The sequence below is a fragment of the Bos grunniens genome, chromosome 5, assembly GCF_055505025.1.
Source record: "Bos grunniens cultivar Pamir isolate PY7600 chromosome 5, Bosgru_T2T1.0, whole genome shotgun sequence".
Taxonomy (NCBI): Eukaryota; Metazoa; Chordata; class Mammalia; order Artiodactyla; family Bovidae; genus Bos; species Bos grunniens.
In genome coordinates this window covers 4,404,146-4,476,234 of record NC_141169.1, presented here as the reverse complement: position 1 = coordinate 4,476,234, position 72,089 = coordinate 4,404,146, and positions in this window count along the sequence as shown.

Here is a 72,089-nt window from a genome sequence, read left to right as displayed (position 1 = left end):
TCTGCCTCTTGAGAAATCTGTATGCAGGTCAGGAAGCAGCAGTTAGAACTGGACATGGAACAACACACTGGTTCCGAAGAGGAAAAGGAGTATGCCAAGGCTGTATATGATCACCCTGCTTATTTAATTTATATGCAGAGTACATCATGAGAAATGCTGGGCTGGAAGAAGCACAAGCTGGAATCAAGATTCCCGGGAGAAATATCAATAACCTCATATATGCAGATGACACCACCCTTATGGCAGAAAGTGAAAGTGGAGAGTGAAAAAGTTGGCTTAAAGCTCAACATTCAGAAAACAAAGATCATGGCGTCCGGTCCCATCACTTCATGGAAAATAGATGGGGGAACAGTGGAAACAGTGTCAGACTTTATCTTTTTGGGCTCCAAAATCACTGCAGATGCTGACTGCAGCCATGAAATTAAAAGACGTTTACTCCTTGGAAGGAAAGTTATGACCAACCTAGATAGCATATTCAAAAGCAGAGATATTACTTTGCCAACAAAGGTCCATGTGGTCAAGGCTATGGTTTTTCCTGTTCATGTGTGGATGTAAGAGTTGGATTGTGAAGAACGCTAAGTGCCGAAGAATTAATGCTTTTGAACTGTGGTGTTGGAGAAGACTCTTGAGAGTCCCTTGGAGATCCAACCAGTCCATTCTGAAGGAGATCAGCCATGGGATTTCTTTGGAGGAAATGATGCTAAAGCTGAAACTCCAGTACTTTGGCCACCTCATGCGAAGAGTTGACTCATTGGAAAAGACTCTGATGCTGGGAGGGATTGGGGGCAAGAGGAGAAGGGGACGACAGAGGATGAGATGGCTGGATGGCATCACTGACTCAATGGACGTGAGTCTCAATAAACTCCGGGAGTTGGTGATGGACAGGGAGGCCTGGCGTGCTGCAATTCATGGGGTCTCAAAGAGTCGGACAGGACTGAGTGACTGAACTGAACTGAACTGAACTGAACTGATGTTAAGAAGATCATCGAAAAAGCAAGAGTTCCAGAAAAAACTTTGATTTCTGCTTTATTGACTATGCCAAAGCCTTTGACTGTGTGGATCACAACAATCTATGGAACATTCTGAAAGAGATGGGAATACCAGACAACCTGACCTTCCTCTTGAGAAATCTGTATGCAGGTCAGGAAGCAGCAGTTAGAACTGGACATGGAACAACCGAGCGGTTCCAAATAGGAAAAGAAGTATGTCAAGGCTGTATATTGTCACCCTGCTTATTTAACTTATACGCAGAGTACATCATGAGAAACATTGGGCTGGATGAAGCACAAGCTGGAATCAAGATTGCCAGGAGAAATATCAATAATCTCAAATATACAATAACCCTTATGGCAGAAAGTGAAGAATGAAAGAGCCTCTTGATGAGCTGTAGTCCATGGTGTCACAGAGTTGGACCCAACTGAGCAACTGAACTGAACTGAACTGATGGTAAGAAGAAAAACTAAATTCTGTGTTAAATCATATACTTTTCCAGAATTTGTTAGTCATGGTATTTTTCAATAAGGTCATAAATAAGCCTGACTAAAGTAACTTTCTGGAAAGAATAATACTTATCTCATTTGCTCTCTAAAAGCCCAGAGTTTTGAATACAAATTCCAGAAAGACCCAACTGGTGTACATAACATATACCCTTCAGTTCAGATCAGTTCAGTTGGACTCTTTGCAACATCATGGACTGCAGCATGCAAGGCTTCCCTGTCCATCACTAACTCCTGGAGCTTGCTCAAACTCATACCCATCAAGTCGGTGATGCCATTCAACCATCTCATCCTCTGTTGTCCCCTTCTCCTCCCACCTTCAAACTTTCCCAGCATCAGGGTCTTTTCCAATGAGTCAGTTCTTCGCATAAGGTGGCCAAAATATTGGAGTTTCAGTTTCATATCAGTCCTTCCAATGAATATTCAGGACTGATTTCTTTTAGGATGGACTGGTTGGATCTCCTTGCAATCCAAGGGACTCTCAAGAGTCTTCTTCAACACCACAGTTCAAAAGCATCAATTCTTCAGTGCTCAGCTTTCTTTATAGTCCAACTCTCACATTTATACATAACTACTGAACAAACCATAGCTTTGACTAGATGGACCTTTGTTGGCAAAGTAATTTCTCTGCTTTTTAATATGATGTCTAGGTTGGTCATAGCTTTTCTTCCAAGGAGTAAGCATCTTTTAATTTCATGGCTGCAGTCATCCTCTGCAGTGATTTTGGAGCCCAAAAAAGTAAATTCTCTCCCTATTTCCATTGTTTCCCCATCTGTTTGCCATGAAGTGGTGGGACCGATGCCATGATCTTAGTTCTCTGAATGTTGAATTTTAACCCAACTTTTTCACTTTCCTCTTTCACTTTCATCAATATGCTCTTTAGTTCTTTGCTTTTGCCATAAGGGTGGTGTCATCTGGACATCTGAGGTTATTGATATTTCTCCCAGCAATCTTGATTCCAGCTTGTGCTTCAAACAGCCTGGTGTTTCACATGATGTACTATGTATATAAGTTAAATAAGCAGGGTGACAATATACAGCCTTGACGTACTCCTTTCCTGATTTGAAACCAGTCTGCTTTTCTATTTCCAGTTCTTACTGCTGCTTCTTGACTTGCATACAGATTTCTCAAGAGGCAGGTAAGGTAGTCTGGTATTCCCATCTCTTTAAGAATATCCCTTATAGAGTCGGACATGACTGAGCGACTTCACTCACTTATATTAGCTAAATGGCCTTTTTAAATTAAGAAAATTTTGTAGAAACTTTTGAGATTGTTTTATTATTTATTATTTGCACACACTCTCTCTTTCTCTATATATGTATATAATAGATGTCACATATTGGTAATAGACATAGAACAGACACTCATGAATCTACCACCCAACTTCAAAAGCCAACACTGCAAATTAGTTACTCTCTATGTACTTCCTTCCAACTATTGGAAACCACTGTTGTAAATTATGAGATTATTCTCTTGTTTTTTAAAAATGTAATTTTACCACATATTATGAAAAAATAAAATGTTTTTTAAAGGTTTAAATACCTGTTTTTGTTGTTGTTTAGTCACTAAGTCATGTCCAACTCTTCTGCAATTCCATATACTGTAGCCCCCCAGGCTCCTCTGTCCATGGGATTTCCTAGGCAAGAATACTGGAGTGGGTTGGGTTGCCATTTCCTTCTCCAGACGATTTTCCTGACCCAGGAATCGAACCTGTAACTTCTGCATTGGCAGGTGATTTTTTACCACTGAGTCATCTAGGAAGCCCTTGCTAAATACCTGTATAGCAATAGTAAAATCCAATAGAGTTGGATTCATATTTTTTTTATTTGTTTTCACTTTAGTTTCTGTTATGGTTATTTTGCTTCATATTATCTCTTTATCTTAAAATTTTTTTTCTTAAAAACAACTAAATAAAAAGGTGTGGAAGATATTGTTAATACCTTCCTTGTGAAGTTTCCATGAATATTAAATGAAACTGAGAAGGTTAAAATGTAGCTACAGTGCTCAATGGCTTCCCTGGTGGCTCAGACAGTAAAGAATCTGCCTGCAATGCAGAAGACCCAGGTTCCATCCCTGGGCCAGGAAGATCCCCTGGAGAAGGAAATGGCAACCCACTGCAGTATTCTTGACTGGAGAATCCCATGGACAGAGGAGCCTGGGGGCTACAGTCCATGGGGTCGCAGGGTCAGACACAACTGAGCAAATAACACTTTCACTTTCAAAGTGCTCAAAGCAATGTTTGGCACATTCTAGATGTACTTATCACTATCATTATTATTATTACTATTATTATCATTATTTTCTGTTGCTGTATATGTGTGATTCTTGTTTTTAATTTAATAGTTGTTTAATCAACTGACATGTTTTAATCCAAAGCCTTGACTGAGTTCTCAGATAATATTTTTGCTGTTATACATGTTACTTTTTAAATTAAATTGTTTTTTCAATGCTTATTAAGCAGATAATTATGAAAAACATAATTCTACATTAACTCATAGTCTGTACCCTCATGCTCCTATAGGTGGTCAAATTAAACAGAATGCCAAGGAAAACTGCCTCAGAACAGACTGTTCCTGTCCAAACAAACCACATCCTGCTCCAGTGTCTATATTAAGTGAAACGTGCTTATACTCAACCTTTCAACACTCTTTAAAAAGTTTCAATAACTTACAGTTCATCACTTTATTTTTGTGAGGAAGGGAACAGAATCGCTTATTATTATAAATGTGATTCCACAGATAATATTTGTATATTATAAATGTAAGACATTTTATATTAAAAAACACAATATTCAAATACATAATTAATAGGTATGTAATAATGCTAAATATATAGATGTATAGATTTCCTTTGACTTTGTATGTCCTAAAATGCTTTAGTATATATGTTATGTGGAAAAGAAAAATTATATCATTTTGGTAATTTCTTATTCTCCTCAAGTTCTTGCTTAGTAGAGCAGATGCCATCATTTCTTCTGTTCTTTTTGTCAAGTGTAATGTTAAAAGATACAGTGCTTGTAATGGCTTTGAAGAAATTATTGCCCTGAAGAATTCTACTGTATTATTAACATGTTATTCAAAAGGTACTTTTAAAACAAGCTTACTAAAATAGGCACTATCATTTCCTCTATAATTTTTTCCATTATGTGATAAAAAGAAAAAAAATATATAAGGGGATAAGTAAATTGTTTTATTTGTTAACTATCCACTTTCCAGTTAAGACAGAAGCAAACACAAATGAGCAAATTTAAGATGATGCCCTAATAACATCATACTTCAGTACAGTCACTCAGTCATGTCCAACTCCTTGTGATCCCATGGACTGCAGCATGCCAGGCCTCCCTGTCCATCACCAAGTCCTGGAGTTTACTCAAACTCATGTCCTTTGAGTCAGTGATGCCATCCAACCATCTCATCCTCTGTCGTTCCCTTCTCCCCCTACCTTCAATCACTCCAAGCATCAGAGTCTTTTCAAATGAATCAGTTCTTTGCATCAGGTTGCCAAAGTATTGGAGTTTCAGCTTCAGCATCAGTCCTTCCAATGAATATTCAGGACTGATTTCCTTTAGGATGGACTGGTTGGATCTCCTTGCAGTCCAAGGGACTGTCAAGAGTCTTCTCCAACACCACAGTTCAAAAGCATCAATTCTTCAGTGCTCAGCTTTCTTTATAGTCCAACTCTCACATCCATACATGACTGGAAAAACCATAGCCTTGACTAGACAGACCTTTGCTGCCAAAGTAATGTTTCTGATTTTTAATAACCTATCTAGTTTTGCCACAACTTTTCTTCCAAGAAGCAAGTATCTTTTAATTTCATGGCTGCAGTCACCATCTGCAGTGATTTTGGGGGCCCCCAAAATAAAGTCTCTCACTGTTTCCACTGTTTCCCCATCTATTTGCCATGAAGTGATGGGACCAGATGCCATGATCTTCATTTTCTGAATGCCAACTTTTTCATTCTCCTCTTTTACTTTTATCGAGGCTCTATAGTTCTTGTTTGCTTTCTGCCATAAGAGTGGTGTCATCTGCATATCTGAGGTTATTGGTATTTCTTCCAGCAATCTTGATTCCATAATAATTAGATTCTGTATAATACTAACTGTGTTATATACTGTAAAGGTATGAATAAAATATTTAAGGTAGAGGAATTTTCTGAATTTGAAAGCAATGGAAGGTGTTCCAAAGGAGAATGTTTCATAGATTTCCAGCATAAAATTTCACAACTTCAAATGTATGAAAGCCACAATTAAAAAAAAAATAGCTATGATTCAGAATATTTAAGATAAACATTATTTATATCATTAAAGTTTAAATGCATCAGAGGAATAAGTAAGAAAATATTAATATAATAATAGATAAATGAACACACTGTGAATCAACAATTTACAAAAGAAGAGAACAATTATAATACTATTAGCCACCAATTTTTAGAGTCCATTTGAACATGAAACAGCTGAAGAAATGAAAATATTATTAAAAAAATTTGTTCCCAATTCACTAATATAACCCTTTGGGAAAGATGTGAACTCTGGGGTTCACAATTTTGTGGTCATATCCTAGTAGCCCTTTAAAAATTTAAACTCTACACTCTAACGAAATCTGACTTTTTCTCCACTCTGTTTGCCTGTTGCCCTTTATGATATTTTTATGCTCTGCCTTTCCATGGTGTCCTTAGAATATCTTTTCTTGGATTTCAGTGTGACCTTACCATCTCTGCTATTAATTAACCTTTCTTCCTCTGAACTGGTTACACATTCAGTGTGCATGTTTGTCTTTCTTTGTTCAATCTGAACTGTCTATGAATGTAGCAGAGAAACCAAGGCTCTCTCAGCGAAAGGGCACCAACTCTTTTCACAGTCTACTCCTGGTTCATGGATTCTCAGCGGTCAGTTTGAGACCATAATTGTGTTCATATGTCACAACAGACTATTCACAGGGGCCTGCCTCAATTCTTTATTCCCTTACAGAATCCTCAATACCATTCCTAGTTCCTTTACTGTTTAAGCTTTTAACTAAACAACTTCAAGACAATTCTCAGGGGGAACATGGGGGGAGACATTGTGGTTGAAACTACCTTCTGTTGTGTGTATATTCAGATAAGCAGCAACCAAACTAGGAGAGTTCCCTGATCTTCCAGTAACACTTTTCTGAAAGAATGTTGGGACACGTGACTGTCATAAGCCCAGAAAGTCACAGGGTTTATTATTTTTCATTCAAAGCAGCTGCAATGTGGCACTTGGTCATTTAGTGCATACTAAGAACATTTAACATTCTACAGAAAAACATCACTATTATCTTTTGTCTAAAAACTACTTCTGTGTTCTGGGTAATTTTTTGAAGACCAACAACTATGTTATTTAAATATAGGCAGTTCTTAAAGTTAATTATAACATTCTATCTCTCTAGGCGGAACTTTCATCTAACAATAATTTGAGTAGTAAAGATAAGAGACCAACTGTATTCTCATTTCACATGACTTTGGGTCAGGATACTATTCCTTTGAATTTCAAACTTCTAACTGAGAGGAAGGATTAGCTGGAGTTGACCAGGCAAATATGACTGAGAACAATTGAGGAAAATGTGTTGGAAGCAACTTCTCTGTCAGTTAAAAGATGGGAGTCATGGAAATATGTTGATGCTACAGGGTAAAGCAGAACACTGGGTGGGAATTAGACTCTAAAAAACTCATCAGAGATGAAAGGTCCTTCACCACTCATTAAGCAAAGTAGTGTGGCAGGAGCTGTAACATTAACCTTAAGAATGGATTCCTTCCAGGCATGGATCATTCTGATATGGAATTTCAAAGGCAGTATCCACATTTCTTGGAAGCAGAGTGGCATTCTAACTCACAGAGTTTGTGTAAACTCTTTGAACACCCCAGAATAGTCTGTCACCATAAGCTAAATCACTAAAGAACTAGGAAAATTTCAGCTCACACTGAAGAAGGCAAAATCAAACAAATAATCCTAGCCTGAGTCAATTTGGAGATCTTTTAATGAGACCTAGAGGCTGAAATTTTCAAAACAATGACAATAAGCAACCCAAATCAGCTATCTTTTTCTCCTAAAAAAGATTTATGACAGCTCATCAAAAATATACTTTGTAGAGAAGTATTTTGTTTTTGTTTTGATTTGTTTACCTACTTGTCAAGGTAAGTTTCTAGCTGCTGAGAGGTTGACCAAATGGACCTCCCAGTCTGTTCCTGTTTCGGACATCTCTGATCTCTGACCTCTGAATTACAATTCCAGGATTAACTTTGAGCCTCTTCAGTGCAACCAAGGAAGGACATGAGAGGATGGTGGAATAAACTGACATAGAGGTTTTTCCTTACCACAAATTTTATTATGAGTCTTGTTGTGTAGATTTTTCAGGAATAGAAAGCTGATATTCAAAATGCCTTCTGATCATACAGTCCTTAGTTAATTTTAATGTATGATACAAATATACCTCAAATTTTGAAAAGTCAGGGTAGAGGTGACCATAAAGTTGAATAAGTCAGGAAAGAAGGATAGTCAGAATCAGGGACTGGTGTCTAGAGTCTTGGAGGTTGACTTAATGATGCCTACGAGGGACTGAGGGGTTGAGTTTATGTAATATGATTAGGGACTTTCCCCATGGCTCAGTGGTAAAGAATCTGCCCACAGTGCAGGAGACTGAGAGACACGGGTTCAATCCCTGGGTTGGGGAGTTCCCTGGAGTAGGCAATAGCAGCCCATTTCAGTAAATTTGCCTGGGAAATCCCATGGACAGTGGAGCCTGGTGGCTACAGTCTATAGGGCTACAAAAGAGTCAGACACAACTAGGTGACTAAACAACAACAACAAATATGATCAAATGAGAAATCAAAAAAATTATTTTGCAATGAACATTGGGGTACATGTGTCTCTTTCCCTTCTGGTTTCCTCAGTGTGTATGCCCAGCAGTGGGATTGCTGGGTCATAAGGCAGTTCTATTTCCAGTTTTTTAAGAAATCTCCACACTGTTCTCCATAGTGGCTGTACTAGTTTGCATTCCCACCAACAGTGTAAGAGAGTTCCCTTTTCTCCACACCCTCTCCAGCATTTATTGCTTGTAGACTTTTGGATCGCAGCCATTCTGACTGGCGTGAAATGGTACCTCATAGTGGTTTTGATTTGCATTTCTCTGATAATGAGTGATGTTGAGCATCTTTTCATGTGTTTGTTAGCCATCTGTATGTCTTCTTTGGAGAAATGTCTATTTAGTTCTTTGGCCCATTTTTTGATTGGGTCATTTATTTTTCTGGAGTTGAGCTGTAGGAGTTGCTTGTATATTTTTGAGATTAGTTGTTTGTCGGTTGCTTCATTTGCTATTATTTTCTCCCATTCTGAAGGCTGCCTTTTCACCTTGCTAATAGTTTCCTTTGTTGTGCAGAAGCTTTTAAGTTTAATTAGGTCCCATTTGTTTATTTTTGCTTTTATTTCCAATATTCTGGGAGGTGGGTCATAGAGGATCCTGCTGTGATGTATGTCAGAGAGTGTTTTGCCTATGTTCTCCTCTAGGAGTTTTATAGTTTCTGGTCTTATGTTTAGATCTTTAATCCATTTTGAGTTTATTTTTGTGTAAGGTGTTAGAAAGTGTTCTAGTTTCATTCTTTTACAAGCGGTTGACCAGTTTTCCCAGCACCACTTGTTAAAGAGATTGTCTTTAATCCATTGTATATTCTTGCCTCCTTTGTCAAAGATAAGATGTCCATATGTGCGTGGATTTATCTCTGGGCTTTATATTTTGTTCCATTGATCAATATTTCTGTCTTTGTGCCAGTACCACACTGTCTTGATAACTGTGGCTTTGTAATAGAGCCTGAAGTCAGGTAGGTTGATTCCTCCAGTTCCATTCTTCTTTCTCAAGATAGCTTTGGCTATTCGAGGTTTTTTGTATTTCCATAAAAATTGTGAAATTATTTGTTCTAGCTCTGTGAAGAATACCGTTGGTAGTTTGATAGGGATTGCATTGAATCTATAAATTGCTTTGGGTAGTATACTCATTTTCACTATATTGATTCTTCCAATCCATGAACATGGTATATTTCTCCATCTATTCATGTCCTCTTTGATTTCTTTCACCAGTGTTTTATAGTTTTCTATATATAGGTCTTTAGTTTCTTTAGGTAGATATATTCCTAAGTATTTTATTCTTTCCGTTGCAATGGTGAATGGAATTGTTTCCTTAATTTCTCTTTCAGTTTTCTCATTATTAGTGTATAGGAATACAAGGGATTTTTGTGTGTTGATTTTATATCCTGCTACTTTACTATAATCATTGATTAGTTCTAGTAATTTTCTGGTGGAGTCTTTAGGGTTTTCTATGTAAAGGATCATGTCATCTGCAAACAGTAAGAGTTTTACTTCTTCTTTTCCAATTTGGATTCCTTTTATTTCTTTTTCTGCTCTGATTGCTGTGGCCAGAACTTCCAAAACTATGTTGAATAGTAATGGTGAAAGTGGGCACCCTTGTCTTGTTCCTGACTTTAGAGGAAATGCTTTCAATTTTTCACCATTGAGGATAATGTTTGCTGTGGGTTTGTCATATATAGCTTTTATTATGTTGAGGTATATTCCTTCTATTCCTGCTTTCTGGAGAGTTTTTATCATAAATGGATGTTAGCCAGGACATGGAAGCAACCTCGATGCCCATCAGCAGATGAATTGATAAGAAAGCTGTGGTACATATACACAATGGAGTATTACTCAGCCATTAAAAAGAATACATTTGAATCAGTTCTAATGAGATGGATGAAACTGGAACCTATTATACAGACTGAAGTAAGCCAGAAAGAAAAACACCAATACAGTATACTAACACATATATATGGAATTTAGAAAGATGGTAACAATAACCCTGTGTACGAGACTGCAAAAGAGACACCGATGTATAGATCAGTCTTATGGACTCTGTGGGAGAGGGAGAGGGTGGGGAGATTTGGGAGAATAGCATTGAAACATGTATAATATCATGTATGAAACGAGTCGCCAGTCCAGGTTCGATGCACGGTACTGGATGCTTGGGGCTGGTGCACTGGGACGACCCAGAAGGAGGGTAGGGGAGGGAGGAGGGAGGAGGGTTCAGGATGGGGAACGCGGGTATACCTGTGGCGGATTCATTTCGATATTTGGCAAAACTAATACAATATTGTAAAGTTTAAAAATAAAATAAAATTTAAAAAAATTATTTTGTCATCAAACATAATGATTATATTTCAGTGTTAATATATAGGGCCACTTTGGTTACAACTGAATACTTGCTGAAAAAGAGAAATGGTAAAATGGGCATACTTTTTATACTGAAGTTAAAAGAAAATGCAGCTGCCTGCACATATACATCTGAAGACAATGGTGTTAAAGGTTTTCAATGCTATGGATTATACACCAGGATCAATGCACCCCTTTCTGAAAACAGACACCATATCTGAATGAAGAGAGAGCACACAACATCTGTAAAAACAGACACTTTCTTTGTTTAGAAATCATGTTAGATTGCTTTTTTATTTCTATGTAAGGAATTGAGAAAAACCTTTTTCTTCTTTTCCAATGAGATCTGAAATTTATGAGTTGAGGACATACTTCTGCTCTGAAAAATTAATGAGTGTCAAAACACTTCCCTCCACTGTTGGTAAGTTTGACTGGTTAAATTCACAGATATTTGGCTTTCGCAGTGGAATTCTGTTGGACTCCTTCTCTAAGTGAGCCATGCTTCTTTCTCTCGGTCACAAGGCCAGTGCAACATTTACAAAAGCTGAGAGCAGTGAGGTAGTAGTTACACTCTGCTTGTCTGTGTATTTAGTAGAGAAAAAGGATATCATGTCTTTCAGTGTCCTGCCATTAATTTTTAATGTAGATTCAAGGGATAAAAGTAGCATCTAGCCATCTAGATTGACAAGAGTCCGAGTTTTAGTGGGAGGAACTCATAGATAGCTGCTCATTTTTAATTTTGTAAATAGAATAAATATCCATGAGAAAGCCAAATATACAATGTTTATCTTCAGAATATATTTTGCCCTTTTAATGCTTTTTGGAAGGGAATAATCAGCACTTGGTTATCTCATCCAAACCATGCTTTCCCAAAGTATGATACTCAGAACCCTGATTAAAGTATGATTAACTTTAACTTTAAAGTATGATTAATTTGACCCTTTTAATTATCATACCCCAATTAATTTATCATACTTTCCCAAAGTATGATACTCAGAACCCTGATACTCAGAATTCCTGATTAAAAGGAATCAAATGTTAGAAAGACTTCTGTGATCAAACACATTTAAGTATCATATAGCTAACCAAATTTAAATGAATCTCTTCTCTTCATGTCTTAGAAGACTGGATGTGCAAATATGTCTTAGAATCTGTTATAATATGCAGATTTTCCACACATATTTGAACATAGCACTTTTTTTTTTAATTGATTGTGGCCAGATAAAGGTATTTCATAGAATTAATGTCACATGAGCCATGCCTTGCAAAGTACTTCCATAAATGAACCATACTTATTTTTCCATTTCTTCCAAATGCTTTCCTTTTTTTTTTTTTTTAAATAAAAATGTTCTTCCATTCTTTTGTTCTTGTTTGTTCAGTTTTCTGACCTTACTAAGCACCCACTGAGAATAGCATAGCAGGAGGTAGAAACTATATATTGCTTTGACAGACTGTGTAACCTGAGAGGGTAAGGGCATAAGAAGGGATAAAAAGATGTTATTCTTTAAAAAAAATCAATTTTTTTCTGATCTACTACATACCTTGTAGACCCACTTCATTATAATATAAATGATTACATAGAATGTCAACCTAAAGTACATCTTGGCCCCAAAGCACTTTTGGGTAGCCACATAAACTACTCAGGGATTTCATAAGCCTCTAAACTGTCATTATCCACATACTTGAGTTTAAGTAAAATATAATATCTTTTTTAAAAAAATCACAAAAGAGGCTAAAAGTTCCATGAAACATCACTATAGTTAGCAGCAAATGGACTTTCTTTCATCAATATCCTTCTACTCACTTATTGAATAATTATTATGTGAGATTAATAATTCAGTGATTATGTCTTCAGTTAGCTTCATTTCATAATAAGAAAGTTCACTGGTAAGTCATAATGGATAATTATCCTGAAATGATTTGTTTAAATATTCAGCCTGGTATTCCATATGACTCATTTATATCATAAAATTTATAAGTGACATTTTCAAGATTCAGTATTTATAATAAATGAGATTGTTCTGATATGAAACAACTTCCCATAAGTAGGTTAATTATTTAAGCTAAACCACAGTATCCTACAATGACCTTTTCCTCTCTAAACTTCTATTACTGTAAATCAAGCTAAATCACAGTATGTGATATATTTTATATATCTTCTGAGACTTATGAGGATTCTGAATCCTTAACTAGCTCTATGTTAGGATATGCAGAAGGTACAGGACAGACAATTATGCAAGGCTTTGACCTCAGACTCACATGTGGAACATATAGTTATGGTGACTTGGGTGGGATAACTTTTGAGTCAGCATTATTCCTTTGGTGCTATGGCCCAAAGTCTTAACTACTCCTTGCTCTCTTTATTTATTTATGCTTTATGTTTGCATCTTTTCACATTTTTTCTGTTGCCTCCAAAACCTTTAGCATATTGGTTTTTGTTTTACTTTACTCAATTTTTTTCTTTTTTTTTTTGTAGGGGAGAGACTCACTTTATTTGTTTATTGATAATTGTTATCAGGTAATTACATACTTTTTTTTTTATAAAAAACATTAATTTTAAAAATATCCAATTATATTGACATAATATTGAATATCTTATATTGTACAATATAATATAAAACTCACTTCAATATATTTGCCTGGAAAGTTTCATGGACAGAGGAGCCTGGTGCATCACAGCCCATGGTGTCACAAAAAGTTGGACACAACTAAGCGACGGAACGCGAGCATGTACATTTAATTTTATGTCAATAAAGTTTCACAAAATTACTTCAAAATTTTTCTTTCTTCTTTATTTCCAAGTAAGTGATTAATTTTTCCAAAATAAATTTCTTATGACAGATTTAGAATGAGAGTTCTAGTCCACTTTATATAGACAAAAAAAAATCACTATTATTTTACAGATTAGATAACTGAAATTTTAAAAAATTAATTTTTCCAATGACATTTACCTAGCTAATGGTAAGGACAAAAGTATCTTAAAACTAAGCTACATGTTAGCCATAACATTGAATGAAGACATATTTAAGGCAAGTGTATGCTCCTTGGTCTTTAGGGGGATGCCAAATCCTGGTACACCAAAAGAACTGTATAATTTTTTTTCTGGTTTTATTTATGGTTTAAATCTCTGCTTGATTTGGTCTTCATTTGTGAAAACTGGATTTATTAACATGCATCTGAACATATTCATAGCTTAGTAATTTATCAAATAAATTATCTGCTCAGAACCAATCACATATTAACTATCCCGCAACTGTGACTTAAGCTGGCCTTAGAGTTAGCATCTGATTTCTCCAGTACTCATGCTTTCCAGATGGTTATTTGGCAAACTGGAACATAGCTGGGTCCCTAGGAGATAAAGAATGTTTCTCTTATCAAATCTACTTTGGAAATGTGAGCTCTTGATAAAATTTCATTTTGGCTCTTTGTTCTATTACTTTACATGTCAATTGCATAGTCCTGCAGAGTTACAGAATAAATTCCTTGCTGAATAGAGTAAGTGATGCTTTTTCTCTTAATTCTCTGCTCAATTATTAGTCAGTGTTCTCACAGGACTCTGATCTAGTGAAAAAAATTATTAGTTTCTAGAGCCAAAGAAAGATGTGACTGAATTGTAATCAAATGCTTGATAATGCAAACTAGAAATGCACAGGAAGAACTGGGGGATCTCAGTGTAATATTTTTCTGCAATATCTTAAAAAATCAAATTGTCTGAATCAACATTGCTGTATAAGGATAACTAAAATGATCCTTTTTACTAACAGTTCTAACAAATACTCCCCTGTCCTTCTGTGTGCTAGTCCAATGTACTCTAAGAAATGGCATTGTTCAATAAACCTGGAGCCAATGGTTATCTATAACACTGTGCTTATATACAAATCTAAATCCCAAACAATAGTCTCCTTCTCCTCTGTCACATTTAGAGACCATATCTATATTACCCTCTACTTCACATGAATCATAGAGGCTTGATAAATTCTCAAATTTCTATTGTCCAGATAACAATCCACAAAATGCACCTGTCATCTTAGAGGTAAGCATGTTGGACATAGAGAGAGGAGATAAACCACAGTAAAGATTTAATTTTAAAGCCAATTTTTTAAGGAAATATCATTTTATGATAGTCATTAAACTGAATCAATATAATATGTTTTATGATTCTTCATAAATTTTAAACTCTTTATTTTTCACTGTATTATTTTTGAGTTTCACAAGAACCAAAGATGTTCACAGCACGTAAGTAATGATATTCCCATTTTACATATAATATTAATACATTTATACAGCATCTCATACATTCCTGTTTAGTATGTGTTTAGTATTTGCCTGTTTGGAGTGTGCTATGCTGATGAATCCATTTAGTCCTTAAAACTTCAACTCTGAAAAAGTTCTATTATTACCCTCTTTACATTTAATGTCAATAACAAATACTATTACCCCCTTTATTATTATTATTCTATTATTCTATTATGCCCTTTTACATTCTATTATTATTACCCCCCTATTAATATTATTACCCCCTTTACATTCTATTATTCTATTATTACCCCCTTTACATTTAATGTCAATAACAAATATTGTTACCCCCTTTACATTCTATTGTCACCCCCTTTACATTTAATGAGGAAACCAAGCCACAGAAAGTAGATAACTTCTCACCATCCCACAGCTAGAATGGTAGAATTGGGAAACAACCCAAGTAAACTGACTCCACAGATGTTCATTTTAACCCTTGCATGGTACTGACTTTCACATAACAAGTAAAGAAACTAGGGCCTCATGAAAGTGTGATTTTTTTTTTTTTTGCATTGCTATATAAGCAGTAATATCATGTGTCTAGTCTAGAGTTCTTATCTTCTGATTCTTATTAGGAGAGATTACAAAGTTTAAAAAGCATATTGCAAAGTTCTTAATAAAATATCTGTCTGTTTTTCTAAAGTCAAAAGAAGTGTTTTAATTTCTAGATGGATGCCGTTCTTTTGATCAAGGAAATGATATTTAGGAAACTGGGACCCAAACAGCAAAATTTTTGCAATGATAGAATATGTATTTGGGCATAATATGTTCTAAAGTAAACTACAAAGGCTAACGGAGTAAAAGTACACAGGCCAAATCCTAGTTAAGAGAACTAAATTGATTCATTTTTTAACAAAGATTTACCGAAGTCCTACTTATACCAAGCATGCTTCTTTGAGGTTGCACTATGTTAGTGAACAAAAGATCCTGCCTTTGTGTAAGTCTACAGACAAGAAAATGGAGGGATATAATAAAGCAAAATAAAACAAAACCATAGTAAATAAGAAAATTGCAAGGCAGTATGGATTATAGAAAAAAGAAAAATGTCAAGTATGGTAATAAGGAATCTGAAATTCAACGTGGTTGATGATAATGGAATAGCTGTAGTTTTTACCAGGGTATTAAGATTAGGTTTGGCAGCTGTGGTAAAGGCAGTCGTGCAGTTTTCTAGGGGAGCAACGCTTGAGAAAATGGGAACAACTTATTAAAAACAGTGGTAATGACTGGCATATTCAAGAAATACCAAAATGACCAGCAGGGCCAGTTATATAATCTATGTAAAATTAAACTGTTAAGAATTTAAAGGTGGTTACAAGGGAGAATTACAGTGTGGGGTCCCTTTGAGCAAACAGTCCTGTATAATGACATAAATTATATGTCCATGAAGCTGGCCATTGTTGGCCATGTGAGTGACTGGGAGACAGGATTAGAAAGATGAAGGAAGGCCAGATCTTGTAGTATGAATACTATTGGGATCATAAAGACAGTGTTTGCTTTTACTCTGAGTGAAGTGTGGAGCTACTGGATGGTTTGAGTAAAAGAGAAATATGGTTTGATTTAAAGTTTTAAAAAGACTTCTGCCACTGCTGTTTTGAGAGTAGAATGTAGATCAGCCAGAGTAGAGGCAGGAAAAAGTTGCATTAACAACTAATAATTGTTTGGGTTGGATAATAATTTAAGAAACTAGATATTTGTTTGTGATAAACTTAATAGCTCTAACATATATATAAGTGTAAATGTATATATAGTGGTATTAATGTATATTAATAGGACTGGTTCAGATTAAAAGAGAAATGTTTGGTTTTATGTAAATTGATTGCAAGAGACAAAAATAAAGTTGGTTATGGAAGAAGGTTAACTATCTGATGGGATGGCATTATATTTAGTGTAAACTTTCAGATATGGAAATCTCATATTAAATTTTAGTTTTGTCTGTAATATGAATACACATTTGTTGTTGTTGAGTTGCTAAGTTGTGTCTGGCTCTTTGTGACCCACAAACTGTAGCACACCAGGCTTCCCGTCTTTCACTGTCTCCCAGAGTTTGCTCAACCTCATGTCCATTGAGTCAGTGATGCCATCCAACCACCTCATTCTCTGTGGTCTCCTTCTCTTGCCCTCAATCTTTCCCAGCATCAGTGTCTTTTCCAATTTAAAAATATAAAATAAATGAGAGCATATGCATTGTCACTGAAAGTAATTGTAAACGAGATAATTATAGTTGAAAAGATTTTTGGAGATTACATCCTATGAAAGTGTGTGTGTGTGTGTGTGTGACTCTTAAAGGTATTGCTGAGCATTAACACTTGCCTTAGTCTCTGCTTCATGCATTATGAAAGATACATTTGTAATAACAATTTGATTATGCTAGCTTCACAGTTAAACTAAGAACTTTTGTGTATATGCATCCATTCTGGATACATATACAAAATTTAGATTTACAGAAGGTCAAATGGTAAAATGCCAAAAACACAAATAATTCATCCTTTAAATTTTTTGGAAATTTAATATGCATTGGATATTGAAATTCTATTATTGTAAAGTGATAAAAATGTTCAGAGTTAATTACAGTAAGTGATTCTTCAGATAAAACTGGAAGAATTTATTACTTTCAAAAGCAATAAACAGGTGATTGTATACAAACAGCCCACTATCTCTGAGAACTTCCTACCAAAAATAGGCCAGGTTGGGATCCTGGAAAGACTGATGCAATAATTAAACGGTTGGTGAATCTCCTCCAATCTCCTAATTTAAAAGAAACTAACCGGCCAAACAACCAAAACAAAAACAACCAAAAAACCCCACCCCAATCCTACCAAACATTAATACAGAAAAACTGGAAACCCCAAGGAAAATATCTATCTAAAAATCTAGTGACGGTATGGTTTTAGGAACTCAAAAATATATGTGTGGAGTCAAATCTATAAGACTCACATGAAATCAGAAACTGCAGAAAGGAAACTAAAGAGAAAACCCTTACAGCTCTGGGGAATCCACAAACCACATACCACAAACCACAAAAGGTATTCACCGCCAAGTGTCCCAGTTCAAACTGAGAAGAGCACCCAAAACTGAGAGGGAGTTTTCAGGCCTAAGTTTATGAGTGTTTGAAAGGAGGCTGTTGGAAGAAAGGACTGAAGCTGTCTGAGCCCTGTGATATTTAAGAAACAAACAAACAAAAAAAAAAAATTGTAAAAAACCAAAGCTTACATCAGGATAAGACCCTACACTGAAGAAAAAGTGTTGACGTATGATCAAAATGAAGACAAAGGAGGTGCAGAGAAAAAAGTGAGAGGTACCTCCAAAATGCATGTGAACATGTTTGAGTATTTTATGAAAATAACAGAAGAAAAAAAATCTCTAGAGTGATAGAGGTAATATCCACATGAATATTCACAAATAGTGTCTAAAAACCACAGGAACACTAATCTCACTTTAAAATGAGCAACGGATAAATACTTTTGGTTGATTTCTATAGAGATTGCTGTTGCTTAGTCGCTAAGTTGTGTCCAACTCTTTTGCAAACCAGAGGACTGTAGCCCCCCAGGGTCCTCTGTCCATAAGATTTCCCAGGCAAGAATACCAGAGTGGGTTGCCATTTCTGTCTCCCAGGGATCTTCCCGACCCAGACATCAAATCTGTGTCTACTGTATTGTCAGGCAGATTCTTTACCACCAAGCCATCAGGGAAGCCCCCATTAGTACAGAGAAATAAAGAATAATAAAAATCAGAATAATATCCCTAAAAAAATTGAAGGTCTAACAAAGTGTCCTGCTCAATAAACAGTTTTTAACATATCTTAATATTTCAACTGGTGTTAAAATTAATACAAAAATAATATAAACTCTTAACAATTAAGTCATAAATAAAATAAAGAAATATACTTGAACAAATATATGAAAGGTATATGACAGAAAATACATAGAAAAAATTTAGAAAGTCATCTCAGAAATGAAGCCTGAATTGGAACTGAAATAATCATGAATAATGCCATAAGAAATACAAAATGCTGAAAATGGACATTTAACATTTTTAAATAATATAAAAATAAATACAATGGATTTGAGAAAAATCATTAGATTTAGAGGATAATCTCCTCGAGTTTGCTCAAACTCAATGCTCATTGAGTCAATGATGTCATCCAACCATCTCATCTTCTGTCGCCCCCTTCTCCTCCTGTCCTTAATCTTTCCCAGCATCAGGGTCTTTTCCAATGAGTCAGCTCTTGGCATTAGGTGGCCAAAATATTGGAGCTTCAGCTTCAGCATCAGCTCTTCCAATGAATATTCAGGACTGATTTCCTTTAGGATGGACTGATTGGATATCCTTGCAGTCCAAGGGACTCTCAAGAGTCTTCCACAGCACCACAGTACAAAAGCATCAATTCTTTGGTGCTCAGCCTCCTTTATGGTCTAACTCTCACATCCATACATGGCTACTGGGAAAACCACAGCTTTGACTATATGGACTTTTGTTGGCAAAGTATATGTCTCTGTTTTTTAATATGCTGTCTAGGTTTGTCATACATTTTCTTCCAAGAAGCAAGCAAAATTATTATGGTATTTGCATTTCTTGATACATTTAAATAGTGCTTTAAGACAGAACTTCACAATGAAATAAACATGTTATTTGCAACTATTTAAAGTTTATAAAAATATTAGCTGTCTTCCTAAAATGTGCAAGAGAGTAGATATTTATTTAATAAATATTTAATCATGTGATTTTTTTTCTTGAAAATCATTGTTCATAAGAGCCTGGGGCAGTAGATTAAATAATTTAACATGGTTAATATAGAAGGAAGTTGAAATTTAGTCTGTTACAATTATTTATGTAGAAGATAATGGTGTCAGTGTTCCTGGAAACTCTGATAGATATGGAGAAAGATCAAATTATTTTAAAGAAATTATTAGCAGGATTCAGGGCCACACAGAACATAAACATAGCTTTAAAAAGAAGAATATATCAAATATGGCCAAGTTTTCTAGATAGGGAATCCAGAAAGTCATATGAAATAAGCTCATTGACAGAATTGGGTTAGCTGGAATGCGAATGAATCTTGGCGAACAAAATGGAGGCGTTAAATTTTGCACATAGTGAGTTTGAGGTGGCAACAAAGCTTTGTGCATATACAAGTAAGAGCTTCAGACTATACGTATAAATATGAGGTTATTTTTAGAGACATCAATAATGATAATATAAAATGAGGTAAGGCTCCTGAAAGGCTAGATGAAAAAAAAAATAGGGCAGATTTCTAAAATGAAGTAATGTCCTATATTTTTAGCCAATTGCACCTTTTAGGAGTAAAGATTTGCTGAATGATGGGGTTGTGTATAGGATATAGATTTGAAATGTGTCTTAGATTACAAAGTGTCTAAGTGAGTCATTCTTACCAAATAAAATTTTCATCAAGTTTTCTGCAGGCAAATCATATGAATGCCCAGGTCTCAATTATATTTAAACTTCACAGATTATAATAAAGTTATCAAAAGATTGTAAGAATGGGAGGAAGAAAATGCACCCAAATATATAACAAGTTCTTTATCTTTGTATATAAAACTAAAATACTAGCTATTTTTTTTTTTTTTGCAGTGTTGTCTATTTTATAAGAAAATGTAAGAAAACAGCCTAAGGCTGTGTGAATCCAATGTCAAAACAAATTGAAAAATCCAGTATGAAAACAGCAAAATTGTACACTTATTTTAAGTAACTGCACTAGAATTTTAATATTTTCCCTCATTCTTGGATGGAATTCTAATAAGCTAAAATATCTAGTTATTGTATATGTTTTTTGGTATTGCATAAAATTTTGTTATCAATTTCTCTGCACATGTTAAACTTTGCAGTATTCAAACATACTGTGTTGGGTGAGTTCCATACTCAAATTTTTTACTTGAAATTTGAAATATTCATTCATATTACATGATAGCCTATTTTCTATCATAGGCTATCAACAACTCATTTTTAGTTATGAAAATGTTATCATCAGTTGGAATGTTTCTATTTTTAAATATTTCTATATTTAAATATTTTTATATTTAAATATGTGAGTCATATTACTTAAGAATGTAATCAAAAGGTAGATTGTAAAGTTCCATTCTACAGGGAGGAAGTTCATAAAGCTTTACAGTTACACAGGCATGGTATAGACCCTAAAATCTTCTTTTCCATTATCAAAGTGAAACAGAACTTACCAAAATATCAGAAAAAACATGAGCTGTCATTTGGTCTAATAACTAGATAAAGGAACATGGTTTGGGTAAATCAAGTCTATCTATCTATCTATTGACCCATCCATCCATCTATCTGTGTCTATCTGTGTCTAACTATCTACATAAATAAATAATATGCCATGCCCACAAATTTTATAAATTTCTTTAAAAGCATACATGCAATTTTTTCTCTTTATTTGAAATTATTTTATCTAGAAGAATGAGATTGTTTTTATAAAATAACCAGCCACAGACTATCTTGAACTATAACATGCCAGATTAAATATTATCTTAAAAATTCTCCAAAGTCTCAGCTCTTATATAACATAGTTTACATAATAATATGTACAGAATTACAATTTTATCATGTACTTGTTGCCTCCTCTTTGTCTATGGATTCATTGCTCATAACTAGGGTTTAAATTTCAAGAGAGCAAGAATGCAAAGGGAGTGAAAGGTGGTGAGAAGCATAGTGTTCACTCGTTTAGTGCTATAACTATCTAGAAATACATATTGTTTGCTAAACAATTCTCTATCATTTTAGTTACTTTTTCTATTCTTCCACCTACCTCAGGATTTTTGTGTTCAGAATTTTCCATTTTGGGAATGGTTTCAGAGACCTGTTAACTTATAAGACCCAGTTTCACTGATAGATGAGATAGCCTTGTCAAGAACTGGGTTTTTCAAGATCCAACTAAGTGTTAAGATTATATATAAGGGTCTGGTGTTGTAAGCTGGAGAAGGGAATGGCAACCCACTCCAGTACTCTTGCCTAGAGAATCCCATGGACGGAGAAGCCTGGTGGGCTGCTGTCCATAGGGTCGCACAGAGTTAGACATAACTGAAGCGACTTAGCATGCATGCATGCATTGGAGAAGGAAATGGCAACCCACTCCAGAATTCTTGCCTGGAGAATCCCAGGGAAAGGAGCCTGTTGGGCCGCTGTCTATAGGGTCACACAGAGTAAGACACGACTGAAGTGACTTAGCAGCAGCAGCAATGTTGTAAGATTTTCAGATTTCTCAATAGAAATAGGAAGGCTGAATTTTTAAATAAAATATGCAATTAGAAACATTTTGTTAAAATTAAATTTAATAAACAATTGATGTTTTAAAACATCAATTGTTTAAATCAAAGAAAATATTTTTAGAAGCATAATTCGCTCACTTCAGTTGCTCAGTCATGTCTGACTCTTTATAACCCCATGGACTATCACCCACAAGGCTCCTTTGTCCATGGGGTTTTCCAGGCAAGAACACTGGAGTGGGTTGCCATTTCCTCCCCCAGGAAATCATCCAGACCCAGGAATTAAACCTGCGTGTCCTGCATCTCCTGCATTGGCAGATGGATACTTTACCACTAAGCCACCTGGTATGTATGTATATTTTGCATCTGCATTACAATTTTTTCCACCTACCATCTTAATAGATTTCTCTGTTTCTTTGAATGAAGCTCTTTAGAGCCAGGAATTTTTATTACTATATACAAAAGGAAAAGCAAATATAGATAAAGAGTCATTTTCCTGCTTTTGGCCCTAATGGTATAAATAGTACTGAAATATTAGTCCTCTGAAGGTTAATACCTACAATTTTTGTATATCTTTGCATGGAACTCATGTTTGAAGAATGTTTCACTGAATATACAATTGTGGTTTGACATTTGTTTTCCTTTCCATGCTATAAAAAACGCTAGACAGCATCATAAACAAATACATATTATATAAGATACTAAAGAAAGTTGTTTAGGTTGAAGAATTGAATTTCAGGAAGGAATAAAAAGCACAGGAAATGATCATTATATGGTAAACATAGAATGCATTATACTTTATACTATTCTTTCAATGTTTTTCTAATTCAGTCTTTCAAATATATAATGATTATTATAACAATGCACTGTGGGTTTCACAATGCATACAGAAGGTATATATAATAAAAATAACACAATGGAATGGGTGTAAAAGGAACTATATGATTCATTTGCAGTCTTTGTCACTTATTGGAAGTAGTAAAATATAAACTCTACTTGTCAATGATAAGTTTAAAACACATATTATAATCCCTAGATTACCTAGGAAAAAACCCAAGAGAAAGAAGGAAAGGTGGGGAAAAGATGAGGAAAATCTGGAAAAAAAGGAAATTGTAAAAATAATAAAAATAAATTGAAATATATTAATAATTTTAACCAAAATCAAAGTAAACATCTGCAAATTCCTATTTTACTTAAGGATGCTGTAATTAAAATTTCTCCAACCAAGATAACACCAGCTCAAGTAAATTAACTCTAAACATTTTGAAACAACATTATAAAAGAAATAAAATCATATAAGAATTCCTTCAGAAAATGGAAGAGGAAACATTTTCCAGCTCCTTTTCTGAGGTCAATATAATGGTGTTAAAATTTATCAAGATAGTAAAAGAAATAAGAATTATGATGAGCAAAGGAACCTCATAAATATAAATACAAAAATCCTAAGGAGAATATTAGCATATCAAATCAGTAACATATAAAATATACATCATGACTAAGTGGGTTTTCCCAAGGAAAAGTAATTTAATATATATATAATTAAACTACTGTAGTCTACCAGGCTCCTCCGTCCATGGGATTCTCCAGGCAAGAATACTGCAGTGGGTTGCCATGTCCTTCTCCAGATATATGTATATCTGTACATATATGTATGTATATATACATGCTGCTACTGCTAAGTCGCTTCAGCTGTGTCCGACTCTGTGCGACCCCATAGACGGCAGCCCACCAGGCTCCCCCATCGCTGGGATTCTCCAGGCAAGAACACTGGAGTGGTTGCCATTTCCTTCTCCAATGCATGAAAGGGAAAAGTGAAAGTGAAGTCGCTCAGTCGTGTCCGACTCTTCGAGACCCCATGGTCTGCAGCCTACCAGGCTCCTCTGTCCATGGGATTTTCCAGGCAAGAGTACTGGAGTGGGGTGCCATTGCCTTCTCCAATATATATATACAAATCAAGCAAAGTAATTCACCAAAATAAAGAAGAAAAAATGAAAATTTAAATAGATACAGAAAAGCATTTGACATATTCAACATTAATTTATAATACAAATTGTCAATAGAGGGAAAAATATTCTTCGTCTGATAAAGAGCATCTGTAACAAACTTACAGCTAACATCATACTTACTGTGGTTTAGTTAGTAAGTCATGTCCAACTCATGCAACGCCATGCTCTGTAGCCCTCCAGGCTCTTCTGTCCCTGAGAATTTCCAGGCAAGAATACTGGAGGGGGTTTCCATTTCCTTCTCCAGGGGATCCTCCCCACCCAGGAATCGAACCCTGGTCTCCTGCACTACAGGCTGATTCTCTACCGACTGAGCTACCAGGGAAGCCCCTCATACTTATTGGTGACATCAGATATTTCTCCCTTAAATATGAAACAAAGTAAAAGTGTCTTTATTACATTGTAATATATGTCCTTGTCTGCATTGAAGAAAGAAAAAAAAAAAGATAACTCTGGAACAGAAGTAACAAAATTGTCCTTAATTTCAGAAATAAAATTATTGTGCGAAGTTCTACAAAATTCATAAAAGTACTACTAATACTTAATGCAAATTAACATGGTTGAATGATAGAAAATAAACAACCATCAATTCCAATTCTATACACTAGCTTCAAACAAAGAGAAAATTAGAATTTTTAAAGGGGCTATTTAAAAAGCATCTAAATAAGAAACTATTTAGGAAGAAACAACAGATTGCATGTCCTCTACACCAAACACAAGGAAACTATTGAAATAAATGAATGAGCACTAAATAAAGTAATACACATGTTCAAGGATGGAAAGACCGAGGAAACCAGAATTGAAAGAGACACGTGTACCCCAGTGTTCATCGCAGCACTGTTTATAATAGCCAGGACATGGAAGCAACCTAGATGTCCATCAGCAGATGAATGGATAAGAAAGCAGTGGTACATATACACAATGGAATATTACTCAGCCATTAAAAAGAATACATTTGAATCAGTTCTAATGAGGTGGATGAAACTGGAGCCGATTATACAGAGTGAAGTAAGCCAGAAAGAAAAACACCAATACAGTATACTAATGCATGTATATGGAATTTAGAAAGATGGTAATGATAACCCTGTATGGGAGACAGCAAAAGGGACACAGATATACAGAACAGTCTTTTGGACTCTGTGGGAGAGGGAGGGGGAGGATGATTTGGGAGAATGGCATTGAAACATGTATAATATCATGTATGAAACGAGTTGCCAGTCCAGGTTTGATGCAGGATACAGGAAGCTTGTGGCTGGTGCACTGGGATGACCCAGAGGGATGGTATGGGGAAGGAGGTGGGAGGGGGGTTCAGGATTGGGAACATGTGTACACCCGTGGTGGATTCATGATGATGTATGGCAAAACCAATACAATATTGTAAAGTAATTAGCCTCTAATTAAAATAAATAAATTTAATTTAAAAAGATACTATAAAGATATCAATTCTCTATAAAACAGTTTATAGACAGTTCAATCTTTTCCCATAGTGACTTTAAATTCAGATCAGTCGCTCAGTCATGTCTGACTCTTTGCTAACCCATGGACTGCAGCATGTCAGGCTTCTCTGTCCATCACCAACTCCTGGAGCTTTCTCAAACTCATGTTCATCAACTCAGTGACCCCATCCAACCATTTCATCCTCTGTCGTCCCCTTCTCCTGCCTTCAATCTTTTCCAGCATCAGGGTCTTTTCCAATGAGTCAGTTCTTCGCATCAGATGGCCAGAGTATTGGAGTTTCAGCTTCAGCATCAGTCATTCCAATGAATATTCAGGATTGATTTCCTTTAGGATGGACTGGCTGGATCTCTGTCCAGTCCAAGAGACTCTCAAGAGTCTTCTCCAACACCACAGTTCAAAAGCATCAATTGTTCAGCTCCCAGCTTTCTTTGTAGTCCAACTTTCACATCCTTACATGACGACTGGAAAAACCATAGTTTTGACTAGATGGACCTTTGTCTTCAAAGTAATATCTCTGTTTTTTAATATGCTGTCTAGGTTGGTCATAGCTTTTCTTTGAAGGAACAAGCATCTTTTAATTTCATGGCTGCAGTCACTATCCACAGTGAGTTTGGAGCCCCCCAAAATAAATTCTGTCACTGCTTCCATTGTTTCCCCATATATTTGCCATGAAGTGATGGGACCAGATGCCATGATCTTATTTTTCTGAATGGTAAGTTTTTTGAATGTTGAGTTTCAAGCCAGCTTTTTCACTCTCCTCTTTCACCTTCATCAAGAGGCTCTTTAGTTCCTCTTTGCTTTCTTGCCATAAGGGTGTTGTCATCTGCATATCTGAGGTTATTGATATTTCTTCTGGCAATCTTGATTCTAGCTTGTACTTCATCCAGCCTGGCATTTCACATGATGTACTCTGCATATAAGTTAAATAAGCAGCGTGAATATACGGCCTTGACATGCTCCTTTCCTGATTTGGAACCAGTCTGTTGTTCCATGTCCAGTTCTAACTGATGCTTCTTGACCTGCATACAGATTTCTCAGGAGACAGGTCCGGTGGTCTGGTATTCCCATTTCTTTAAGAATTTTCCAGTTTGTTGTGATCCACACAGTCAAAGGCTTTGACATAGTCAATAAAGCAGAAATAGATGTTTTTCTAGAACTCTTTTGCTTTTTCGATGATTCAGCAGATGTTGGCAATTTGATCTCTGGTCCCTCTGCCTTTTCTAAATCCAGCTTGAACATCTGGAAGTTCATGGTTCAAGAACTGTTGAAGCCTGGCTTGGAGAATTTTGAGCATTACTTTGCTAGCACGTGAAATTAATAGAATTGTGTGGTAGTTTGAACATTCTTTGGCATTGCCGAAGAATTGTGATTTACTGAGATATAACTGACATACAGTTAAATCCATAGTTCAAAGTACAAAATTTTGAGATTCTTACTCTATCCATGGAGTTGGCATCCATACACAAAATGTAATTTTAGAACATCATTTTCACCTCAGAAGGAAGCCCTATACCCAACAGCAGCCATAATCTCCCACTCACATGCCCCTGACAATTCATAACCTACTTTCTGTACCTATGTATTTGCTTATTCTGGACATTTCCTGTAAGTGCAGTCAACAACAGGTGGTTATTTGTAAATGCATTCTTTCACTTTGCAAACGTTTCAAAGTACATATTGTACTATGTATGAGTGCTCCATGCTTTTACACTATCCAGCTTTTTGTTGTAAAGATGAAAATGGCCACAAGGAAAATGACCAGATTTTAGCTCTAGAAGTCCAGATCTCAGCTTCTAAATAGCAATCTATACTTAAAGTAATTACATTTTAGAGGATGCCTGATTTCTACAGTAAGGCAGAGGAATAAAAGTTGAGATAGGGACCTCACGTTGTGTCAAAAACAAATGAAATTTCAAGTATCATGGAGACTTTTCATAAATTATTGTGATGAGGTTTGCAATGGATAAATCTGGAACAACTTGCATATCAAAATAAATATTTATTGAATTTCATCTTACTAAATGCAAGAAAAATCCATCAGACTGACTTTAAAATATATATATATACACAAATGAATAGATGCAGAGAAGCAGCATTTTCTCCCAAAATAATGACAAAAGGTTCATATAGAAAGAATAAAGGACTTAGAAAATTATCAATAGGTATTAAGAATTAAAAAAAAAATACTTCTAGTTTTATCATTGACTAGAAAGTTCAGAAGTTGTCATTTTCATCTTTGTGACAGCAAATGTTGGATAAAGTGAACATCAGCTTTTCTTAGACCTAGAGAAAAGTGACACGACTTGGACATGCTGCTGCTAAGTCACTTTAGTCATGTCCGACTCTGTGCGACCCCATAGACGGCAGCCCACTAGGATCCCCCGTTCCTGGGATTCTTCAGGCAAGAATACTGGAGTGGGTTGCCATTTCCTTCTCCAGTGTATGAAAGTGAAAAGTGAAAGTGAAGTCACTCAGTCGTGTCTGACTCTTAGTGACCCCATGGACTGCAGCCTACCAGGCTCCTCCATCCATGGGATTTTCCAGGCAAGAGTACTGGAGTGGGTTGCCATTGCCTTCTCCATTGGACATGCTACTACTCCCAAATCTGGAGAAACGGTCAAGTTCAAAGAGATACAGCTAAGATTTGTTTAATTGTATCAGAAGCCATAAATTGGTAGAAATCAACTTTAGAGTGAAAAATTCCTGGAGGCTGGAATTTTAAGAGAGACCCATCATATTAGTTAGATTTACATACAGGAACTATGGCTTACATAACTCAATGAAGCTATGAGCCAGGTTGTGCAGGGCCAGCCACCCAAATGGATAGGTCACAGTGGAGAGTTCTGACAAAGCGTGGTACACTGGAGGAGAGAAAGACAAATCACTCCAATATTCTTGCTGCGAGAACCTTCACAAAGAGTTAGACACGACTTAGCTACTGAACGATAGGAACCACCCTAGATTCTCATGGAGTATCCAAGAAAAACCCCTCCTGACTGTGGCAGGAGGAGGGGGAGAGTGATTACTGAAATAAATTCAGAATCTTCTCCATAAGGTCTACTGTCTAAAAGGTGGAAATTTGCTTAAAAACTATAGATTGCCCTCTTTCCTATCCTTACTACTAGCACAGCAGTGGATTACAGGTAGAAATGCAGCAAGGTGTTAATTCTCTCTGAGAGTACTTAGGGAAGTCCCAAATCAAGAGAAGAGACATAACATGGACAAAAACATAATCTGAAACCTCTGGCATCTATAGGCAGAACAAATATTAATGGAGCCCACTACTAATGAAATTAACATAAATCCTCACATAACAGACCAATTTACCTTCAGTTCAGTTCAGTTCAGTCACTCAGTTGTGTCCGACTCTTTGCGACCCCATGAATGACAACACGCCAGGCCTCCCTGTCCATCACCAACTCCTGGAGTTCACTCAGACTCACGTCCATTGAGTCGGTGATGCCATCCAGCCTTCTCATCCTCTGTCGTCCCCTTCTTCTGCCCCCAATCCCTCCCAGCATCAGAGTCTTTTCCAATGAGTCAGCTCTTCACACGAGGTGGCCAAAGTACTGGAGTTTCAACTTTAGCATCAGTCCTTCCAATGAACACCCAGAACTGATCTTTAGAATGGACTGGTTGGATCTCCTTGCAGTCCAAGGGACTCTCAAGAGTCTTCTCCAACACCACAGTTCAAAAGCATCAATTCTTCGGTGTTCAGCCTTCTTCACAGTCCAACTCTCACATCCATACATGACCACTGGAAAAACCATAGCCTTGACTAGATGGACTTTTGTTGGCAAAGTAATGTCTTTGCTTTTGAATATGCTATCTAGGTTGGTCATAACTTTCCTTCCAAGGAGTAAGCGTCTTTTAATTTCATGGCTGCAATCACATTAATTGATACTTATTTGCCTTTCAAGAGAAAATTACAAGTCATACCAAAACACAATAAACAAAAGCAATCTGAGATGACAAAGAATTCATCAGAAGCAAGATAAAATGTGACACAGACTTTGGAACTGCTAGATAGATAATTTATTAAGAGTTCTAATAAAAAAGTAGACATGTAAGAACAACTGAGTAAAGTAAGCAGAGCAATGGACAAAAAAAAAAAAAAAAAAAAAGAATTCACCTAAAATACTACAAGTCAAAAATTTTTCTAAAAAATAAATAAAATAAAAAGTGCTTATACCATTATGATGTACTCTACTCTATTAAACTTGATGTGGCAGATTGGGTAAGCATGAGTATAGGTCAGTGAAAACTCTCCAAACAGAAATGCAAGGATAAAGCATAACAGAAAAAAAGAAAATTAAAATCCAAGAATGGGGTTAGTTTCACACTTTGTGACATATTTGTAATAGGACTACCAGGATGAAAGAAAAATAAAATGGACAAGAACAGATACCAAGCTACAAATCCAGGAGGCTTGGAGAACACCAGAGAGGAAAATATTAGCCCCCAAATACCTCCCCAGCTTAATTAAAAAAAAAAAATCTAGGCTTATCTTATTCACATGGAAGAAAAATGAAGACAGAGAAAATATTACATGAAGTGAGAAATGGGAGAAATTTACATACAGAGGAAGACAGATAAAAATGATAGTAGACAAGCAAGAAGAGAATAGAGTGAAATATTTTGTGGTTGATAAAAAATAAATACAAATAAAATATTTTATCTACTATTAAATATACATACAAACAAATGGAAAAATATTAAAAAACTGGAGAGTCAGAATAAAATGTGTGTGGGAATTCCTCCTTATTTGTGTATCTTTTGTAAGTTTAAAATTATATCAAAGAGTTTAAAACTAAATCAATTTAAAAAGCAACCTCCAAAAAAATCCATCTTTCCAACTCATGACCCCATAGGATAAGACAAAAAGAAATATAGAGAATTCAATTTTGGGGGGAAGATTTCCCCAAAGAAAAGAATATGACCACATATGTTAAATAATGGTACACGGGTAAGTCACTGAGGAGGTGAGAAGTACTTCAGCTAGAACTATAGAGGAAAACAACAGAATGGGAAAGACTAGAGATCTCTTCAAGAAAATTAGATACCAAGGGAACATTTCATGCAAAGATGGGCTCTATAATGGTAATCCCAAAGATGGGACAGAAATGGTATGGAGCTAACAGAAGCAGAAGATATTAACAAGAGGTGGCAAGAATACACAGAAGAACTGTACAAAAAAGATCTTCACAACCTAGATAATCATGATGGTGTGATCACTGACCTAGAGCCAGACATCCTGGAATGTGAAGTCAAGTGGGCCTTAGAAAGCATCACTACAAACAAAGCTAGTGGAGGTGATGGAACTCCAGTTGAGCTATTTCAAATCCTGAAAGATGATGCTGTGAAAGTGCTGCACTCAATATGCCAGCAAATTTGGAAAAGTCAGCAGTGGCCACAGGACTGGAAAAGGTGTTTTCATTCCAATCCCAAAGCAAGGCAATGCCAACGAATGCTCAAACTACCGCACAATTGCACTCATCTCACACGCTAGTAAAGTAATGCTCACAATTCTCCAAGCCAGGCTTCAGCAATACGCGAACCGTGAACTTCGAGATGTTCAAGCTGGTTTTAGAAAAGGCAGAAGAACCAGAAAAGAAATTGCCAACATCTGCTGGATCATGGAAAAAGCAAGAGAGTTCCAGAAAAACATCTATTTCTGCTTTATTGACTATGCCAAAGCCTTTGACTGTGTGGATCACAATAAACTGTGGAACATTCTGAAAGAGATGGGAATACCAGACCACCTGACCTACCTCTTGAGAAATTTGTATGCAGGTCAGGAAGCAACAGTTAGAACTGGACATGGAACAATAGATTGGTTCCAAATAAGAAAAGGAGTACGTCAAGGCTGTATATTGTCACCCTGCTTATTTAACTTATATGCAGAGTACATCATGAGAAACGCTAGGCTGGAGGAAGCACAAGCTGGAATCAAGATTGCAGGGAGAAATATCAATAACCTCAGATATGAAGATGACAATACCGTTATGGCAGAAAGTGAAGAGGAACTAAAAGCCTCTTGATGAAAGTGAAAGAGGAGAGTGAAAAAGTTGGCTTAAAGCTCAACATTCAGAAAAGGAAGATCATGGCATCTGGCCCCATCCCTTCATGGGAAATAGATGGGGAAACAGTGTCAGACTTTATCTTTTTGGGCTCCAAAATCACTGCAGATGGTGATTGCAGCCATGAAATTAAAAGACACTTACTCCTTGGAAGAAAAGTTATGACCAACCTAGATAGTATATTCAAAAGCAGAGACATTACTTTGCCAATAAAAGGTCTGTCTAGTCAAGGTTATGGTTTTTCCAGTGGTCATGAATGGATGTGAGTGTTGGGCTGTGAAGAAAGTTGAGCACCAAAGAATTGATGCTTTTGAACTGTGGTATTGGAGAAGACTCTTGAGAGTCCCTTGGACTGCAAGGAGATCTAACCAGTCCATTCTGAAGGAGATCAGCCCTGGGATTTCTTTGGAAGGAATGATGCTAAAGCTGAAACTCCAGTACTTTGGCCACCTCATGTGAAGGGTTGACTCACTGGAAAAGACTCTGATGCTGGGAGGGATTGGTGGCAGGAGGATAGGGGACGACAGAGGATGAGATGGCTGGATGACATCACTGATTCAGTGGATATGAGTCTGAGTGAACTCCGGGAGTTGGTGATGGACAGGGAGGCTTGGTGTGCTGCGCTTCATGGGGTTGCAAAGAGTCGGACACGACTGAGTGACTGAACTGAACTGAACTGATGGCAAGGTGGAAAAGAGGTTTAATTTGGGTGTTTGTTTGACAATTGTACCTATCTTTTTCTTGCCACCAATACATCTGATATTCTGGATATACCCCAGAAGACTCTAAGAACAAAAGAAAAGTGATGCTCCTTTTAAATTCAGATATAGGCACAGCTCACTTCATTGTGATTCAAAGATACTGCACTTTTAACAAATTGAAGGTTTGTGGCAGTCCTCATTCTTCCAACAGCATTTTTCCAATTTGTGTCTTTGTGTCAATTTTAGTAATTTGTGCAATATTTCAAAGTTTTTCATTATTATTACATGGTGATCTGTGGTCAGTGGTCTTTGCTGTTATTACTACAACTAGCTGTATGTTAACAGTTTTTGGCAATAAAATATTTTTAAATTAAGGTATTTACATGGTAGACAATAGAATGGGAAAGACTAGAGATTGCTTGAAGAAAATTAGAGATACCAAGTGACCATTTCATGCAAAGATAGGCACAATGAAGGACAGACATGGTATGGACTTAACAGAAGCAGAACATACTAAGAGGAGGTGCCAAGAATACACAGAAGAACTATGAAGAAAGATCTTCATGACCCAGATAACATGATGGTGTGATCACTCACCTAGAGCCAGACATCCTGGAATAAGAAGTCAAGTGGGCCTTAGGAAGCATCACTACAAACAAAGTTAGTAGATGTGATGGAATTCCAGTTGAGATATTTCAAATCCTAAAAGATGATACTGTTATAGTGCTGCACTCAATATGCCTGCAAATTTGGAAAACTCAGCAGTGGCCACAGGACTGGAAAAGGTAGGTTTTCATTCCAATCCCAAAGAAAGGTAATGCCAAAGAATGTTCAAACTACTGCTCAACAGCACTCATCACACACTACCAAAGTAATGCTTATAATCCTCCAAGCCAGGCTTAAACAGTTTGTGAATTGTGAAGTTCCAGATGTTCAAGTTGGATTTGGACAAGGCAGAGGAACCAGAGATCAAACTGTTAACATCCATTAGATCATTGAAAAAGCAAGAGAGTTCCAGAAGAAAACATCTATTTCTGCTTTATTGACTATACCAAAGCCTTTGACCGTGTGAATCACAACAATCTGTTGAAAATTCTGAAAGAGATGGGAACACCAGACAACCTGACCTGTCTCCTGAGAAATCTGTATGCAGGTCAGGAAGCAACAGTTAGAACTGGATAAAACAATAGACTGGTTCCAAACAGGGAAAGGACTATGTCAAGGCTGTATATTGTCAGCCTGCTTATTTAACTTATGTGCAGGTTATCATGCGAAATGCCAGGCTGGATGAAGCACAAGCTAGAATAAAGATTGCTAGAAGAAATATCAATAATCTCAAATAAGCAGATGACACCACTCTTAAGGCAGAAAGTGAAGAAGTACTAAAAAGCCTCTTGATGAAAGTGAAAGAGAAGAGTGAAAAAGTTGGCTTAAAACTCATCATTCAGAAAACTAAGATCATGGCATCTGGTCCCATCACTTCATGACAAACATATGGGGAGACAGTGGAAACAGTGACGTACTTTATTTTTTTGGGCTCCAAAATCACTGCAGATGATGACTGCAGCCATGGAATTAAAAGATGCTTGCTCCTTGGAAGAAAAGCTATGACCAACCTAGACAGCATATCAAAAAAGCAGAGACATTACTTTGAAGACAAAGGTCTGTCTTGTCAAAACTATGGTTTTTCCTACAGTCATGTAAGGATGTGAGAGTTGGACTACAAAGAAAGCTGGGAGCTGAAGAATTGATGCTTTTGAACTGTGGTGTTGGAGAAGGCTCTTGAGAGTCCCTGGGATTGCAAGGAGACCTAACCAGTCCATCCTAAAGGAAATCAGTCCTGAGTGTTCATTGGAAGGACTGATGTTGAAGCTGAGACTCCAATACTTTGACCACCTGATGTGAAGAACTGACTCACTCAAAAAGACCCTGATGCTGGGAAAGACTGAAGGCAGGAGGAGAAGGGGATGATAGATAATGAGATGGTTTGATGGCATCACTGAATCAATGGATATGAGTTTGAGTAATCTCCGGGAGTTGGTGATGGGCAGGGAAGCCTGGTGTGCTGCAGTCCATGGGATCGCAAAGAGTCAGACACGACTGAGTGACTGAACTGACTGACTGATTTATATTGTTCTTTTAGACGTAATGTTCTTCCACTCTTAATAGGCTACAGAGTAGTTCAAACATACAATTTATATGCACAGAAAGACCAAAATCTTGTGTGACCCATTTTATTATGTTCACTTTATTGTCATGGTATGGAACTGAACCAACAATGTCTCCCAGGTAAGCCGGATTCTATTCTGACAAAAGGAAAAAGGGAGGAAAATACGAGGTGTTAGCATGGCAGCATGGACAGCTTCTCTGAGCACTAGGTCACTCAGTGGGCTTTGCAGGTGGTGCTAGTGGTCAGGAATCCACCTGCCAGTGCAGGCAATGCAAGAGATTTGGGTTCGATCCATTAATTGGGAAGATCTCCTGAAGTAGGAAGTGGCAACCCACTCTAGTATTCTTGCCTGGAAAATTCCATGGACAGAGGAGCCTGGTGGTCCATAGGGTCTCAAAGAGCTGGATGAGCAACTGAGCACAGGTCACTCTGCATAACAAGAGGCACTACCAAAAGGTAAACCTTCATATTTGAGCAAAATATGTTTCTATGTCTACATTCAGCAAGAATGAGATTAATTTACCTAGTCCATAAGCACACAATGAGTAAAAGCTTAAAGGTAAACTTTAAATTATATTACCACATTTACTTTATATAACTTGAGCTTTATATACTGTCAAAGGCCAAGTAATAAGAGTGATTTTTAGGCAAAAATAAGTTTCAAACTTCTGAAAATTTAAAGAAAGTTTGCACAAAGGGAAGTTTCTATAAGTGACAATTTCTATTTTCATCTCATTTTGTAAGTGATTATATAATAATAAAACCTGGTGATGTGAGCCAAAGGAACACTTTATTCATGCAACATAAATTATTTCTGAGCCACTCCATGCTTCTTCCTCTGCCATTCCTATTAGAGATAATTGGTATAATTCATGTATTCCCTGGAATCTTGTGAGCCTACAAATAGCATTGTAATTATGACTTCAAATTTTCATAAAATGTTATCAAACCTGAAAACCTCCCACAATTCTATACTTGATTCTAACCACAGGTTGATTGTCTTTACCGTGATCTCAAAGGAGGAAAATACACTTTGTTGAAGGAATATGATTAATCAGTTAATGAATGCTATTTTCCCCATTTAATTATGTGTGCATTTATAATTAATTATGAGTATCAATTGAAAATATCAAAATCTCTCAGATCAGATATCATCTCTATGAAGAAAGGTGGGTTGTCATTTGTTTATGAAGTGGTAGTGCACTAATGCATATAAATATATTTATATCTTTTCCCTGAAGAAATCCCTTATACTGGACTGTGAACTTTACCCTTAAAGGAGTGATATTTTTACTCATCTTTGTATTTACAGCATTGAGCACAGCGTCTGACACGGTACATTTTACGGACAAGATAACTGAAGGAAAGTAAGAAGGAAAGAAGTGAGAGAAGCAGGTGGGGAAGTGGTTGAGTGGGAGGGTGGGTCTTCTGAAGACGAGTGAGCTAAATTTCATTTTGAAGCAGTATTTTCAATATGAATAGCATAAATATTCCCACGAACACTTGGTTAGTAGAATCTTTAATTCAGGGCAAAACCAAGAACCAAGTGATCTTGAGGTTTATTCATAGGTAAGGTAAGTTGAAGAGCAAATTTTTTTGTTTTTGCAGTTAAAGACAATTCTGTGGTAAAAAAGATTCAGGAGCTTCAGGAAGCATGAAGGAGAGGGGCTCCCTCTGCACCACTAGCGAAGCCCCTCCTTCACTTCTGAAGGGTACAAAAATGTTAAGCTGGTGGTCTTTTTGTCTCAACACTCAAATATTTCACTCCACTTTCTTCATGCTCGCATGGTTTCTGAGGAAAGGTCAGATGTAATTATCCTCTTTGCTTTTCTGCAGGTAAGAGTATACCATGTTTTCTTTCTTTAGCTTCTTTCAAACATTTTTTGTCTTTTTCCATAAGTTAAATACAATGTGCCTAATTTCCATATAAAATAGCTATTTTGGTGTTTATTCTGGTAGTTGTTTTCTGAGCTTTCTGGAACTGTGATTTGAATTTGGGGAAATGTTTAATCATTGTTGCCTCAATTATTTCTTATATTCATATCTTTCTTTCCCTTCGATATTCCCATTATATATATGCTACACCTTTTGTAACTGTCCCCGTATTCTTGGCTATTCTCTACCATTTTTTTTTCTTTTTGTTTTTGCTTTTTTGTTTTGAACATTTGTTTTGAACATTTGAAATAACACATCTTCAAGCTCAGAGATTTTTTTCTTAGCCAGGTCCAATCTACTATTGAGCCCATTTAAAAGCATTCTTCATTTATGTAATAGGTTCTTTTTTTTCAATCCTCAGCATTTCTTTTTAATTTTTGTTTTTTTAAATTCTATCTCTCCTCTCATTGCCCATCTGTTCTTACACAGTATTTCTTTTACTCATTATAGCCTTCAGCAGTGAATCATAGCTGTTTTAAACTCCCAGCCTGATGATTCCAAAATCCTTGCTATATCTGGTTCTGAGGCTTGCTGTGATTTTTCAAATTGTGCTTTTGCCTTTTGCTATGTCTTGAAACTTAGTTCTAGATAGCTAGACATTGAGTACTGATAAAAGGAAGTATCATAAATTGGACTTTAGTGACGGTGGTAAGATGTGGTGGAACTTCATAGAACTCTCCTCACCTGGCCAAACTTGGGTGGGATGGGATGGCTGGAAGAGTCTGGAGCTGGGTATTTACCTTCTCTGCATGGATGCCAGAATTGGCTGGAACTGGCTATTTCCCTGACTCTAGGTCAGTTAGACTATTTAAAACAAATAAAACCACTGGGCTAATCTCTGGCGGCTCAGACAGCAAAGTATCTGCCGGCAACACAGGAGACCCTGGGTTCAATCCCTGGCTTGGGAAGATCCCCTGGAGAAGGAAATAACAATCCACTCCAGTAGTCTTACCTAGAGAATTGCACGGACAGAGGAGCCTGGTGGGCTATAGTCCATAGGGCCGCAGAGTCGGACATGACTGAGTGACTAACACAGTCTCTAGTAAAATATTTCAAAATAGTTACTCTTCCCTCCCCTTGCTGGAATCATGAAGGGATTTTTGTCTGATGTTTACATTGAGAACCAGGTCTAGCTCTTAGAGACAAAATGCGAAATCATGGGGGCCTCTCTGAGCAGCTTCCTCTGGGGAGTTTCACCCTCACACTCTTCCACACAGAGCCTCCTGTCACTTGTTAGGTACAGTGTAGGTTTTCCTACACCAGCCCTGGTTCCCTCCGAGGTTTCTGCTCATGAGTTTGTGCTCCAGCACATTGTGATTCCCTGTATTCACCTTTCTCTCCAATATTGGGGGCAGTGATTTCAATTGTCTATCAGATCTAAGAGTTATGTTCTTTTAATGTATAAAAATATAGTCATTATTTTAATATGTGTTATATGTAAATGCATATAATGTATACACACATTACCACTGTGTAGATTTTATTGTGTATATTATGCATATATGCACTTCTAATAAATATACATGCACACTTTTAATTAAATTTTATGTAATTTTAATGAATATCAGAAAATATAACTCATATATTTTGATCTAACAATGTTCTAATATGTTGTTAGTCATATCACAGTACACAAATCTCTTGGCACCCACAAAAAATTCAATTATTCACCTCATATCTTTGATACTCCTTTACCTTTGATAGCTTCAAATTTTAGAATTCCTCAAGGAATATAAATTTCTTTGCAAATTGGAGAGAAAATTAAAAAAAAAATGAGGGAATAAATTTTGGTATTTTCAAGCCCCAGGGATTACTGAAGCAGTATTTGTTAAGATATTATATATTATATTCACTGCTATCCTATGTTATCTAATAATCAGAGAAGGCAATGGCAACCCACTCCAGTACTCAATAGATAACTTTAAGTCCTCCTATGACTGTTTCTACATGTATAAAGAGATGTTCAATTAGAATTCTAATTAGAATTTATTTTGTATGTTACAGCCACTGCTTCAAAATACAGTGTAATTGAGAAACATTTCTTCTTGATTTTTTTAAAAAATAGGATCTCTTTCCATTTCCAATCCATAACCACCTAGCCTTTACTTGCCATTTTATGCCTATTACAGAGATACAGCAAAAGTTTTTGTGTTTCTGTTTTCAAAGTCTCTGCCCAAATAAATGTATATCCCCAAATAATGATAAGATAGAGACTTGTATCTCTCATCTCAATGTTTGCCATATCATTTATTTTCACCCTCTCATGATGAAGTGGTCATCTTAGACCTTGATACATGTTTCTCTTTGAAGGTAAACTGTCTCTTTATAAATTATTCTTTCAGTAGAATACATGTATATACACTTAATTCTTCCTGTTTTCAGCCTTTGATCATAATCTATGAAAGAGGAAGATCTTAGAGTATCTGAAAGTAGTGTTGTATTGCAAGTGAATTTTCTAAAATAGAATATTCTCCCCTAAGACACACCACATTCCTCTTCTGCTCTAGATTATCTTGGGAAATGAATGGCTGATTTCTTTTATCACTTTAGCTTTTCTATTCTTTCCTATAAATTTAATGTATAGCAGGTAAGATTGGAAAAATGAAAATACCAGTCTGAGGAATGGCTATACACCTTAGAAAGACAAAAGCATTATAAAAATTTTAAGTGACACAGAGATGAGTTGGGGCTAAAAAGAAAAAATACAGATTAGAAAATTTGACATAACAATTATTTTTAAGTGTGGTGATTGTTGGCTATCAGTATTAATGGGAGGTAAACATAGCACTAGAGTGGAAAAGAAATGCATTTTGTAAACTAACATGGAATAAACTGCAAAGCTCAAGTCAGTTGCCATCAATTTAAATGTATTTTTATCATTTCTATTTTGCATGCCTTCCCATGTAGCACAGTGATAAAGAATTCACCTGCCAATGCAGGAGACACAAAAGACTCAAGTTCAGTCCCTGGGTCAGGAGGATCCCCTGGAGGAGGGCATGGCAACTCACGCCAAAATTCTTGCCTGTAAAATCTCATGGACAGAAGACCCTGGAGGGCTGCAGTTCCTGGGCTGCAAAGAATCGGATAAGAGTGAGCACATAGTACATATGCATTCAGTTACAAGAACTCAAGATAATCTTTCAGCTCATAGTGAGTACTTTGTTCCGAGGCACAGATAACACTAGTGAACTGGACTACATTACATATAGTAAAATATATATTATGTATCCAAGATTTCGGGCTTCTCAGGAGGTGCTAGTTTTAAAGAACCTGCCTGCCAAGGCAGGAGACATGAGAAACAGCTGACTGATCCCTGGGTCATAAGAAGGGCATGGCAAACGAGTCCAGTATCCTTGCCTGGAGAGGTCCATGAAGAGAGGAGCCTGGTGGGCCTACAGTCCATAGGGTCACACAGAGCTGGACATGACTGAAGTGACTTTGCACGCATGCACACATCCAAGATTTCTATAAGTGTATGATTTTATTTTAATTTCATTCTTGTCTCTTATTGATGAAAGTAAATTAAAAAAACCTCAAGATACATCAATGAAGTAAATAAACTACATTATTTTAGTTGGTATTTGTTTTTAATTAAAAAGATTCATCCTTAATTCCTTCCAGTTTGACAGTGAAGAGCAAGCTTTGAAAATCTAATGTTAAATGTAGCTGATCCAGATTTAAATAAATTCAACACAATTCACTTTGAGCATAGTTTCAAAAGATTACTTGTCTCATGATTGAAGCAATAAGCAGTATGAGTTAACAACTCGCTACTCCTAATCCCTGAATAGTGTTCTGCTTTCTAAAGCTTCAAGAGGAAAGAAAGATTTATGGGAGATGATCTATATTTTTCCAAAGATATCATTAAGACGTTTTTCAATAACTTTCATTATTCCTTCAATGAAATTTTATTGACTGCCTGATTTATACAAAATGCAACCTCAATTCTGAGGATAAGAAACAGACAAAGTTTGTCCATAGTCTCAAAAAACTAAAAGACTAGTAGAAAATGAGTAATCACAATGTGATTTAGTAAATGCTGAAAGATTGTGAATGCAAGATAGGGGTGGGGCAAAAAGTTACCAAGTTGACCTGGGTATAGTTGCATTAGTGAAAATGTTATCAGAGATAATTACAGAGCCTGAGATATAGAATAGTATCATGAAGTACAATTGTTTTTGGATTACTTATTTAAGGGTTAAAACAGATTTAAGATAATGTCTTTGTCACTTCTTTTCACTTGAGTCTGTTTTCTGTTCCTAATGCCTTTGCATGTTGCATGTGTGGTCAGTCTTGTTCTACTCTTGTGACCCTATGAACTTTAGCTTCAGGCTCCTCTGTCCATGGGATTCTCCAGGCAAGAACACTGGAGTAGGTGGCCGTTTCCTCCTCCAGGGGATCTTTCTGACCCAGGGATTGAACCCAAGCCTCCTGTGTATCCTGCATTGGCAGGCAGTTTCCACTGCACCTCCTGGCAAGCCCTCCCTAATACCAGTGGTTACACAAAACACAAAAGCAGTTTCTAAAAATCACCCCTATCCTTTCTTTTCCACAGTGAAACTGTTCAGTATATGACATGCTGATATTTGTAAAGCCAGATATCAATAAAATGCCCCTCAAAAAACAAAGGGGTATTACTAATTGATTGGCTACACTTCCTCTTCATGGATACAGAAAGTTCAGAAAAAACAACACTTATTTCAGGGTGTAAACTCTTCCTTTGGCAGTGTACATAACAGAGGCGGGAGTACACTCACCAAGAATGTTTGATTAATGAGGCAACAGACATCTGAACATTTTAAAGGTAGATTCTAATCATGCATACTATTTTTTGTTCTAGCTAGGTTAATTAAATTTCAAAGACTGTTTTTTAAACTGATTAGACTATAAATTTATGCTTGGTTTTGCTGAATAATTTTTTTTCAAAGAACTAATTTTCTAAGAACTAATTAAAGGAATGAAGATATTTTGGATAATATCATTATTTCCCTGATTACATATTTTTATATGAGTAAATTGCCTATGAAAACCATGAATTTCTATTTCCAAGACCATAATAAAAACAAAAGTAATTTTTACCGTTAGATAAAGTAAGATATTAATCTATATTGGACTTTTTCAAACTAAGTCAATAAAGGCCTATTAATTAGTGTATGTCTGTACATTGTGTAGAATTCAGCCTTTGAAGATTAACTAGTGTCTTTTATCTAATAAATGTTCCTAAACTAAAAGAAAACTGTTTTTCATGAGATTATTTATTCAGTGTGGTTACCTGTAATTTGGAGATTAGAAAAATGGAAAGCCTTGTTGACATAGATTCTCAGGCACCATCAGAACCTGATTTGGGAGTGGGGACAGAAGTGGGATTGCTGTAATTAATAAGCAATGCCACTTACTAAAGAGCCTTTTGATGAAAGTGAAAGAGGAGAGTGAAAAAGTTGGCTTAAAACTCAACATTCAGAAAACTAAGATCGTGTATTCCGGTCCCATCACTTCATAGCAAATAGATAGGAAAACAACGGAAACATTGACAGATTTTATTTGGGGGGGCTCCAAAATCACTGCAGATGGAGACTGCAGCTTGCTCCTTGGAAGAAAATACTTTGGCCACCTGATGCCAAGAACTGACTCATTTGAAAAGACTCTGATGCTGGGAATGATCGAAGGCGGGAGGAGAAGGAAACGACAGAGGATGAGATGGTTGGATGGCATCACCGACTTAATGGACATGAGTTTGAGTAAACTTCAGGAGCTGGTGATGGACAGGGAAGCTGGCATGCTCCAGTCCATGGGATCGCAAAGAGTTGGACACAACTGAGCAACTGAACTGAACTGAACCACTGACTCAAGAAAGAACAGAAGCACCTATTTATTGTGCCGTATATTTGCATTTGTTTGTTGAAGTTAATGGAGAAGGCAATGGCACCCCACTCCAGTACTCTTGCCTGGAAAATCCCATGGACGGAGGAGCCTGGCGGGCTGCAGTCCATGGGATCGCTAAGAGTCGGATACGACTGAGCGACTTCACTTTCACTTTTCACTTTCATGCATTGGAGAAGGAAATGGCAACCCGCTCCAGTGTTCTTGCCTGGAGAATCCCAGGGACGGGGGAGCCTGGTGGGCTGTCATCTCTGGGGTCGCACAGAGTCGGACATGACTGAAGTGACTTAGCAGCAGCAGCTGAAATTAAATACAACTAAAATTCTGTAATAGGTTGGATTATCATGATTTCAGCAAGTCCTCTGAGCCTTCTTTTACAGTAGAGTTGTTTGCTCTCTAGCTCTAATAGCAATTACTAAAAGTTTTCAAATACTTAACTCAGTTGTCCCATCTGTATGAAAAGAAACATGAATTCTGCTATCCAAATGATAACTACTTACTCTATCCATATAGCTTTCATTTTCTTTTTGCTCACACTGGGATTATTTAACTGCTACTAGTTTAAAAATGATACCATTTAAATTGAAAGTGCCTTTGGAGTCTTTTTTTCATAATTATGTTTTTGTGTCATTTATCAAGGTCAGTACATGCTGGTAGTTCTTAAGCTTTATTGTACACATTAATTACCTGGGAAGTTGTTATAAATGACTAATTCTTGTGCCTCATCCATAATTACTGATTAGACTCACATGGTATGGTCTAGGAATCTGCTTTATAATAAGTTTCATAAGAAATTCCAATTCAAATTATTGGGAGATTACATGAGGCTGGTTACTAAAATAACCCATTTTGTGCTTTCAGTTGAAATACACCCATTTAGAAATTTCATAGGTCGCACAAAGAAATATATTTTCAGCATGAATCATCTTGCGCCTTAGTTTAAGGATTTTAAATTTAAATCTTTGTTCTCTCTGGTTGTGAACCCAGTAAGCCACCACCACTTCCATCCGTCTATTTGCTAGCTAACATCTGTGTGAAAGCTTCTTCCCACACTAGCAGCCTGTATGCCAGCCAGTCACAGGACGACAAAGTTTGGAATGCTATTCTTATATAATTGCTGCCTGTGGAACATGGTACCGCTGTGCAGGATGCTAGTTCATTAGTTATGAGTTAGAGCGGAACTTGAGCATTAAAACCAGAAACTCTTCATTTCCTTCAGCTCAACCTGAGCCTCCTCCGCTCTCTGTGCAGAAGAGGCTGATTCCAATCACAGAATCAGGTGAGCACACCCACCCAGAGTGCATTTACTCACTAGCAGCAGGCCGTCTTTCTTTCCTCCAACTTAGCTCCATGGGACTGCCAGCTGCAGAGCAAATGTAGTGCAGTCCCCTTGAGTGGAAGAACTGATTTGTACTGAGTGGGAAATTGATGAAGAATGTGTGATTCTAGTCAGTTTCACTCACAATGGGTAAGAAGTGCCTGTGCACAAGCTGCTACAGCACTTCCAGAGCAGCTGCTGCCTTTTTCCTGAGCTCAGTGAAGATGCAGAAAGAAAGATGGAGCAGATAAGAAACAGGGAGGCAAATGTGCCAACCTGACTTATTTTCTGTCTTTTCTATTTATTTTCTATCTTAGAACTTACTGTATTTTCTCATTAAAAGATGAGCATGTGGTCATAGTTTTACCTAATACAATTGCCAAATGGTTTATAAAACTCCAAATGATACAGGCTTTATTTTTAGTATGCTGCACAAGAGGGTACAGGTTTGTTTCTATTCGGGGATGTTTATTATTATTTTTTTATATATGTGCTTGTTTTTAGAATATTAGACCACTGGCAAACCTGGACTCTTCATTATGATTGTAGATAAACATTTACTTCAGTGCATGCACTTTAATAAACTGGCCAAACTAAATGTCTAATGTGGCAGTGTCACTTAGAACAAGAAGAATAATAAAATCATGCAGTATGGTTTTGGTCTCATCACTTCATGGCAAATAGATGGGGAAACAGTGGCAGAATTTATTTTTTGGGGGCTCCAAAAACCATCTACAGTGAGTAGATGGTTACTGAAGCCATGAAATTAAAAGATGCTTGCTCCTTGAAAGAAAAGTTAGGACCAACCTAGATAGCATATTAAAAAGCAGAGACATTACTTTGCCAACAAAGGTCCTTCTAGTCAAAGCTATAGTTTTTCCAGTAGTCATGTATGGATGTGAGAGTTGGACTATAAAGAAAGCTGAGTGCCGAAGAATTGATGCTTTTGAACTGTGGTGTTAGCGAAGACTCTTGAGAGTCCCTTGGACAGCAAGGAGATCCAATCAGTCCATCCTAAAGGAAATCAGTCCTGAATATTGATTGGAAGGACTGATGCTGAAGCTGAAACTCCAATACTTTGGCCACCTGATGCAAAGAACTGACTTATTTGGAAAGACTCTGATGCGGGGAATGGGAAGGCTATGACAGAGTATGAGATGGTTGGATGTCCTCACTGACTCAATGGACATGAGTTTGAGTAAGCTCCACGAGTTGATGATGGACAGGGGAGCCTGGCGCTACAGTCCATGGGGTCGAAAAGGGACACAACTGAACGACTGAACTGAACTGATGGTTTCTGCAGTTGTCTCACAGTTATCTGCACACTGCTGCTAAGTCACTTCAGTTGTGTCCGACTCTGTGTGACCCCATAGACGGCAGCCCACCAGGCTCCCCCATCCCTGGGACTCTCCGGGCAAGAACACTGGAGTGGGTTGCCATTTCCTTCTCCAATGCATGAAAGTGAAAAGTGAAAGTGAAGTCACTCAGTCGTGTCCGACTGTTAGCGACCCCATGGACTGCAGCCCACCAGGCTCCTCCATCCATGAGATTTTCCAGGCAAGAGTACTGGAGTGGGGTGCCATTGCCTTCTCCGTATCTGCACACAGAACTAACCAATTATCCGAAATCATAGGAATGAAAGTGCCCTTCTAGCCCATTTTTACACCTAGGATTCTGCTATCCCTTCTGCATCTGCATTCTTACTTAGGATAGTAACTCTTTACCCCTAGACTGCAAACGTGCCCAAGTCTTTCTCATAACAGCACACACATTCTCACTCACATTTCGCTCTTCAGGTTCAGATATCTTCCCCTAGCTCTTTTAATTTTGCAGCTAAATTTCTTCGGTCTATTGGTATGGTATTTTCATGATTTTCCATTCATTTATTGTTGCACTAACATCTATATGTGTCTACTAAAATTACTCTGAAAGAACAATTCAACCAACAAATTCTGTTTGTCTAAGAACAACAGACATTCTGTACTTTGTTACTGATTCACTGATTTTTAATATTTTTAATATCATTGACCATATATTTCTCCTTAAAATAATTTGCCTGTTGAATTCTGTGATGTCATTTACCTGCTTCATCTTCCATTTAGACACTAGTATTCCCTGGTGGCTCAGACAGTAAAGAATATGCCTGCAATCCCTGCAGAAGGGATCCCGTGGAGAAGGGAATAGCAACCCACTCCAGTATTCTTGCCTGGAAAATTCCGTGGACAGAGGAGCCTGGCGGGCTACAGTCCACGGGGTTACAAAGAGTCAGACAGGACTGAGCTACTAACACTTTCACTTTTATTCCTTCATTTACCTTGTTTCCTCTTTATCTATTAATTAAATTCTGGTATTTTCTGGAGTGCCTACCTTAGCTCTTTCCTCTCAAGAATCACTCACAGAAGTTTACCTATAAATGCTATGTTATTGACTGTAAATATGCTACAAGTAACACATTCCCAATTCATATTATAGAATATCAACTTGAGCCTATTCCTTCTTTCTCATTTTCACCCCATTTCAAGTGTGGCTTTCTTCTCAATTTTTTTCCCTCTCTCTGGAAATATCAGTACCAACCATTCAATCACCACACCTAGAAATCCAAGCAGGAATCTTGATTTCTACCTTTCCCTAAACTTTCACATTGAAACAGGAAATCATTCCAATTTTGTCTCAGTATTTTCTTGACTCTTTGTTCTTTCTCTCTTTTCCTATTTCCACTATGACCCTTTCAACCCTCATCATCTGTTATATCACCTTGACACAAGCTCCTCGTTGCCAATAGAATTGAATCCAGATTCCTTAACATTGCTTTTTAGAACTTTCATGACAGATGTCCAACTATAATCCTTTCTTGCTTATCTCTTGCATGTTTTAGCAAAAGCTCTCCTGTTGTTCTTAGGAAACATCAAGCCTTTTTAGCTTCCTTAGTATACTATTTTTTTTTCTTCTCTGTTTACAAACCATCCTTTCTACACAGAAATCTGTTATTCTTTCTTATTTAGCTAATTCCAAATTTTGCTCAGCTATTCACCTCCAGGAAAATTTCCTGAACCTTAGGCTAAATTGAATTCTGATTCATGACTAAACAAAATAAAATGGATAACATTATGTTTTTTTTTGCCCCAAGAAACCCAAAAATACAAAAGCATTTATATTTATCACTAAATATGTCTGTAGGAGAGAAGTATATATCATCATTAGCATTTAAAAATAGTGCTTTTATAGTTATGAAATCTGCCTTCCTTTCTTTAGCTTCTAAGTAGCATTTCATTAATGTAAGATTTTATAAGATTTGTCTGGAGCAGAAAAGGAAAATACCTGAGTCTGTAGTACCTTTAGCAATCTGGCAAAAATCACAACACAATCATCTGTATCAATCTTCTGTGGCCAGGATTTGGGCTGTGGATCTGGAAACAAAAATAAACTACATAAGTCTAAATGTTTTTCAACAATTAGACCTACTCATTGAAGATAAGCAATGTATGTCCATTTCACTTAAAACTACAATTAGAGAATCAGTATTCACTGATCGATAGACAACAGTTAAATTAGGAAAATAGTTTTGCAAAATGATTTTCTTTCAAAAAGAAGATATTTAACTCTTTGAAAATACTCAAAGTATTTTCAGTGAAGAGTATTTGGTCACCATTGAATGAGTTCAGTTTGATCTACAGCCACATTCTGACCCCCAAAATGGGAACAATTAAAACTCTTTAAAGAGGACTTCCAGGATCAGAGCTGATGTGTAAAGAACTTGGCAGTCATCACATCTGTCCTTACAACAAGAAAAAGACAAAAAAAACCTAAAAATCAAGGATTCTACTTGAACCAGAGGGCAAACCACTACATCAAAATCTGTAGAGATGTGCTCATTCAAAAAGACTCAGGATGGGGAGCACGTGTATACCTGAAATTTTTTTTTAATTTTAAAAATTAAAAAAAAAAAAAAAAAAAAGACACAGCCAAGATTTGGTTACCTGGAGCAGAAGCTGTTTTGACAAATCACTTTAGTCTGAGTGTGGATTTCAACTTGAAAGTAAAGAACTCTTAGAGGCAAAGCCAAGGTTAAGCTTTTTGTGTGTTTGACCTCCAGGAAATAACACCAGCTTCTCATAATAAACATATAAGAAAGATACCCTGTAACTATGTCAGGGTATGCATGTGTGCATGTGTGCTAAGTCACATCAGAATCTTTGCTCCTCTGTTCATGGGATTTTCTAGGCAAGAACACTGAAGTGGGTACCATTCCCTCCTCTAGGGATCGTCCAAATCCTGGAATTGAACCCACGTTTCTTATGTTTTCTGCAGTGGCAAGTGGGTTCTTTACCAATAGCACCACTTGGGAAGGCTTCCCTGATGATTTAGTGAAAAATCTGCCTGCACTGCAGGAGACCTGGGTTCAATCTCTGGGTCAAGAAGATCCCCTGGAGATGGGAATGGTTACCCCTTCCAGTATTCTTGCTTGGTGAAATCCATGGATAGAGGAGTCTGGCAGGCTACAGTCAATGGGATTGCAAAGAGTCAGACAGGACTGAGGGACTCACACACACATGCCAGGGGAGGGGAAGAGTAATCAGTGGAAATAATTCCCTGAGCCATCTCCATAACACAATCTTACTCTGCAGGGGAAAAGATTGTGGGGGAAGGGCATTCCTTTCACTTCAGCCTTCTGTAGTCTTTCTGTGTCAACTAAGCTGGGAAATAATCAATAGGAGTCAGAACATCGCTGAAATGGATTGAGAAGAATCATGTCCATGAGAGGTCGAGGTATAGGAGAGAAGGGGAAAAAAGTAATAATGTTGGGGAAAAATGTTGGGAAAGTCACAATCCTCTTACAAATGCTATTAAAAAATGAGAATTCATTAGATTTTAGAAATATCTTTATCCATACATGTCTAGCATGACTCCAATATAATACCAAAGATTATTGCTGAAGGAGACACAAGGATGAGTTCTTAGAAAAGCCCAAAGTGAAGGTGAGACAAAAACAAAGACACTAGAGTAATTTGAAGCATCTGGCACCTATAGCTACAGAAAACTTTAAGAAGCACTTGATTCCTAGCTAAACTAATGTAGCGTTAGCAGTAGTCATTCAGTCGTGTATGACTCTTTGCAATCCCATGGACTGTATCCCACCAGGGTCTTTTGTCCATGGGATTCTCCCAGCAAGAATACTGGAGTGGGTTGCCATTCCCTTTTCCAGGGTATCTTCCCAACCCATGGACTGAACCCCAGGTTTCCTGCATTACAGGCAGATTCTTTAGCATCTGAGCCACCAGGGAAGTCCTAATGTAGAATCTCTCACTAAAGGCTTATTTCCTTTAATGACATTAGCCCCCACTGTTGCCTTTCAACAACAAAAGTTACAAAAAGTCCTGTAGGCAAGGAAGATGCATTCCAAAAAGGTAAAACAACCATTGCGGCCAAACAAAGATGTGACACATATTTTGAAATCATCAAGCAAATAATTTAAAATAACTATGGTTAATTTGTTAAGGACTTTAATGGGAAAAAAGTAGATAACATACAAGAACAAACATGAGAAGAGAGATGAAAAATCTCAGAAAGAATAAAGAAAGTGATGTGGGAAAAAATCCAGTATGACATAAGTATAGAATATCTTCTATAATTCTACCACTAGACTTGACATGGCAGAAGAAGAATCAGTGTTGTGGAAGATAGGTCAAAAGAAACTTCGGAAATTAACATTCAAAAGAAAAAGAATGAAAACAACACACATATGAAGAGCTATGAGATAATTTCGAAGAGTGTAATATACATATGAATTTAAAACCAGAGCAAAAAATATGAGAAAACAAAATAAATTAAATATTTGAAAATATAATACCTGAGAAATCTCTAAAATTAATAACAAACACCAAACCACAGTTCTACAATGCTTGGAAAGCAAGTAGGGTAAAGTTAAACAAAGACAAGCAAACAAAACAAAAACAAACAAAAATGAATGAAAAAGCAATGTAGAATGGAATTGTTTCCTTAATTTCTCTTTCTGTTTTCTCATTGTTAGTGTATAGGAATGAAAGGGACTTCTCTGTGTTAATTTTATATCCTGCAACTTTACTATACTCATTGATTAGCTCTAGTAATTTTCTGGTGGTGTCTTTAGGGTTTTTTAGGTAGAGGATCATGTCATCTGCAAACAGTGAGAATTTTACTTCTTTTCCAATCTGGATTCCTTTTATTTCTTTTCCTTCTCTGATTGCTGTGGCTAAAACTTCCAAAACTATGTTGAATAGTAGTGGTGAGAGTGGACACCCTTGTCTTGTTCCTGACTTTAGGGGAAATGCTTTCAATTTTTCACCATTGAGGATAATGTTTGCTGTGGGTTTGTCATATATAGCTTTTATTATGTTGAGGTATGTTCATTCTATGCCTGGTTTCAGGAGGGTTTTTTATCATAAATGGATGTTGAATTTTGTCAAAGACTTTCTCTGCATCTATTGAGATAATCATATGGTTTTTATCTTTCAATTTGTTAATGTGGTGTATCACTTTGATTGATTTGCAAATATTGAAGAATCCTTGCAACCCTGGGATAAAGCCCATGTGGTGATGATGTATAGTCTTTTTAATATGTTGTTGGATTCTGTTTGCTAGAATTTTGTTGAGGATTTTTTGCATCTATGTTCATCAGTTATATTGACCTGTAGTTTTCTCTTTTTGTAGCATCTTTGTCTGGTTTTGGTATTAGGGTGATTGTGGCCTCATAGAGTGAGTTTGGAAGTCTACCTTCCTCTGCAATTTTCTAGGAGGATTAGGATAGGTGTTGCTGCTGCTGCTGCTGCTGCTGCCAAGTCGCTCCAGTCATGTCCAATTCTGTGCAACCCCACAGACAGCAGCCCACCAGGCTCCCCCATCCCTGGGATTCTCCAGGCAAGAACACTGGAGTGGGTTGCCATTTCCCTCTCCAATGCATGAAAGTGAAAAGTGAAAGTGAAGTCAGTCAGTCATGTCTGACCCTTAGCAACCCCATGGACTGCAGCCTACCAGGCTCTTGCATCCATGGGATTTTCCAGGCAAGAGTATGGGAGTGGGTTTCCATTTCCTTCTCCAGGATAGGTGTTAGCTCTTCTCTAAATTTTTGGTAGCAACCCCACAGACAGCAGCCCACCAGGCTCCCCCATCCCTGGGATTCTCCAGGCAAGAACACTGGAGTGGGTTGCCATTTCCTTCTCCAATGCATGAAAGTGAAAAGTGAAAGTGAAGTCAGTTAGTCATGTCTGACCCTTAGCAACCCCATGGACTGCAGCCTACCAGGCTCTTGCATCCATGGGATTCTCCAGGCAAGAGTATTGGAGTGGGTTTCCATTTCCTTCTCCAGGATAGGTGTTAGCTCTTCTCTAAATTTTTGGTAGAGTTCACCTGGAAGTCATCTGGTCCTGGGCTTTTGTTTGTTGGAAGATTTTTGATTACAGTTTTGATTTCCATGTTTGTGATGGGTCTGCTAAAATTTTCTATTTCTTCCTGGTTCAGTTTTGGAAGGTTATATTTTTCGAAGAATTCATCGATTTCTTCCAAGTTGTCCATTTTATTGTCACATAGTTGCTGATAGTAGTCTCTTATGGATTAAAGATCTAAATGTAAGACCAGAAACTATAAAACTCCTAGAGGAAAACATAGGCAAAACACTCTCTCACATAAATCACAGCAGGATCCTCTATGACCCACCTCCCAGAGTAATGGATATAAAAGCAAAAATAAACAAATGGGACCTAATTAAACTTAAAAGCTTTTGCACAACGAAGGAAACTGCAAGCAAGGTGAAAAGACAGCCTTCAGAATGGGAGGAAATAATAGCAAATGAAGCAAGTGACAAAGAATTAATCTCAAAAATATACAAGCAGCTCATGCAGCTCAATACCAGAAAAATAAACGGACCCAATCAAAAAATGGGCCAATCTCTTTCTTTGAACTTCTATAATGTGAATGTTAATACACTGTTGTCCTAGAAATTTCTTAAGCTGTCCTTATTTAATTTTTTCCCCTCTGTTTAGCTTAAGTGATTTCCACTGCTCTGTCTTCAGTTTTGCTGACCCACTTTCTATATCATCTAATCTACTCCTGATTTTGTGTTTTTATTTCAGTTATTGTATTCTTCAGCTCTGATTTGTTCTTTTTTTATTTTTTCTAACTCTTTGCAGAGGTTCTCACTGAGTTCGTCTATTATTCTCACAAGATTGGTAAGCATCTTTATCATCAGTACCTTGACTTCATTAGATAGATTGCTTATCTCTATTTAACTTAGTCGTTTTTCTTATGTTTTGTCTTTTCCTTCATTTGAAATGTATTTTTCTGTCTCCTCATTTTGCCTGATCTCTGTGTGTTTTTTTTTTTTTTTTTTTAATAGATATTAGGTTAGTTACATCTCCTGACCTTGGAGCAGTGACTTTATGTAAGAGATGTCCTTTGGATCCCAGCAGCATACTTCCCTCTGCCACCAGAGTTACGCGCTCCAAGAGTGAACCCTGTGTGGGCTGTGTCTTTGTGTTTTGATGGGGTCAGCTACTGTTGGCGTGAGGGTAGACAGGGCTGACCCTGGCCTAGCTGGCTGTGCAAGCTGCTTCTTGCAGTTTTTGTGGGCCCTTTGGTGGGTGGGGCTGGCCCAGGCACTAATAGGGTAAGAAGGAGGATTCCAAAATGGCACTTGCCAGAGCCATGTCAGCATGAAAGAATGAGATTTCCAAAATGTTTGCCTCTAGCATCTTAGTTCCCAAGGAGAATTCCAGCTGCCCCTGGCCTTTGTGGGAGAAGCTCCAAGATCAGTAAGTGGGTCTGACACAGATGTCTTTCAAAGGACTTCTTTTGTGCCAGGACTCAGAGCATGTGAGACTTTGCATGCAATATTTAAGCGCAGTCTCTATTTCCTATAGATCTCTATTTCTTCCAAATGTAAGCCCCAATGGCTTTCAAAGTCTCACTTTCTGGGGGCTCTTCTTCCTGTTGCAAGATATTCAGGCTGATGTGGAACTCTCTCTCCTTGTTCCTGGGGGAGGACCTCTGTGGTCACGGCATCCTTCCCACTTATAAGTCACCAATCTGAGGCAGGCCTCTCAACAAGATCACATCTTTGTCACTCTTACCCACCTCATTATGGTTCCTTTTATATATCTTTAATCATGGAAAATCTTTTCTGCTTATCTTCAGGTCATTCTCATAGGTAGTTGCTCTGTAAGTAGCTTTAACTTTGGTATGCCCATAGGGAGGATGAGCTCAGGGTTTTTATACTCTATAAACTCTATCAACTTGATCCCTTCCTCATAAAGCCAATTGTTTAAGTAAAATAAGAATTATAATTTATATTTCCCAAAGCTGATGATTAAATGTATATGCAGCCTATGGTATTTAATAAAAGTGTTATAAGAAAACAAAATTATAGGCAGAAAGAATATGGTGGCTATAAGAAAAAGCTAGAAACAAAATGAAATGTTTCTCCTTTTAGTAATTTCTTTAGGAGCAGGCCCTCTGTTTTCACAAGTATTGGTCTAGTCAAACACAATTTGAAAATCCTTTTCTCTAACAAATTGTTATTTCAACCATAGAAATTGCAGTTATGCTTTTGTGAGAACATCCATTTTTGTTGTTTTATTAAGGAAAATATCACAGCAACCCACTGGGTCTTGTTTGTATCAACATTCTTATTGGTAGAAAGTAGTTACTTCAAGACAATTATACCACAATATAAATTCAAATATCTTTTAACTAAATTTCTTACATAGGAAAGGAGGAAATGGAAAAACAATATAGAAAAATAATGTTGATATTAGTGACTAGTTTTGAATATAAATCCCTTGGGAAAGTATTTTCTATTCTATTTAATCTTTCCTCAATGGAAGACCATATGATTTACCTTGTGAGTACAAACAAGTTTCTTAAATGAAAAAGAATATACCATATAACATTTTCATAACTTTTTTTTCATTAAAATGTTTGGAAAGAATTGGGAAACGCTGGGCTTCTCACTTCCAATATGAAATAAGGGAAGTTAGGGATGTAATGAGTATAAACCTAAACTAATTTCAGGGCTTCTCCACTGATTCAGCAGCAAAGAGTCTTCCTGCCAACGCAGGAGCTGTGTGGTCAATCCCTGGGTTGGAAATATCCCCTGGATAAAGAAATGACAGCCAACTCCAGTATTTTTGCATGGAAAATCCAATGGCCAGAGGACCCTGTTCAGTTCAGTTCAGTTGCTCAGTTGTGTTCAACTCTTTGCGACCCCATGGACTGCAGCACACCAGGCTTCACTGTCCATCACCAACTCCTGGAGTTTACTCAAACTCATGTCCATCGAGTCAGTGATGCCGTCCAACCACCTTATCCTTTGTTGTCCCCTTCTTCTCCTGCCTTCAATCTTTCCCAGCATCAGAGTCTTTTCCAATGAGTCAGTTCTTCACATCAGGTGGCCAGAGTATTGGAGTTTCAGCTTCAGCATCAGTCCTTCCAATGAACACTCAGGACTGATTTCCTTTAGGATGGACTGGTTGGATCTCCTTGCTGTCCAAGGGATTCTCAAGAGTCTTCTCCAACACCACAGTTCAAGAGCATTGATTCTTCAGCGCTCAGCTTTCTTTATAGTCCGACTCTCACATCCATACATGACTACTGGAAAAACCATAGCTTTGACTAGACGGACCTTTGCTGGCAAAGTGATGTCTCTGCTTTTTAATATGCTGTCTAGCTTGGCCATAACTTTTCTTCCAAGGAGTAAATCTTTTAATTTCATGGCTGCAATCACCATCTGCAGTGATTTTGGAGCCTAAAAAATAAAGTCTGTCACTGTTTCCACTGTTTCCCCATCTATTTGGCATGGAGTGATGGAACCAGTTTGCCATGATCTTAGTTTTTTGAATGTTCAGCTTTAAGTCAGCATTTCTCTCTCCTCTTTCCATTTCATCAAGAGGCTCTTTAGTTCCTCTTCACTTTCTGACATAAGTGTGGTATCACATGTGTATCTGAGGTTATTGATATTTCTCCTGGCAACCTTGATCCCAGCTTGTGCTTCATTCAGCCTGGCATTTTGCATGATGTAGTCTGCATGCTGCTGCTAAGTTGCTTCAGTCGTGTCCATCTCTGTGCAACCCCATAGATGGCAGCCCATAAGTCAAATAATCAGGGCGATGATACAGAGCCTTGACGTACTCCTTTCCGATTTGGAACCAGTCTGTTGTTCCATGTCCAGTTCTAACTGTTGCCTCTTGACCTGCATACAAATTTCTCGGGAGGCAGGTAAGGTGGTCTGGTATTCACATGTCTTTAAGAATTTTCCACAGTTTGTTGTAATCTACACAAAGGCTTGGCATAATCAATAAAGCAGAAGTAGATGTTTTTCTGGAATTCTGTTGCTTTTTTTATGATCCAGCGGTTGTTGGCAATTTGATCTCTGGATCCTCTGCCTTTTCTAAATCCAGCTTGAACATCTGGAAGTTCATGTGCTGTGAAGTCTGACTTGGAGAATTTTGTGCATTACTTTGCTAGCATGTGAGATGAGTGCAATTGTGTGGGAGTTTGAGCATTCTTTGGCATTGTCTTTCTTTGGGATTGGAATGAAAATCGACCTTTTCCAGTACTGTGGCAACTACTGAGTTTTCTAAATTTGCTGACATATTGAGTGTAGCACTTCCACAGAATCATCTTTTAGAATTTGAAATAGCTCAACTGGAATTCCATCACCTCCACTAGCTTTGTTCATAGTGATGCTTTCTAGGGCCCACTTGACTTCATATTCCAGGATGTCTGGCTTTAGGTGAGTGATTACACCATAGTGGTTATCTGGGTCATTAAGATCTTTTTTGCATAGATCTTTGTGTATTCTTGCCACCTCTTCTTAATATCTTCTGTTTCTGCTAGGTCCATACAGTTTCTGTCCTTTATTGTGCCCATCTTTGCATGAAATATTCCCTTGATATCAGTAAATGAGGTCATAAAAGGGTCTTGCATGACTTAGCAACTATATAACAACAACAACAAACTGATTTCAGCAGTATTTCCCTTAGAAAGATCTTTTTCTGGATCTTAGAATACACATTTTTTTAGTACTAAGGAAAATGTCTGAAGAATAACTGTTTTGAGCTAAGAAATCATACAATAGTTATTTTGACTGAGGTACTGTAAAGTGAGAATAAAATAGAAGGCTTACTTATTCAATTATATAGTCGTAAATAAAAATATTTATTGAAAACTAGTCTGTGTAATAAGATATGAGCTGTAAGTACCTCATTTTATTTAAAATTGGTCAATAATTATTTTGTTCATGACAATCTATTCCACAAAATATGAGTATTTTACCTTACATATTTAAGGTAAAATGTCATTTAATATTGAAGTTATAAATAAAAATTACGCGATACTGGATGCTTGGGGCTGGTGCACTGGGACGACCTGGAGGGATGGTATGGGGAGGGAGGAGGGAGGAGGGTTCAGGAGGGGGAGCACATGTATACCTGTGATGGATTCATTTTGATGTTTGGCAAAACTAATACAATTACGTAAAGTTTAAAAATAAAATTAAAAAAAAATTACACTATTCTTGAAGATCTCACACTTTATTTGTAAGTTGTTTTTTTTTTTTAATATATTACATTTTAAAGCTTTCATGGTGGCTCAGACAGCAAAGAATCTGCGTGCAGTGCAGGAGACCCAGGTTCAATCCCTGGGTCAGGAAGATACTTGCCGGGGGAATTCCAAGGACCGAGGAGCCTGGTGGGCTATAGTCCGTGGGATCATGGGGTGTAACACAACTGAGCGACTAACACTTCAGAGCAGTTTTTTATTTATAAGAAACACAGTTGGCTGGCTTCCCTGGTGGCTCAGACTGTAAAAGCGTCTGCCTACAGTGCCGGAGACCCGGGTTCGATCCCTGGGTAGGGAAGATCCCTGGAGAAGGAAATGGCAACCTACTCCAGTATTCTTGCCTGGAAAATCCCATAGACGGAGGAGCCTAATAGGCTACATTCCATGGGGCTGCAAAGAGTCGGACACGACTGAGAGACTTCACTTCACTTCACTTCAAACACAGTTGAGGAAGGTAATGAAATTTCCTATATATCCCCTGACCTTACTCATGAAGAACTAAAGAGCCTCTTGATGAGGGTAAAAGAGGAGAGTGAAAATGCTGCTTAAAACTCAAAATTCAAAACAGGAAGATCATGGCATCTGGTCCATCACTTCATGGCAAATAAAAGGGGGAAAAGTAGAAGCAGTGACAGATTTTATCTTCTTGGGCTCAAAATTCATTGTGGACTGTGACTTTAGCCATAAAATTGAAACACACTTGCTCCTTGGAAGGAAAGCTATGACAAAACTAGACAGCATATTAAAAAGTAGACATCACTTTGCCAACAAAGGTCTATATATCCAAAGCTATGGTTTTTCTAGTATCATGCATGGATATGAGAGTTGGGCTGTAAAGAGGGCTAAGCACCAAAGAATTGATGCTTTCAAGCTATAATGTTTGAAAAGATTCTTGAGAGTCTCTTGGACTGAAAGGAGATCAAATCAGTCAATCCTAAAGGAAATCAACACTGAATATTCATTGAAAAGACTGATGCAGAAGTTGAGGTGCCAATATTTTGGTCACCTGATGCAAAGAGCTGACCCACTGTCAAAAAGACCCTGATGCTGAGAAAAACTGAAGGCAAAAAGAGAAGAATATGGCATAGGGTGAGATGGTTTGATACAATCACCAACTCAGTGGACATGAGTTTGAGCAAACTCCGGAAGATAGTGAAGGACAGGGAAGCCTGGTGTATTGTAGTCAGTGGGGTCACAAAGAGGAGTCAGACGTGACTTAGTGACTGAACAACAGCAGCGACAACTTACACATGAATAGCCTACTTCATTATCAACTTCACAAATAGCTGGTACAACAGAACATCAAAAACAAACAAACAAACCACAAAAGTATCTGATTAAAAAATGGGCAGAGGATCTGATTAGGAATTTTTCCAAAGAAGACATTCAGATGGCCTATAGGTACATGAAAAGATGCTCAACTCTACTAATCATCAGAGAAAAGCAAATCAACCTAGATGTCCATCAGCAGATGAATGGATAAGAAAGCTGTGGTACATATACACAATGGAGTATTACTCAGCCATTAAAAAGAATACATATGAATCAGTTCTAATGAGGTGGATGAAACTGGAGCCTATTATACAGAGTGAAGTAAGCCAGAAGGAAAAACACCAATATAGTATACTAACACATATATATGGAATTTAGAAAGATGGTAACAATAACCCTGCGTACGAGACAGCAAAAGAGACACTGATGTATAGAACAGTCTTATGGACTCTGTGGGAGAGGGAGAGGGTGGGAAGATTTGGGAGAATGGCATTGAAACATGTAAAATATCATGTATGAAATGAGATGCCAGTCCAGGTTCGATGCACAATACTGGATGCTTGGGGCTAGTGCACTGGGACGACCCAGAGGGGTGGTATGGGGAGGGAGGAGGGAGGAGGGTTCAGGATGGGGAACACATGTATACCGGTGGCGGATTCATTTTGATATTTGGCAAAACTAATACAATTATGTAAAGTTTAAAAATAAAATAAAATTAAAAAAGAAAAAAAGAAAAAAACCACTGTGCACTATCTCCTCACACCTGATGGAATGGCTAGCATGAAAAAGAACACAAATAACAAATGCAGGTGACAATGTGGGGAAAAGGGAACCCTCCTCCACTGCTGGTGGAAATGCAAATTTGTGCAGCCACTATGGAAAACAGCATTGAGTTTTCTCAAAAAATAAAAATAGAACTACCATATGGTCCAAGAATTCCACTCCCAGATATAATCTGAAAAAGAAAAAGAACTAAGACTCTAATTTGAAAAGATACACTTGTCAAGGTTTATGGAAGAACTATTTGCAATAGCCGAGATATATCAATCAATAGATGAATAATAAAGCATATACAATATATAAACAAAATGTGTTTCTTTCTGATGATACACCACTGAGTGCCTATGCAACAATGTGTCCATTCATGAACATTTGTATTGATTCCAGTATTTTATTTTTATGAATAAAGTTGCTGTGAACAGTCTAATACATATCTTTACAGTATATCAGTATCTCATAATAAAGAAGAAATCTCATGTGTCTTGTATGAAACTCTACTATACCTAGCTCATATTTTGTGCATGAACACACACACACATGCACACCCTCACATGATACTGCATAAACTCCTGGATTAAGGAATTGATAAAAAATGCAGAAGAACACAATACAATATAAAGCAGCACATGCCTATGTATTTGCAAAACAGATGTTTGTTTACAGGTTAGCATTTGCTCTTCTCACCCCAAATTGCTTTAACGAGTTTTGTCTTACTTGACACCACGCTTTCTTACTCAGGATTCATATATAATGTTCCCAGCTGGGGCTTGGACACCCGCTTGTTCAAGTTCACATGGTAGCAATGAGCCCACAGAGTCTGCTACCTGTCTACAACTTAGAAAGAGCAAATCAGCATACGTCAGGTAGTGGATGAAAACAGAAGAGTGCTAGTCCTTCCTTTTCAATTAATACATAAAATTAAAGACTTTGCAGTGAAAGTGAAAGGTATCCTCTCAGTCTTCAAGTAATTCATTAGTATTGACAAATTAATGAGATGCCAACATCTTTTTTTTTAGTATCTAAAGATTTGCTAAAAAATCTCTCTTAGAATATAAGGAAGGTTAAAGAAAATCAAGATAATCATACTTCACTGCTTTAAAAAAAAATACCTTTCATATAAAAGTGCATTTACTGGTTTAGCAGAATACTTTTACTCTAAATCTGCATTTGTATATTGGAAAACTATAATATTTAATTTCATTTATTATCAAATAATCAAATAATATATGATAATATTTTAAAGGCTAGGAGTTGATTCAAGTTTCATTATTCTAAGATTTCTATCATTTTAAGAGGGTCATTTTTTTTAAGATCCAAGAATTTTTACTGCAATAACTAGTCAAAACAATAGATATAATTTTTATATACTGATTGTATTAGAAACCAACAGAAGCATAGCTTTTTAGAGAAAATTTCCCTCACTTTAAACATGGAAAACAGATTATATGATGTGCCCAACATCTCACTGCTAGAAAGCAGCTGGTGATTTTTCATTTCCTCTTAAAACATAACAAAATCTTTTTGTATAATCCTTGAAATTTATAGTGTGTTGTTTACATGTTGAGGCATTTGGGCCTTTTAAAAAAATATATAGTGAAAAGACAACTGTATAGAAGAAATATTCAGAATCCAGTTTGGATCAGCTGTATGCATACATATAAAATGCTGACCCCCCCCCACACACACACATATATATATATATTGTCTTTTCCATTTCCCAAAGTCAGATGAGGAAAAAAAATTATAGAGCAAGCTAGAACAGGTTTATTATCTTTCTGGGCTATAAATAAACCATTGAATGTCTAATGAACTGTTTGTAAAGAAATGAAAAACTTATCCATATTTGTGCATAAGATTCTTTTAAATAGAATATTTTAGTTATTAAGAATCTTGATATAAATTACACTAAAAGGACAGAACATTTATTTCTTTCCCAGTCCAAGTTGATATGTGGTTTAAGGGGACAGAAGGATTCATTCTTGAGATGACTCAGGCTTCCTTGCTTAGATTTTTTACTTACCTCCCAAGTTCAACTTTGCACAAAACACCCACCTTCACGTTACTGCCCACATGAAGTCAGAGAGACATTCAGTAGGTACCATCAGGTTACTTCTAAGGATATTACTCAGAAATTGCATAAATTGTTTAATTATTAGGTAGAACTTTATGCTGGTCATAACTAGCTGCAAAAGGGCTGGGACATGTTCTCTCTAGCTCTGCTTTGTACTAAAAAAGAAGGGAATCTATTGCTCAAATGATGAAAGTAAAATTTGCAGGCAACTAACAATCCATGTCACATGTGAACTTCATTGTGATGCTAAATATATTGTGAAATTTGTGTTATTTTTGTTGTTGTTTTGCTTTATAAAGCATGAAGATATTTTTTTTTCATGTTCATTAGTTTTCAATGTATATTACTTTAAAAATCTTTTTCTTTGAATGTTTAGTTTCTAGGCAATTTCACATTTGTTTACAGTTTTTGACAACAGGGTAATAAAACATTATTTCAAATATGCTATTATTTCCCATAAATTTTCAGTCCTTATAAAATAGACTTTTAGTCCATAGACCAGTTTCAAAAAAAAAAAAAAAAAAAATTAGTGAAATTCACATTGATGCATCTTAGTGTTATCCATCATTGTAAAAGCATAGGATTGTGAGAGTAAACTTTGCTGAAAGACTTTTCATGATTGCAATGCTAATGCAAGGATGAGGGAAAAAAGGAGATGAGGCTGAAAATGTGGGTAAAGCCTTGTGGTTAAAGACTCTAAACACAATCATGTACCTTCAAACTGCCAAACTGTAGTTGGGCGATGAGAAGTCTCCAAAACATTTTATTGCATGGATTGATATATCAATAAAAATTACTGAACATATAACCCAAATATATGTACTTAGTATAGACTATGTAGGCATATTATGTGCATTATAAAGTATATATGAAATAGATTGTGAAAAACTAAGGAGAAAGAAACACTTCAAAGGTAAAAAAGATTTTTGCTCTCCAATGATAAAGTTTATATTCATATTCTATATATTTATATTCATATCCTGTATATTTATATTCATATTCTGTTATCTTACTGATAACATGAAAGTCATAACAAAAGAAAGTATACATTTCAAGTTGAATATTATTCAGGGTAAAGTTCAACATTCGCAGTAGTGTCACAAAGTTGCATGCGTGTGTGAGTGTGAAGTCACTCAGTCGTGTCCAACTCTTTGCGACCCTATGGACTGTTGCTCCTCAGGCTCCTCTGTTCATGGGATTCTCCAGGCAAGGATACTGGAGTGGGTTGCTATGCCCTCTTCCAGGGGATCTTCCCGACTCAGGGATTGAGCCTGAATCTCTTAAATCTTCTGCATTGGCAAACTGATTCTTTACAATTAGTGCCATCTGGGAAGTCCCACAGTCGCATATGAAATCTCTACTTCATGTAATTTTCTTGTTAATGATGAAAAAAAGAATCTCTCCCTAGTAAGCGGGAATATAAACCAGAGGGCTGACAGCCATGTATGTTTATTCTCTCCAAAGCCAGTTCCATGAAGAGCAAGAGGAAGAACCCCAACTTTCTGGCAGTTATCCCTTGCTCTCCTAGTCACCAATGTACTTCATTAATGTATGGATTCCCCCAAAAGTCCCACTTTTTCTCAACCTGTATCATAAATATTAAACAAACCTCAAAACTCACAGCTTTCTTAAATTTTCTTAACCATTGTCCCAATGTAGTTCTCTCTGGACAAGAAACACTTCACCTTTATCCCAAGTATTGAAGTCAAGGTTGCCATTCAAATTTAAATTTAAAAAGCATTTTGAGTTACTAGTTGTAAGCTCCGATTTGAATTTTCCTTTTTTTTCTTTTTAAAGCCATGTGATATAGCTGTAAATTAATTCAGGTAAGAAATACGAGACTTATTTGGTATCTTTAAATTATATACCATATACTCTGTTTGTGCTTGTATTAGTGGTATGATTTTTACCTGTCAATCATTAGAATTAATATAGTTTAAAATTAAATCAACTTAACCATATACGAATAAACTTTGAGGGCAGCACTGTCAGTCTTGCCTGTTGTGAAATTCTCACTTTTCTCTTAGGAAACTGAATTGCTTAAATACAGGATGTTTGAAATAAGTAAAGGAACCTTGTAATTTGTATAATATTATCACATTCTGGTATTTTTCTTATTATCTTACAGTTTTTAGTTATAAAAATTAATATGAATAAAAGTGCTAATATTTTCATTCTGGTTGCATGCAAACTTCTTTGGAAACCACTGCTCTAAGCAAAAGTTGGTGCCTGTTTTTTAAGCATTCAGATTTGCATGAGACTCTATGTGATTGAATATTCTAAGTATTAAGAACCTCAACGTAAGGTATAATAGTTATACCGAACCTCTGACTTTTAAAGGATAGAATGTGTAATCTACATCTAACTCTCTACTGCTGCTGCTGCTAAATCACTTCAGTCGTGTCCGATTCTGTGCGACCCCATAGACAGCAGCCCACCAGGCTCCTCTGTCCATGGGATTCTCCAGGCAAGAACACTGGAGTGGGTTGCCATTTCCTCCTCCAATGCATGACAGTGAAAAGTCAAAGTGTAGTCACTCGGTCGTGTCTGACTCTTACCGACCCCATGGACTGCAGCCTATCAGGATCCTCTGTCCATGGGATTTTCCAGGCAAGAGTACTGGAGTGGGATTAACCTAATTTATATTTCACCTTTTTTTGGAATATAAAATCAAAATGTTTAGTGGAATAAATCCCAAGATACTTAAAGCAAGTTATTAACACTAATATCATTTAGGCAAATCAGGAACAAATGGCAACTCATAAAGTAATACCAACTTATATTATTTGACAGGTTTAATGTATACTGCCTCATGAACTCTCAATAATACATGAGAAAGTGCCTTCCGTAGTTGTAACAGAGACATTTAGCATTCCCAAGTACTGATAAAATTCTCAATGTATGCATTTGCTGGCCCTGGAGAAGGGCATTGCCACCCACTCCAGTATTTTTGCCTGGAGAATTCCATGGACAGAGGAGCCTGGCAGGCTACTTCCGTTAGAGTCCCAAGGAGTTGGACACAACCAAGTGATGAACACTTTCACTTTCACTCTTCGTGCATTTGCTGGGAATGGTTCTGTCATGGACTGCTGATGCAGTGAGTAATTCTCATATAAGCCACTCTTTCTCTGTTTCTTGGCTACATCAGCCTCTGATCAACCATTGGAACAGTGCATTTTAGTCACTTCTGTCCGCTTGCATCTGTTCCAAGGGATGTCATGCACAGCAAATTAGTGATCTCAAATACCAATCTGGCACAGGTGTTTGGGTCACAAGCTTTCATTTTGAACAAGTAATTGAAAAACAATCTCTACCTGGCCAGAAGAGAAATGAACAAAAATGTCTGTGCCATATTTCTTTATTTCAGTGGCAATTTTATTACCATTTATTTTTCTTAAGTCTTTGCTTACAGAATAATTATATATTTTATTTTGTTATCAAGATGCTTACCACAGTTTAAAAGAAATAAATTCTATATTCCTGCTTTAGAGAACAGGAATATAAGTTGGCATGCAAATTCCTGCTAGAAAGTCTATTCAACATTAAATTCAAAGTAGTTATTTCAAATTAGAAAGTTTCAAACCTCAGTCTTCCTTGCAGATGCCTTATTTTTAATGATTGCACACAAATTTGAAAAATATATCAGTGAAAATTGTCACAACATCTTTTCTTTGTGAGATGAGCTTCTCAGGATTCATTTCTATACCAAGCATCACTTTAATATCATATCTTCTAGTCTTTCAAAAGGTTATTGATTTTTCATGGTTTCATCTCTCAGTCAAAGCCTAACATGAAAACTTGTTTGTTGACTTGAGCCTTGATGTAAAATTTAGTTTAACTCTTTTTCTGGTAATATGTTTGTCAGTGGCATAGCAATTTTCTTGTCACTGAAACTAGTGGAGCCTCTAAGTTCTTTGCTCACTAGAGTATAAAATTATCATTTTTTTCATCTTGATTGTTCGTCAACAAATGCTAATTTTAAAAGAAATTTTAAAAAATGTTTCACAAATACATTACATTCTATACGATTAAAACTGATTCTTCATCTTCTGCCATGCTATTCTTTTACAGGTTTTGAAGCTAAGACTCTAAAGCAGCTACCAAAAAGAAGCATCCCAAGACTGCTTTACATCTTGGTCCTGGCTTTGCATATCCTATGGGAGACACTAAACTCTGAGCTATTGCCCTGGGAGCTTATATGTTTCTCTGCTATTTTTTATGCACCTAATGGAGGAAGTAAAGTGGTGCCAGTATCAGGAGTAGAACAGTTTTTATCCATGAGTTTTTAAAATATGTGATTCCCATCACATTAATTAAAGCTTGGATCCTAGACTTCATGTGACACTGTTAATTAAGGGAAAGACTAACTCTCAGTGAAACAAATCACTTTCTGAAATAAGATTGATGGACACAGATTTTATTAATTCACCAAACTCAGGAACTTCTCTATAAGCAGAATTATCTAAGGAAATGACACTTCATAAAACATATGTATTTTGTTAATGTTTTCTAAGGATTTAAATGAATGCTTTATGGATTTTAAAACAATATTTGGCAAAGTCATAAATGCAAATTTTATTTGACATATTTTTATTCTTTTACTCTTGTATGTACTTTTAAAATTTTCAATGTACCACTACAGGAACATGAAAAATAGAGGTTAATTATTAAAAAATAGAGAAAAGGACCTCTGCTTTCTCATTCAGTTTTAATTTTATTAGTTTTATATAATCTAATGAACTGAAGCTTTTGTTATACCACATCTGTTACCTTCTTTTGCCAAAATATCTTTTGATGCTGTATATTGTCCCAGAGAGAGTCAGGTGTTCTTCCCCTTCTTGCTTTCCTCTCAGAATCTTAGTTATAAGAAAGGATTTTTCTTCATACTTGGAATTCTATATAGTTATTATGTTCAAATGGCTTCTGACACATTTTTTACTGGGCTACCAAAATTTAACAGTTGGTAATCCCAATCATTTCTAGCCAGAGGGAGCCATTAGCTTTAATGAGGCAGCCATCTTCACACACTTGAATCAGATTGGCAATCAGCTTCCTGGTAATTGGATTAGTAGAATACTAAGAGTTTCAAGATCCTATGCAATTTGCATATTCATTCACATCCTGCTTCCCTCTGATTTATAACGCTTTTATATGTATTTACATGACAGTCTTTCAATTTGCAAGCGAATGGTCATCCAAAAATGAATGAATGACTCAAGCTAGCTCAAATTTACATGAAATGCTTAAAATTTATAAAGTTTAGAGAGATTAATATGCTTTTTTAAATTTTCATGTATTTATGAAAATAAAGTGTATTCTGTATGCAGACAGAACTCATCATACACCTTTAATTCTATAGTAAATCAGAATATTCTGTTGTAACCTGATATTTTTGATATTCATATTCCATAAAATTAAGTTTCTGTATATCATATAAGAATTTTAAAAGCAAATTCTAGGATTTTCTGTAATAAATTATAAATGTAGTAAATAAAAAAGGCTGTAATCCATTACTTTAAAAGGGTGGTATCTTCCATGTTCAGTGACATACCTCTGAACTCCTCCCTTCTTCAATTGCCAGAGCTCTTCTAATGCAATAGTTTCTTTTAACAACTGGTAGAAGCAACTATAATAAAGTGAAAACATTCTAGGATGGGCATACTTAACCTCTACTATAAGCTTCAGACTCTTCCACAAAAGTATAAGTGAAAGTGAAGTCGCTCAGTCGTGTCCGATTCTTTGCAGCCCCATGTACTGTAGCCTATCAGGCTCCTCCGTCCATGGGACTTTTCAGGCAAGACTGCTGGAGTGGGTTGCCATTTCCTTCTCCAGGGGATCTTCCCGACCCAGGAATCGAACCTGGGTCTCCCGTATTGCAGGCAGACGCTTTTCCGTCTGAGCCACCAGGGAAGCCCCCATAGGCATGACAATTTCTCAGAGGTTACTAAAAGTATTAAAGAGTTGATATGTTGTAAATGTTAGTTATGCTTTTATATGACTAATACATTTGCTATCTATTGCTATGTAATAAATTATCCCCAACGTAGTTATTTAAAACAACAACAAAAACATTTATTATCTCACATAATTTCATGAGGTCAATAATCTGACCTCAGCATCTTAACTGGTGAGCCCTGATTTAGTATTTTTCCTGAGGTTGCAGTCAAGATGACAGTGGACTTGTCAGTCCATTTATAAGTCCATTTGATTGAGGTTGCAGTCAAAATGTCAACAAGATGGACTCTTGCCATTTGCAAGCTTTACTGAACTGGAGAATCCACATCCAAGTTCACACACATGGCTTCAGTTCATCAAATGGGTTTCTCCAGAGAGTTGATCATAATATGGAGCTAGCTTATGCCAGAGAAAGTGATGTGAGAGACAGTACAACATCAAACTGCCCTTTGTGACTTAGTTTCCAAGTCACACATTAATCAGTTCTGTTTCATCCTATTCTTTAGAAACCGGCCACTTGGTCCAACCTAAATTTAATGGGACAGGGTTAAACAAGGAAGTGAATATTTGGAGGAAAGATCACTGGGAGTCATCTTGGAGACCTTGGAGACTGCCTCCCACAAATAAGGTATCGTTATCTTTTCTGTTTGATACACAGTCACAAGTTGACACCAACTTAAAACTTTACTTCTGCTTGTACTTAAGAATGCACTAAAAGAAAGGAGAAAGGGAGAAAATGAATCAAATTATTTATACATATGTAATATATAATTTATAATGTTAAATATAAATCACGTGTTCATATTAAAATCTGTATAAAATATTATCAACAATATTGAATATTAGTGAATTAAATATAAAATTACATATAATAAAATAAATATATTTAGCATTTAACATATCTAGAGTAAACCTATTGGTTGTTAACTGGCACAGGTGATGAAAATGTTGTCAGTGATGGAAATACATACAGAAGGTGGAAATTAATTTCAGTATAAATATGAGTAAAGTTAAATAACGGAGGGTGGAAGGCAAAGGAAACTCTAGGCTAAGGTGGCAGTATGAACAAAGTTAGGATAAAAGATTGTGGCTTCTTTAAGTAACTGAAAAGTATTCATCCTAGTGGAATGTAGCACAAAATGATGTTCTGAATGGAGTAAGCAAGTAGTTAGAGACATGGACAAGGAACCAATCATGGAATATATTTTATAATGTTATTTTAGTTGAAAAAAATTTGGAAAGATTTAAAGCTAATGAGTATGAATGATAAGATAAAAAGTTATAAAATGAGAAAGTCATGAGTCATTGAACTGTATTAAGTGTCTACATAACCGTTAATAAAGGTTTGGACAAAAGTATAGCGTTAGGATTAAAATCAGAAGATGACAGCAACAGATGTTAAAAAAAAAAAAGAGAGAGAGAGAGAGACATACTTCTGGTTGTGATAGCGTAGTTTTAAATGAGACAGATCTCTCTGGGAAGAGATATGACAGCTAGATAAAATTAGCATTTGGAAAGAATCAAGGAACACTGACTAGAAGGTCCAATATCATAAAGAGGTGGGCAGGGCCTACACATGAGATCACTATTCTTCATGCCATTTCTTTCTAAGGTATTGGACTATTATGCTACAAGAGCTAAATGCTGAGAAGAGAAGAAAAAGAAGCAGAAAACAGATCAAACAGCTGAACTTTGAGCATGCCGGGGGGATCGGAGAAACAGATCTTGGCTATTTGTGGATCTGTAAAGAAGAGCCCTGGTGAACACCTTGGGTTTCAGTTAAAAATTATGGCAGGATATAATCTAAGAGTAAGCACTAATAAAAAATAGGCCAGAAAGGTCTAACGTTGAAGTCACTCATTCACTCATTTCTTGATTTGACCAGCTTGAGCTGCCTTTACACCTAGTACCTTCCAAAAGAAAAGTATAGACTGTCTGCAAAAGGAGTTAAACTCTCAGCTGTTACAACATTTATACACAATTCCAGACACTTAATAAAAAAATCACAAAAATAAAAATCACACCTCCACATCTGAATATAATGGAAACAACACTGGATTTAACCTTCTACCTAATACATCTGAGGTAAAATAAGAAATGGTTTTAAAGATAATGGACATCAGGCAGTTACAGATGATGATTGCTGAAGATGGAAAACCAATGAGGCAACCCTGAAAATGACACCAGTTTTTTGTTCTGAGAAAATTTTCAGGCTGCTGCAAAGAGAACAGAGAATGAAGCTGAAGACTGATATACATCTGAAACAGAGATGAGACCTATTTGGAGGCTCTTTGAGTAGTCATCAAAGAATTGATCCAAGTGCACATGAGAACCCAAGAAAAGAACATATAAAAATATTAAAAGGTATAGGACCTGGTAAAGGGCTGTATAGTCAAGGCTATAATCTTTCCAGTAGTCATGTAAGGATGTTAGAGTTAGACCATAAAGAAGGTTGAGCCCTGCAGAATTGATGCTTTTGAACTGTGGTGTTGGAGAAGACTCTTAAGAGTCTCTTGGACTACAAGGAGATGAAACCAGTCCATCCTAAAGGAAATTAACCCTAATATTCTTTTGAAGGACAGGTGCTGAAGCTGAAGTTACAATAATTTGGCTACCTGATATGAAGAGCTGACTCATTGGAAAAGACCCTGATGCTGGGAAAGATTGAGGGCAGGAGGAGAAGGGGACAGCAGAGGATGAGATGGTTGGATGGCATCATCGACTCAGTGGACATGAGTTTGAGCAATATTTGGGAGATTGTGAAGTACAAGGAAGCCTGTTGTGCTGCACTCCACGGGGTTGCACAGAGTCAGACAAGACTTGGCAACTGAACAGCACTAATTTATACAGAGCTAGGAATAGTGCGGGTTACCACTAGCCAGATTGGACTATCAGATAATTCGTAGGTTACTGAATAAACTATTCAGTAATGTCTTGCCTTGAGGCTTCCCAGATGGCTCAGTGGTAAAGAATCTGCCTGCCAATGCAGGAGTTGAAAGAGGAGTGAGTTTGATCCCTGGGTTGGGAAGATCCCCTAGAGGGGGAAACGGCAATCCACTCCAGTATTCTTGCCTGGAAAATTCCATGGACAGAGGAGGCTGGTGGGTTACAGTCCATGGGGTCGCAAGACTGAGTGACTGAGCATGTATGCAAACTTTCACCTTAATAGTAAGGAATATTTAGCCATAGAATAAATGCTGCTCTGGCTTCCTTGCTTAGTCACTCAGTTGTATCTGACTCTTTGAGACTCTGTGGACTGTAGCTCACTAGGCTCCTCTGTCCATGGGATTCTCCAGGCAAGAATATTGGAGTGGGTAGCCATTTTTTCCTCCAGGGGATCTTCCCGACCCAGGGATCGAACCTGCGCCTCCTGCATCCAGGTGGATTCTTTCCCTGCTGAGCCCTAGTGGAAGCCCAAATGCTCAGTCACACTAATGAATCTTAAGACTCAAACAGATTAAATGAATTCCATTTAACTTGCTTGCAAAACAAATCTCAAGAATATCTATGGAAAAACAAGATTTTTTAACATGTTTAACAAATGAGCTAATTCATTAGTATATAATCTTTGGCTAATATGAATTATTGTAGAATAATTTTAGATTAAGAAATTTGAGCAGATATTAGAGAATTTCCTTAAACTTCTTAAACTTTCTTCGTGCCTCCATAGTTTCCCCCACTATTAATATTTTCCTGTTAGGGTGGAACTTTTCATTGCATTTAATAGAAATAGATATATTATTAGTAACTAAATTTCATAGTCTACATTATAGTTCATTCTTTGTGTTAATACACTCCTATGTGCCTTGACATATAGAGACATAGCAAATATTAGGAGGTCAATAAAATAAGTTGATTTGTATTTTAAAGGCTTTCTACAGAGGAAACATCAGGATCTACATGTAAAACATCTCCTACATTGTAATCAACTTTTTGGGGAAATAATGTACACACAAAAATTCCATGAATTACATGTGTAAAATTCAACAAGCTTGACAAATAGTAATATAACCACCACCACAATTATGATACAGAACAGTAGTTGAAAAACTTTTTTTGTAACAGGTAAGCTGGTACATTATTTAACTATGCAGGCCATGGTTTTGTAAGTACTTATGTAAGACAGAAAATAATTTTTCAAAATATTTTAATAAATTCAAATTATAATGATGGTGGAGTACAATGTTTCTGTACTTTGAGCCTTTTAAGGAGAAGAATGAAATTTTTTTGAGGGAAAACATTTCATTTAATTGGCTTTTAAAATTATTGTTCTCACTTATCAAAAACAATTGCAAATATCTATGCGTTAGTATCAGACTTTAATGGGACTTTATGTATTTCACCTTAGACAATGTCTTTCACATAGAAGAGCATTGCCATATACTGATATCAATCTATTATCATCTATTTTAGCATATATTTTAATTAAGCATATTCATGTCAAAACATTCATATACCTTCATTAGACTCTTCTTTTCATGCTTTCTTTTTATCATGTCATTACACTGCAGATGAATCACTTCCAAATGAAGAACAGGGAGAAGTTCTTCAATTGCACAGTTAAATGGATTTTGAAATATGGAAATTTCCTTTGTACTTGCATCATAATGTGAAAAAAGTATTAAAATTATAGCTTGAACACAGCAAATATATCTCCTGCAAATATATCTCCTGCAAATTGGTGGGGCAATAGAGATGTCATTTCTTGTTTTAATACTTGATACATTAGAAATAAATAAAATAATTTGACATTATTTGAGATATAGAAGAAAATGAGTTGTCATTGCAATTACTTTTCTGATTATAAGTTCTGCATGTAGGCATTGTTTTATTTTGTAGTTTTAGGTTGACTCAATATGAAGCATCCAATAAAAACTGGTTTCCAGTTTTTTGTTTTTTTTTTCAGTCTATTTTCTGGTTGGATCTCCTTGCTGTCCAAGAGACTTGTGACATCTGTTTCCCATCACTTCATGGCAAATAGATGGGGAGACAATGGGAACAGTGAGAGACTTTATTTTTGGGGGCTCCAAAATCACTGCAGATGGTGACTGGAAGCATGAAACTAAAAGACACTTGTTCCTTGGAAGAAAAGCTATGACCAACCTAGACAGCATATTAAAAAGCAGAGACATTACTTTGCCAACAAAGGTCAGTCTAGTCAAAGCTATGATTTTTTCCAGTAGTCATGTATGGATGTGAGAGTTGGACTATAAAGAAAGCTAAGCACAGAATTGATGCTTTTGAACTGTGGTATTGGAGAAGACTCTTCAGAGTCCCTTGGACAACAAGGAGATTCAAGCAGTCCATCCTAAAGGAAATCAGTCCTGAATATTCATTGAAAGGACTGATTTTGAAGCTGAAACTTCAATACTTTGGCCACCTGATGAGAAGAACTGACTCATTGGAAAAGACCCTGTGCTGGGAAAGATTGAGGGCAGGAGGAGAAGGGGATGACAGAGGATGAGATGGGTGGATGGCATCACTGACTCAATGGACATGGGTTTGAGTAAATTCCGGGAGTTGGTGATGGACAGGGAAGCCTGGCGTGCTGTGGTTCATGGGGTCGCAAAGAGTCGGACATGACTGAGCAACTGAACTGAACTGAATTTATTTTCTAAAAATTGTGACTTTTTTCTTAGC